General features: G+C 36.1%; 4 protein-coding genes across 6 annotated transcripts; 2 read left to right on the forward strand and 2 right to left on the reverse strand.

Moving 5' to 3' along the window:
• Positions 1-9,917: 9,917 nt before the first annotated feature.
• LOC121246876 (disease resistance protein RPM1-like) lies at positions 9,918-13,088 on the forward strand. Its single transcript, XM_041145190.1, has one exon. The coding sequence runs from the start codon at positions 9,997-9,999 to the stop codon at positions 12,853-12,855; it is 2,859 nt and encodes a 952-aa protein (XP_041001124.1). The 5' UTR covers positions 9,918-9,996; the 3' UTR covers positions 12,856-13,088.
• Positions 13,089-17,517: 4,429 nt separating this feature from the next.
• Positions 17,518-20,375, forward strand: LOC121255434 (disease resistance protein RPM1-like). Its single transcript, XM_041155755.1, is given in 2 exon segments — positions 17,518-19,705; positions 19,708-20,375. Coding segments are annotated over 2 exon segments (2,856 nt in total).
• Positions 20,376-22,285: 1,910 nt separating this feature from the next.
• LOC121255425 (non-lysosomal glucosylceramidase-like) lies at positions 22,286-34,794 on the reverse strand. Of its 2 annotated transcripts, XM_041155732.1 has the most exons (18): positions 33,917-34,794; positions 33,456-33,566; positions 33,243-33,299; positions 33,011-33,087; positions 32,822-32,921; positions 31,529-31,602; positions 30,767-30,867; positions 30,227-30,330; positions 28,951-29,004; positions 28,791-28,846; positions 28,656-28,694; positions 26,698-26,839; positions 26,218-26,402; positions 25,764-25,831; positions 25,486-25,558; positions 25,001-25,062; positions 23,593-24,859; positions 22,286-22,935 (listed from the first exon to the last, which is right to left on the reverse strand). In XM_041155732.1, the coding sequence occupies exons 1-18, from the start codon at positions 33,995-33,997 to the stop codon at positions 22,674-22,676; spliced, it is 2,913 nt and encodes a 970-aa protein (XP_041011666.1). In that variant the 5' UTR covers positions 33,998-34,794; the 3' UTR covers positions 22,286-22,673. The 2 variants fall into 2 exon arrangements, with proteins under 2 accessions (XP_041011666.1, XP_041011675.1); XM_041155741.1 differs by lacking the exons at positions 32,822-32,921; positions 33,011-33,087.
• A 12,386-nt stretch (positions 34,795-47,180) lies between these two features.
• Positions 47,181-51,354, reverse strand: LOC121248690. 2 transcript variants are annotated; one of them, XR_005937499.1, is made up of 6 exons: positions 51,170-51,354; positions 50,962-51,082; positions 50,172-50,415; positions 49,215-49,340; positions 47,717-49,039; positions 47,181-47,557 (listed from the first exon to the last, which is right to left on the reverse strand). XR_005937499.1 is itself a non-coding variant. In XM_041147233.1 (5 exons), the coding sequence occupies exons 1-5, from the start codon at positions 51,259-51,261 to the stop codon at positions 48,918-48,920; spliced, it is 705 nt and encodes a 234-aa protein (XP_041003167.1). In that variant the 5' UTR covers positions 51,262-51,354; the 3' UTR covers positions 47,181-48,917. The 2 variants fall into 2 exon arrangements, 1 of the variants encoding a protein (XP_041003167.1); XM_041147233.1 differs by having other exon boundaries at positions 47,181-49,039.
• Positions 51,355-72,089: the final 20,735 nt, after the last annotated feature.

Raw genomic sequence — 72,089 nt, forward strand, 5'->3', positions numbered from 1 at the left:
ATTGGGATGTTGCACTGAAGGTTAATGAAGGCAGGATGGAGATTGGTGTAGTGATAAGGGATATGCAGAAAGATGTATTGGTCTCATTTTGTGCTCAGAAGGGGAATGCAACTACTTTTCTAGTAGCTGAGTTACAGGCTTTATAGCGTGCTATGCAGCTGTGTGCAGAGTTGAACTTATCAGAAGTGGTGTTTGAAGGGGATGCTTTGAGTGTGATTAAAGCAGTGAATGGAACTAAATCTAGCTGGGAATCGCATGGTCAGCTGGTTGAAGATATTAAAGGGGTTTTGAAGAATAGATCTAACTGGACAGTCATACACACATATAGGGAATGTAATTGTGTCGCTCATTTTCTAGCAAAAGTTTCTTTACTGTAGATGAGGAAAGAATTTGGATAGAAGAAGGTCCTATAAGTATACAATATTACGTTCTAAAGGATAAAAGTGTAACAGTTGAAGAAGAATGAATACAAGTTTTAATGTTTTGATTCAAAAAAAAAAGAAAAAAGAAAAAAGAAAAAAAGAAGAAGGTTGAATTAGGTTTCTTTTGTTAGTATATGTTATTATTAGTGTATATGTGTTATGTGAGTCACACATTGGTTAAGTAATGCTCTTGTATAGCCTTTGGCCTCCTATATATAGGTCACCTTGTATAACACAATTGATATATAAAATTAATTAATACAATTCTAACATAGTATTGGAGCCACTACTCTGATCCTTTAAGTACCTAGTAGTTTTCATCATTCTCAGCAATATTTCACTCCCTCTATCTTTTATGGCTAAGCCATTCACGTGTTGCTCACCATCGTCAGATAGTTGTAATAACTATAAGGACTACAACAAAATTTTGAAATCATTGTGCTTGAAGCTTTGCTTTGATCATGTGGAATGTCGTTGGGAAGATCTCATTGAGATCAACTTAAATCCGTCCAGAACGGAGCTTGCATGTGCCTCCACGCGTCACAAGAAGTTTTTGCCGCACGCGCCTCGTGCCACACAAGCTTTGTGGCTTCACGTCCACGAACCCGCCTTAATGCTAACGTCAACCCTAGTCTGATCAACAACCATGTCATCTTGCCATGTCAACAGCCAAGTGCCACGTTAGCAGAATTCCACATCAGCACTATTGATCGTTGACTTTGACCACTGAGTTGACTTTTTTCGATCCAAGTGTTTTCTACATATTTTAGCGTGCTGAGCTCATTTTTGCAATCTATTTTTGCATATTTGATCTCATAATGGCTCAAGACAATGAGTTGCCTTATCCTATTCATGGAATATTAGATGGTAGAAACTATTTGGGGAGGTCTTAGGTACTATTTGGATAGTGAGTTGAGATGAGATGAGTTGAGATGAAAGTTGAAAGTTGAATAAAATATTATTAGAATATTATTTTTTAATATTATTATTTTTTTGGAAATTGAAAAAGTTGAATTATTTATTATATTTTGTATGAAAATTTAGAAAAGTTGTAATGATAAGATGAGATGAAACAATTTCACTATCCAAACATCAATCTTCTTGCAGCTTTCTTAAAGGCCGTGAACTTTGGTTCTATTACATTCATGATTGGACAAAACTAGTGCAAAAACGAGAGCAACAAGTAGAACAATTTCAACAATGCATTCTCAAATATCACCGGATCCTTACTTGGATGCGCAACACCTCCATTCTGGCTATCTCAGCCTACTTGGTAGCTATGATGATGCTTTATCTGCTTAGACCATGCTAGCTAGGTGTTATACTACTCCTCATGGGTCCAAAGAGTACCAACTTATGGTCAATTTGTATCAGCTCAGACAGGAGCCTAGCCAATCCATCAATGACTTCTTTAAACGTCTTTGTCACATTGAAATCAAATGGATCTCTCTGACCCACTCTAAAAGGATCCAACTAATGCTGACATGTATGCCATTCTTCGTGATCAACATCGTCTCTATCGGTTTCTCATGGCCCTACAAGATGACTTTGAGTCGATCCGTGGTCAACTGCTTAATGACACTCTAACTCCTTACCTAGATATTGCTGTTAATGAGCTGATCCATGAGGAAACTTGTTTACAGACATTACAGATTCAGAACAAGCTCAGTGTCTTGGCTAACACTCCATCAGTTTCCTCCTCTGACCAACCTCAACAATCTGGTTCTGGAAAACATGGTCCAAGAAATAGTCGCTCCAATAGGTTGTTTTGTCATTATTGTAAACATCTTGACCATGTCATCGAGACCTGTTACTGTCGCAACAAGAAAGAAACTCCTACTGTTGTTATTGCTAGTTCAGACACTCCTCAGGTCTTTAAAACCATTAGAAATGCATCTCAATCTTTTTGATTCATTGTCATTGTCTCCACAGCCGACTTGGAGAACCTCCTCAATCAGGTCTTGATCTGATCTGGTAATGCATCATCCTCCTCTGCTCTTTCTGTTCTGCCTGGTAAGTGTCTCTCTTGGCTTATGGATTATGCCTACTACAATCATATGACACGCTCTTTGTCCTTGTTCTCTTTAATGCATTCTACCCATCCACCACTTACTATACACACTGCCAGTGGATCCACTATACTTGCTCCTAATATAGGCTCTATCTCTACATCCAACATTTCCATTTCTAAAGTGCTTCATGTTCCTAAATTCTCTTATAACCAAGTGTTTGTGGGGGCAATTGGCTCAATTAGGCTACCGTGCTATTTTTTACTATTTTGGTTGTACTGTACAGAATCCATGAATGGGACAAGTACTTAGGACAGGCCCTAGAGTGGAGCATATGTTTCCAATATGCACTTTGCATCTTCCCTTGGTTCCTCCTGGTCTACTCGCTGGTGTTTCTGCTGTCACATTGGTTTCTTCTTCCTTCACTCTTTGGCATTTCCAACTTGGTCATGCATCTCCTTCCCGGATATAAATGTTAGTTTCTTGAGGGCTTTTAGGTTCTATGTCCGAAGACACCTTTAATTGTATTTCTTTACATTTTCACAGTAGTGAGTCATTATCTACTAGTATTTTTGATTTGATACACTCTGATGTTTGGGGACTTGCCCCCGTAACTAGTATCGGTGGATCTCATTACCTTGTTATATTTATTGTTGATTTCACTCATTACAATTGGATTTATCTTATGCATTGTTGTTTTGAACTAATGTATATTTATTGTAACTTTGCAATAATGATTGAAACTCAATTTTCTAAACGTATCAAAATTTTTTAATCTAACAATGCACTTGAATACAAATAATCTTCTTTTCAAAGTATCTTGCAAACATCCATCAAACCTCTTGTCCAAGCACCTCTCAACAGAATGGATGAGCCAAATGAAAACTTTGTCATATCCTTGACATAGTTCGGACTCTTCTCTGATCTGCTAAAGTCTCTACCCCATTCTGGGGTGAAGCTATCTTTACTGCAATTCATACTATTAACCACCTTCCAAGTTCGGTCATCTCAAATCAATCTCCATATGAAAGTCTATTTCGATCTTTCACTGACTATCGACACCTTTGTTCCTTTAGTTTTGCTTGCTTTGTCATTCTTCAGTCTCATGAACATACAAAGTTGGAGTCATGTTCTCTCCTTTTTTGCTTTTTTGGCTACAATGAAATTCAGAAGGGCTAACGGTGTTATGATCCTATTGCTCATCGCCTTTGCATTTTCCGTCATGTTGTGTTTTGGGAACTTCTGTTGTTTACTAAGGTATCCACCTTTAATCCCTCTATTTCTTAAACCTCTACCTAAGAACTTTTTCTAGATGAGCAATCCAATCATTCTCCGTCTGTGTCCATATATGATGTTCCATGCATTCCACCTACTCACTTTTTGGACACTCCTAGGCTAGGATCTCCGTCTCTTGAGTTGCCTCCCTTTCCTGCTGCAGTCCTTGTTCCTAGCCCCTACAGATCACACAACCGACCTTTACCTTCACCGTTCTTCTCGGGTAAGATCTCTTCCTACTCATCTGTATGATTTCCATTGTTACATTGGCCTTGCTACTTTGCACTAGCCTCACTCCTATCGTGAGTTGGCCTCCATTAATTCTTTATGGCAAGATGCAATGACGAAGGAACTTGATGCATTATCTAAGAACCATACATGGAATCTGGTTGATTTGCCTCTTGAAAAGTCTGTGATTGGTTGTAAGTGGATCTATAAGATGAAGACTCGCTCAGATGGTTCTATTGAGAGGTATAAAACTTGACTTGTTGCCAAAGGTTTCATACAGAAATATGGCATTGACTATGATGAGACTTTTGCCCCAGTCGCCCATCTTTCCTTTGTTTGCACTCTCTTGGCTATTGCGGCCTCTCATCAATGGAACTTTTTTCAGATGGATGTAAAAAATGCCTTGTTGAATGGTGACTTTTGTGAAGAGGTCTATATGTAGCATCTGCCTAGTCTCTCTCATCCATTAGCCAAGGTCTACCACCTCTGTCGTGCTCTCTATGGACTTAAGCAAGCTCCTCGTGCTTGGTTTTTAAAATTCACCTCTATGGTTCCTCACTTGGGTTACACCCTTAGTTCCTATGACTCGACCCTTTTCATTTGTCATTCCGACAAAGGTCTCATTTTGCTACTACTATTTGTGGATGACATGATTATTACTAGGGATGATCTTAATTGTATTAAGGAACTTAAGGACTTCCTCAATCAACAATTTGAGATGAAATATCTTAGTCACCTAAGTTATTTTTTTGACCTGGAGATCATTTCCTCAACAGACGGATTCTACCTTACCTACCCAAGCCAAGCATGTCTCTAATCTTTTTTCTCGAGCTGGCGTTACTGACAACAAGGTTGCTGATACACCCATCGAGCTTCATGCAGATCTGACCCCCTCGTGTGGGGAATTATTGTCTGACTTCACACTTTATTGATAGTTGGTTGACAGCCTAGTTTACCTTATGGTCACTCATCTAAACATTTCTTATGTTGTACATCAAGTGACCCAGTTCATGTCTGCCTTTCTAACAATCCACTATACTGTTGTTGTACACATTCTTTGGTATCTTGAGGACACTCTCTTCCATGGTCTGCACTTCTCTGCTCAATCTCTACTAGTTCTTCAAGCGTACTCTGACGCTGATTAGGCAAGTGATCCCATGATCGCCGTTCCACCATAGGTTACTGCTTCCTTCTCAGTTCCTCATTGATCTCTTGGCTTAGTAAGAAACAAACTATTGTCTCTCGATCCAACACTGAGGCCGAGTAGCGTGCCCTGGCAGACACCACCGCTGAACTCCTTTGGCTCTGATAGTTACTACAAGATTTAGGTGTACCTCTCACCTCTGCCACTCCTATTTACTATGACAATTATAGTGCCATCCAGATTGCTCATAATGATATTTTTCATGAGCAGACCAAGCACATCGAGATTGATTGTCATCTCGTTCATCATTATTGGCTTTAGAGTTCTCTTTAGTTGCTCTCTGTCTCCTCTCAAGATCAGCTTGCTGACATCTTTACAAAGTCTCATCCTATGGCTCAGTTTCATTATTTGGTTGACAACCTCAAGGTGGTTTCTCAACCATCTTAAGTTTGAGGGGGATGTTAGTGTATATGCTAGTGTTAGTGTTAGTGTATATGTATTATATGAGTCCCACATTGGTTGAGTAATGCTCTTGTATAACTTTTGACCTCCTATATAGGTCACCTTGTATAGCACAATTGATATATATATAACTGATTAATACAATTCTAACAACTTCATTTATGATATGAATTGTCTTGATGCAACCTGAAACTAACATATGATATTTGTAATCGACAATATCACCACAAGAAAAGTAAGCATTTATGAAAAATTGTTTGCAACGATAATGACTATTAGTGATGAAAATAGACTACTTTTGACAAGAAATAGTTATTTTTGCAAGAAATAGCTAACTATAAATAAATAATTTTCTTGTAATGAATTTTTGTTATAACTCATAAAATTGATGTGAACTCAATATGAAATGAACATATTCTGCCTAGATAGTCTGATTCATTAGTTACATAGGTCGAGTTGTGGTTGATTCATATATGACTTGAACCCAATTTAACTCAACATGAACTTAGCATGACAATTCCAATTGTCAACCTTATTTGAAACTATAGAGAAGTAAAATGTTAAGAAGTTCTTTGGTCTAAATCTCTGCCAAACTTAACAAATCAATCTCCCTTTCAGCTTCTAAACAAATCATATATTAGTAGTTGCTAAAGAGAGGTTGAGATATCCAATGAAAATATTTTTACAAATACTACATGAGAAACGCAAATAAAAATAAAAGAGAATATGGAAAGTATTGGAGACAAATCATGAATGCTTTAATCCCATGTTTTCTTAGCCAATCTAGTATTCGAAGCCTTTGAGATATGGTATATCTCTGACACGAGGGATATGACATTAATTAGGAGGATCGTGGGGAATGGATTAGGGAAACAATAGCAGCCTGTCTGAAAGGCTTTAGGGTTAGGCTATGTCTTGATGAGAAACGATCGAAAGCATTTTCCTTTTTTTTTCTCCGTGACTATGGAAGCGGGCACGTGCCTTGATCTCTTGGTTTATCAATGACTCAGATGATTTTAATTTGGAAGAAATCTGTCCACACAAATACACAAAGAAAGTACACTTTCCATCCTTTTCCATCTATTCATTTTAACTTTATTTATATGAATAAATAAAATAAAAGTCGTTATCATTTTACCTATATTATTAAGTTCCAAGAAATTGACGCCATATTGCGTTGCATTAGTACATAAATCTTAGGGAAAGTTTGGATAATGAGTTAAAATAAGATGATCAGATGAGATAAAAGTTAAATAAAATATTTTATTAATGTATATATTTTTTTGTTTTAAAATTTGAAAAAGTTGAATTATTTATTATATTTTGTATGAGAATTTAAAAAAATTATAATGATGAAATAAGATGAGTTGGAAGGTTTTTTTGTATCCAAACAACCCCTATGCACACAAATATTATTGGGCAATATTGTTCAAACCAAAGAATTGCAGCCAGACAACTAGGCTAAACTCAGCAAAAACAGGAAGGCCCAAGGGAGGTGTACATGAATATATAGAAAATGACAAAAATAGATCTTTAATTTGAGAAGTCAACAACTTGGAGATTGCCTTAAATTTGTAAGATTTGATTTACAACAAGCAATCATATACTTAATTATATATATAGCCCATTAATGTTTGTTTTTGACTTTCTTTAATTTTCAACTCAAATGAAGCAGCTTGAAACCAAGATCGTACTTGTTCTTTGAAATTCTGGTGAAAGCTTTCTTTAAGGAGTACAGCTTGGAAAGAGGGGAGAGATTTGCTTTTTACTCTAAAGTGGTTGTAGAATAACTTAAAGAACACATTAATGGGTTCTCTCTGATCTGATCTGCCTCTCCATTTCAAAAAACTGAGACACCTGCCTAAAAAAATGTTGAAAGTTATAATTAACTTCCCTATTTTAAAAATTTTATATTCAATTTTCAGAAAGTTTTTAAGTTTAATCCAAATATCTTTAGAATATATTTTTTTTCAATTTTGAAAAATCAAAACAACTTTCACAAAAAATAAAAAATAAAAATAAAAACCTTAGAAAATTTTACCTAAATGATTTTTCAATTATACTACCTGACACTACTACTTTAACAAATTCCAATATAAAACATGTTAATTAACATGTTCTCGCACCACAGCTTATATAACTCATGTTTTCTTCGACTTTATTTTTGTTGGATTTAATTCCTAATTTATCGCCATTCGCCAACCTTCAAATATCGCTATATATGTGTCCCTCCACAAATATATTCATGATCTATTTGATCCAACTTTCCTTGCCGCGCGCCATGCATACGGCCACTTCTTTAACTGGCTAGCCGCGCATATATGCTGCATGCATGCGACTTGCACGCCCCTAGGGCCCATTTCGATGGCATCTCGATGAGTTGGATTCCTTTCTCAAGGGACTGAGTCAATGCGCATGCATTCCTTTATAATATCTTTTATATATCTTGAGCGCGCAGATTCTCTCTTATTTTCCTTCCTTCCTTCTTGAGGATGAAAGAGTAGTGAAAAGTTTCATCAAATCATTCTGATCTCAAGCAATCAATTAAGTTTAGTGCATCATTAACCTTTGTGGCTTTCAACTATTATAGTAAAACAATCCCTAGCTAGATAGTTCAACAATGTTATAATTAATTTGCCATCCTTTGCTATTTCTTTTTAAATTAATGAATAAACGCTTGTCCATTAAAAAAAAAAAAAAAAAAAGGAAAGAAAAGCTAGTGGAGATCAAACTTTTGGTCATTTCTTTGAATGCATTAATTAATTTATTAATGGAATTGAAAGAAATTAAGCAATTGATTCCTTGTGGGAGGAAGCTAGCCAAACCACTTCATTTTTAGAACTGATGCAGCTTGGTCATAATTTACCAATATGATTAAAGTATATGAAAAAAGTACAATATCCTAAACATTTTCTTTACAGTATACAAAGACTTGGTCATATATATATATATATATATATATATATATGATACAATATATATTCCTTTACAAAGTAATTCCATCGCTTGGGGAGTGCTGACTATTTTCAACAGACACTCATGTTTTATATATAGTTCCTTTTAATTAAATTAGCTTTTAATCAAATTAGCTTTTAATCAAAGGATCTGCGCGCCGATTTTGTAATAACGTTATCTTGAACTCAATCAGCACCACTAAAATCAAGTATTTTTTATTATTTATATTTATACAGTTATTTTAAAACCAACTATATTATATATAATTATGTGATAGTGTCACAAATTAAGGCACGGTACCAAATGCGAGGCATGAAAATTCAACACATGCGAGTTTCTAAAGTCCACCTTTGAATTTCATGGGAAAAGATAGAACATATATACTTCATATATGAACAGTTATTTTTATTTTATTTTACTTGAAACAAAAAATGAAAAAGAAGATCGAGCAAGCAGGCAATATCTAAACATTTTCCTTCATGAGCTGACTTTGACTAGTGGGGATTTCGTTGCTTTGCCTACAAGCTAGCTAGAAGAATATATAAGATCACAGCGCATGCAGGTCTATCGATCGGGACTGTAATTTTCCTAGAAATGGTTAATTAATTTTAGTGAAAGGTCCACTACTTCCAATATTATTATTTTTTATATGTACTAGCTACTAGCTAATATTAAACAATTTACTAAATCAATGAAGACTTGAAGCTCATGAATTCCCACACAAGTTTTGGAAATTATTAGTAAATTAGCAACTAGTACTATTATTTCTCGACTCAATCATATTAACCCACCTCACGGCCTCCCTCTTGACTATTGGCTTCAATATTACGTACGTGATTGCAAAATGAAGAAAAAATAAATAAATAAAACGTGTTATACCAAGATATGCAAACAATTCCTATATACCAGCAATCTGCGGAATTATATATTAAATGATCACTTATTGGATTGCGTAATCTGCGGCGCTTTCATAGCAACAACTCTAGCTCTACCCATTATTAATTAGGGTTCATCCAATAACACCCTAATTAAACACAGTCAGACAAATGATCTTTTAAACAGCTGACGCTTGGCAATTAATATAATAAAATAAGGTTGCTTTAATATATAAGCTTTTCATGACATGAATTGCTTGCTATATAACAACGGTACGTACGTTATATATGATCTAAGGCTGCATTCTTTTACATATATATATATATATATATATATATCACATTCTTCATGAAGGTCATAGAAATTAAGAAGCTATGCTTATAAGCATTAATTTTAAAGAGCATTGACGAGTCAACAATTTATATATATTATCAAAGGAGTGGGATGGATTAAAGGAGGAAAGAACCGAAGAATATCGACATGCATGATAGCCACATATATATAGTTCAACTACATGACCACAACTAGCATTGGCAAGCTGCCGAAGAGTATCTTAAAGTTAAAAGTGGAGATGTCTTGAACTTTGGAGAGACTGATTTAGGTTACTGAAGAGATCAAAGAATTAATGGCAGATAGCGCTGTTGGCTCTCTGCTTGACAAGCTGCTTGCTCGCTTTGTTGAAAATGAGGTGCAACTCTTGAAAGGGGATCCGGAAGACGTTCTGAATCTGAGAGGAGAACTAGAGCGTATGAGAGCTTTCCTGAAGATTGCAGATGCGTTGGAAGAAAGTGACGTAGAATTCAAAGTGCGGGTTAAGCAAATAAGAGAGATCGCTTATGAAACTGAAGATGCTCTTGATGAATTCATGCTTCTTCAAGCACATGATCATGCAGATGGATTCTATGGGGCTTTCCACAAATTCTCTTGTTGTATCAAGAACATTAAAGCTCGTTATCGTATTATTTCTGAATTACAAGCCATCGGATCCAGAATAAAAAATCTTTGCCAAGTTCACGGGAGTCTGCTTCCCAGATTCACAAGAATCAAACAAGGTTCGGGCTCCACGAGTGCAGAAAATACATGGCAAGACCGTCGAGGCGATGCTCTTCTTCTAGACAAGACTGATTTGGTGGGGATCGATGCACCTAAGCAGCAGCTAGTGGAGTGGCTGGTGAAGGGTGGCAATAGACGTGAAGTGGTTTCTGTGGCTGCAATGGGAGGAATGGGGAAAACTACGTTGGCAAAGCAAGTCTATGATGATAAAGAAGTGAAGAAACATTTCAAAAGGCGCGCTTGGGTCACTGTTTCTCAATCTTTCAAGGTAGAAGAACGCCTCAAAAACATGATTCGACAGTTCTTCAGTGTAGTCAGCAGACCAGTTCCAGAAGGATTGGATGACATGAACAACGACCGGCTGAGGAGAATAATCAAGGACTTGCTCAAGAAAAGCAGGTATTTGGTGGTTCTAGATGATGTGTGGCACTTGAATGAATGGGATGTTCTCAAATATGCCTTGCCTAACAACAACTGTGGCAGCCGAGTAATGCTCACTACACGTAATGCTGGTGTGGCCTCCAGTTCCTCTTCCGGTGTGGAATCTGTAGGTAAGGTTTACAACTTGAAGCCTTTGTCCCCAATGGAATCTTGGGATCTTTTCTGTAAGAAAACCTTTCAAGGGAATGCATGCCCTGCTTATTTGAAGGATATCTGTCAAGATACTTTAAGAAAGTGTGAGGGACTGCCCCTTGCAATTGTAGCAATCAGTGGCGTTTTGGCATCAAAAGACACCCGTAGGATTGACGAGTGGGATGTTGTTGGCCGTAGTCTTGGGGCTGAGATTGATGGCAATGACAAACTGCAGGATCTTAAGAAAGTACTTTCGCTAAGTTTCAACGACTTGCCTTACTACCTAAAAGATTGTTTCTTGTACTTGAGCATCTTCCCTGAGGACTATCGGATCGAGCAAATGAGGCTGATTCGGTTATGGATAGCGGAGGGATTAATCGAAGCCAAAGAAGGGAAAACACTGGAAGAAGTTGCAGAGGACTACCTCAACGAACTCTTGAATAGAGGTCTTTTGCAAGTGGCATCCGTAACCAGTGATGGAAGGGTCAAAACGTATCGCGTCCATGACGTGCTGCGGGAGATAATTGTGTCAAAGTCTAGAGATCAGAACTTCACCTCCATTGCTAAAGATCAGAACGTGATGTGGCCGGATAAGGTTCGACGCCTATCTATACATAACACACTGCAAAACGTACAAGAAAACAGGTCTGTTTCTCGACTCCGTTCTTTGTTCATGTTTTGGGTGGTAGAAAAGCTGGACATACAAAGCTTGTTTCCTGGTGATTTTAAGCTGCTAAATGTTTTAGATCTGCAAGAATCGCGTTTAAAAAAGTTTCCAATTGATGTTGAAAACCTGGTTTATTTGAAATATCTAAGCTTGAAGGGCACCAAGGTTAAAACCATTCCAGGAACTATAGGGAAGCTCCAGTACCTAGAGACTTTGGATCTTAAACATTCCCGCGTCACTGAACTGCCTGTTGAGATCTTGAAGCTCCATCGACTTCGACATCTCCTTGTATATCATTTCAAACTTGAGTCTTACGAATATTTTCACTCTCGATATGGTTTTAAGGTCCAAGGAAATATAGGAGCTCTACGATCCCTACAGAAGCTCTGTTTCATAGAAGCAAACCAAGGTGGTGGCGCTATAATGATGGAGCTAGGGAAACTGTTCCAACTAAGGAGGTTAGGCATTGTAAAGCTGAGAAAAGAAGATGGGAAATCTCTATGTTCATCCCTAAAAAAGCTGACCAACCTTCGTGCGCTGTCTCTAACTTCAATAGAGGAGGAAGAAATTCTTGATTTGCAGCACCTTTCTTGTCCGCCTGCATTCATCCAGCGGGTGTATTTGAGAGGACGTTTGGAGACATTACCTCCATGGATACCATCACTGCATGGACTGGTCAGATTGTATCTGAAATGGAGTAGACTGAAGGAAGATCCACTTGTGCACCTTCAAAAACTGCCCAATCTTGTACACCTGGAATTACTTCAGGTTTATGAGGGAGACACGTTGTATTTCAGGAAGGGTGGGTTCAACAAGCTTAAGGTTTTAGGCCTTGACCAATTCAATGAACTTAGATGCGTGCAAGTGGAGGTGGGAGCAATGCCTTGTGTTGAAAAGCTAATTATCCAGCGGTGTGAATTGCTGAAGATGGTGCCGGTAGGCATTGAACATCTGACCAAGTTGAAAGTTCTTGAATTTTTTGACATGCCCGAAGAGTTTATCCAGACTCTTCGTCCAGAAGTAAAGGATAGTGATTATTGGAAGGTAGCTCACATCCCAGAAGTCTATTCTACCTACTGGAGAGAAGGTGGATGGGAGGTCAATACTTTGGATCTTTGTGATGGAGAGAATTCTCCCAGGCCCAGTGCTATCACCACAACAAGCCACGACCTTGAATCACGTTGGAAGTGACACATATTCATAGACATGGGCTTGATATTTCATCGTACTTTTAAATGATTTTGTAAATATCTAAGTTCTCTGTGTTGTTGGATCAGTGGTGATATTTGGTTCAGCATTCTTGTACAGATCAAGGAGAAAAGGAAAAAAAATAAAAGAATAGGAGCTGCATGTAAATTTGTAATAAGACTGTCAATATTCATTGACTTAGCCAAAAAAAGAAAAAAAAGAAAAAAGAAAAAAGAGAAAAAAAAAAAAGACTGTAAATATTATTTGTACTTGGATCTAGGGGAACCTGTGGTTGAGAAGGTGATCTATAGTGGTGGAGAATGCATGCTTGAAGCTGGCTTGTGTTTCAGAAGTTGTATATATGTAAATTAGCTCTGATAGTTGGATAACAGATTACCTGCAGTCCAGTTCAGGCAGGCTGCAATGCTTGGCCGGGGCTCAGAGCGAGGTTATTTGTGGTTTAAGAGGACAATGATGGTAAGGGCAGGCATGCACGCATGCACGAACGAGACCAGGTAGTGAGTTAGTGCATGGTGGTCTTGTAAATGATTGTGCGTATATATGTATCTATATATATATATATATATATATATATATATATATACACACACACACACTCACTGTATATAAATAACTAAAATAAGTTGCTGCATGGAGTAGAAACTCTTTGCAAAGGGCTTCCAGGTCAAGAGTGATGAATTACTTAATAGATATAACAAATGATGATCATTGTAAGTACTCCAACAGTAATGTGAAACACATACATACAGTGTACACTTGTAAAGATTGTAAATGCTCATTATCGTTGGTCATGAAGATCGCAGATAGGCCAGAGGCCTGTGAATAGTTGTTCTTTGCCAATCTTCTTTATAACCAATGAAATTAAACCGAAGAACATGAGATTTTTGTTGAGCAGAAGCCGATTAATCTTTAGGGGACTACACATTTATAAAGCAGGGCAGTGTGAACATATATGCAGAGGGGAGAGATCATTCTCCTTTCATCATATCTAGCCACCAGAATTTCCCAAGGAATTGATAAAAACCATTATGGATTGGCGACAATGTTCTTTGTTTCTTTATTTTTTTTTAATGATTATATTATATAGAGTTCACGATCAAAGAAACCATCAATAAATAATGATCCTTGTAGCTAGCTCGGTTGAAATTCTTCACAAGAATAGGAAAGATTTTGCACTACAAGAAATAAGGCTTTTTGAGCAGAGCTACTCGACTAGAGTCCTCTTGATCCATGGCCTCCCTCATACCAACCCCCTCTTCTTCTCCTCCCAATTCCTCTGTTATTTCTTCCTTCTCCAACGTTGATACTACAAAGCAAACAACTGAAACTTTTTTACCATGGAAAGTGCATATTTCGGCATACCTTAGAGGGGCAAGATCTCTATGCCTATGTCTAGGGGTGGGCTCCGACTCTGACGGAGTCGGAGTTGTCATTTCCGACCTCCGACTCCGACAAAAGTTGGAGTCAGATTTTCCCTCCGACTCCGACTCCGAACGTAGTCGGAGTCCGAGTCCGATTCCGATCGGAGGTCAAAGCTCCGAACTCCGATCGGAGGTCGGAGCCCCGAACTCCGATCAGAACTCCGAACGGATGTCGGAGCTCCGACTCCGAATAAAATTTCCGAACTCCGAACAAAATTTTGTTCTTTTTTTTTTATTATTATTTAAATTTTATTGTTCAATTTCGTTTCAGATAGTGAGCAACATATATATTTTTTTTAAAAGTGAAACGATCTACAAATATTTGGTTTATTCAAGAGTTTTCAATAATATAAATATTCGTTCTGATTTTGTTATTGAATTTTGATTATATCTTTAATTTGTTTTATGTCCGCCTGAAATTTAGCATTAAAAGTGCTTATGACTCATGAGTTGAAAATTACATAAATTTAAAATTTTATAAAAAAGAATGATGGTACGAATTTCTATAATTCGATTAATTTCAGTTGGATAATAAATTCTAAACGTTTGAGAGAGGATGAATAAGTACTAATAGAAATTATAGAATAAAGAGTACTCATCTCACGTCTTTGCTCGGGATATAACTACATAAATATAACTATATAAATAGTTTAAAAAGTAAATAACATGTATGATGTAGCCATAAGTTATAACAGTCTCATTTATAACGTAATAACAATATGACTATAATTTGAAATATAACTACAATTTGATTAAACACGGATTTCAGTCAAATACTTTTTGTTCCATTGGTCATGCCTGAAATGAAGATAGAAAGTAGCAATCAATAGATGAAAAATATGAATAGGAAAAAAAAAAAAAAAGCCTCAAATGTCAGGTGCGGTCAAGTAGAGTGTGCTAGACTCTAATTCCTAATTTATCGCCATTCGCCAACCTTCAAATATCACTATGTGGGTCCTCCTCAAATATATTCATCTATCGATCCAACTTTCCTAGCCGCGCATATATGCATGCATGCGACTTGCACGCCCCTGGGGCCCATGAGCTTCCCATTTTGATGGCATCTCGATGACTACTTGGATTCCTTTTTCAAGGGACAATTAATCCTTTATTACATCTTTTATCTTGAGCGCGCAGAAATTCTCTCTTATTTTCCTTCCTTCCTTCTAGAGGATATTGAAAGAGTACTGAAAAGTTTCATCGAATCATGCTGATATCAAGCAATCAACTAATTAAGTTTAGTGCATCATATATTAACCTTTGTGGCTTTCAACTATAGTAGAAGCCAATCTTTTATGATTGAAGTATATGAATCATGAAACTACGTATACTCTCTCTCTCTCTCTCTCTCTCTCTCTCTCTCTCTATATATATATATATATATAGTTCCTTTGATTTTAATTAGCTCCTCTTTCTTGAGTGGCTCCCCAACATATATTAGGGTTGCAAGGAGCTTTTGTTAATCTCAATTCATGATTTGGTTTAAATCAAATTAAGGATGATCCGCGCGCTGATTTTATAATGCATGTTATCTTGAACTAAATCAGCCCTAACTAAAACCAACTATATAATTATGTGATCATAGAGTCACTTCATAAATAAATAAATAAAAATACAACTTTTCTCGTACTTGTTTGGTTATCTGCAAATTAAGGCATGGACATGAAATATTTGCATGATACCATAAGGAGCAGCAGTACTACTCACTGGCCGTAATCTTGGGACTAACTACTAATGTGAAAAGCCATATGAACGCAGGCATGAAAATTCAACACACGAGTTTCTAAAGTCTACCTTTGAATTTCACGGGAAAAGAACATATAGATCAGTACGTACTTGAACAGTTTTTTTTTTTTTTTTTTTTTTTTTTTTTTTTACTTGAAACAAAAAATGAAAAAGAAGATCATCGAGCAAGGCAATATCTAAACATTTTCCTTCATGAGCTGACTTTGACTAGTGGGGATTTCGTTGTTTTGCCTACAAGCTAGAATTAGAATAAGACATGCATGCAGGTCGATCGGGGCTGTAATTTTCCTAGAAATGGTTAATTAATTTTAGTGAAAGGTCCATTTCCAATATGATTTTTTTACATGTACTACGTACTAATATTAAAGAATTTACTAAATCAATGAAGACTTGAAGCTCAATTCCCACACAAGTTTTGGAAATTATCAGTAACTTAATTAGTAACAAGTACTATATATAGTCATGAATTATATATTTGTATAGTTGAACCGATCGATCGAACGGGCATGGACTTCAGATCGATAGGGATATATATAATGCGTAGATTCTAGCACGATGTTGCGAATTATCTCTATCCGAATTCGACCGTCCAATAAATACATATGATTGAAGAAGATCTCAATTTTATCATACCAATAGGGACATATAATTGAAGAAAATGATCATACCTGTAATATGATTTGCCAAGGCCTAGTACAAGATCAGGATCAGAGCATGAACTATAAGGAATTAGGCATCATGCATTAATTAGACAAGTACAAATTAATTATATTATATGATCACTAGCTAAATATTATTGGATTGCGTAATCTGCGGGCCGGCTTTCATCCATATTTAATTAGGAATAGCAACAACGTCTCTAGCTCTACCCTGCATTATTAATTAGGTTTCAACCAATTATAAGACCCTAGCTAATTAAACATGACAGTCAGCCAAATCTTTTAAACAGCGGACGCTTGGCAATTAATATAATAAGGTTGCTTTAATTAATTTGTTTCTTAAATTAGCTTTTGATCATGACATGAATTGCTTGTTAACAACGATTATATATATATATATATATATATATATATATATGATCTAAGGATGCATCCTTCTACATATATTTCACATTCTTCATGAAGGTCATAGAAATTAAGAAGCTATGCTTAAAATTAAGCATTGATTTTAAAGAGCATTGACGAGTCAACTGTATTCTTCTATATATTTTCAAAGGAGTGGGATGAATTAAAGGAGGAAAGAACCAAAGAATATCGACATGCATGATAGCCACATGCATATATATATATATATATATATACATATACATATATATCATATATATATATATATATATATATATATATATAATTCGACAAAACTACATGACCACAGCTAGCATTGGCAAGCCGAAGATCAGTATCTTACAGTTAAAAGTGGAGATGTCTTCAGAACTTTGGAGAGATTGATCAAGGTTACTGAAGAGATCAAAGTATTAATGGCAGATAGCGCTGTTGGCTGTCTGCTTGACAAGCTGCTTGCTCGCTTTGTTGAAAATGAGGTGCAACTCTTGAGAGGGGATCCGGAAGACGTTCTGAATCTGAGAGGAGAACTAGAGCGTATGAGAGCTTTCCTGAAGGTTGCAGATGCGATGGAAGAAAGTGACGTAGAATTCAAAGTGCGGGTTAAGCAAATAAGAGAGATCGCTTATGAAACTGAAGATGCTCTTGATGAATTCATGCTTCTTCAAGCACATGATCATGCAGATGGATTCTATGGGGCTTTCCACAAATTATCTTGTTGTATCAAGAACATTAAAGCTCGTTATCGTATTATTTCGGAATTACAAGCCATCGGATCCAGAATAAAAAATCTTTGCCAAGTTCACGGGAGTCTGCTTCCCAGATTCACAAGAATCAAACAAGGTTCGGGCTCCACGAGTGCAGAAAATACATGGCAAGAGCGTCGAGGCGATGCTCTTCTTCTAGACAAGACTGATTTAGTGGGGATCGATGAACCTAAGCAGCAGCTGGTGGAGTGGCTGGTGACGGGTGGCAATAGACGTGAAGTGGTTTCTGTGGCTGCAATGGGAGGAATGGGGAAAACTACGTTGGCAAAGCAAGTCTATGATGATGAAGAAGTGAAGAAACGCTTCAAAAGGCGCGCTTGGGTCACTGTTTCTCAATCTTTCAAGATAGAAGAACTCCTCAAAAACATGATTCGACACTTCTTCAGTGTAGTCAACAAACCAGTTCCAGAAGGATTGGACGACATGAACAACGACCGGCGGAGGAGAATAATCAAGGACTTGCTCATGAAAAGCAGATACTTGGTGGTTCTAGATGATGTGTGGCACTTGAATGAATGGGATGTTCTCAAATATGCCTTGCCTAACAACAACTGTGGCAGCCGAGTAATGCTCACTACACGTAATGCTGGTGTGGCCTCCAGTACCTCTTCCGGTGTGGAATCTGTAGGTAAGGTTTACAACTTGAAGCCTTTGTCCCCATTGGAATCTTGGGATCTTTTCTGTAAGAAAACCTTTCGAGGGAATGCATGCCCTACTTATTTGGAGGATATCTGTCAGGATACTTTAAGAAAGTGTGAGGGACTGCCCCTTGCAATTGTAGCAATCAGTGGCGTTTTGGCATCAAAAGACACCCGTAGGATTGACGAGTGGGATGTCGTTGGCCGTAGTCTTGGGGCTGAGATTGATGGCAATGACAAACTGCAGGATCTTAAGAAAGTACTTTCGCTAAGTTTCAACGACTTGCCTTACTACCTAAAAGATTGTTTCTTGTACTTGAGCATCTTCCCAGAGGACTATCGGATCGAGCAAATGAGGCTGATTCGGTTATGGATAGCGGAGGGATTAATCGAAGCCAAAGAAGGGAAAACACTGGAAGAAGTTGCAGAGGACTACCTCAACGAACTCTTGAATAGAGGTCTGTTGCAAGTGGCATCCCTAACCAGTGATGGAAGGGTCAAAACGTATCGCGTCCATGACGTGCTGCGGGAGATAATTGTGTCAAAGTCTAGAGATCAGAACTTCACCTCCATTGCTAAAGATCAGAACGTGATGTGGCCGGATAAGGTTCGACGCCTATCTATACATAACACACTACAAAACGTACAAGAAAACAGGTCTGTTTCTCGACTTCGTTCTTTGTTCATGTTTCGGGTGGTAGAAATGCTGGACATACAAAGCTTGTTTCCTGGTGGTTTTAAGCTGCTAAATGTTTTAGATCTGCAAGAATCGCGTTTAAAAAAGTTTCCAACTGATGTTGAAAACCTGGTTTATTTGAAATATCTAAGCTTGAAGGGCACCAAGGTTAAAACCATTCCAGGAACTATAAGAAAGCTTCAGTACCTAGAGACTTTGGATCTTAAACATTCCCGCGTCACTGAACTGCCTGTTGAGATCTTGAAGCTCCATCGACTTCGACATCTCCTTGTATATCATTTCAAACTTGAGTCTTACGAATATTTTCACTCACGATATGGTTTTAAGGTCCAAGGAAATGTAGGAGCTTTACGATCACTTCAGAAGCTCTGTTTCATAGAAGCAAACCAAGGTGGTGGCGCTATAATGATGAAGCTAGGGAAACTGTACCAACTGAGGAGGTTAGGCATTGTAAAGCTGAGAAAAGAAGACGGGAAATCTCTATGTTCATCCCTAAAAAAGCTGACAACCTTCGTGCGCTGTCTCTAACTTCAATAGAGGAGGAAGAAATTCTTGATTTGCAGCACCTTTCTTGTCCGCCTGCATTCATCCAGCGCGTGTATTTGAGAGGACGTTTGGAGACATTACCTCCATGGATACCATCACTGCATGGACTGGTCAGATTGTATCTGAAATGGAGTAGACTGAAGGAAGATCCGCTTGTGCACCTTCAAAAACTGCCCAATCTTGTACACCTGGAATTACTTCAGGTTTATGAGGGAGACACGTTGTATTTCAGGAAGGGTGGGTTCAACAAGCTTAAGATTTTAGGCCTTGACCAATTCAATGAACTTAGATGCCTGCAAGTGGAGGTGGGAGCAATGCCTTGTGTTGAAAAGCTAATTATCCAGCGGTGTGAATTGCTGAAGATGGTGCCGGTAGGCATTGAATATCTGACCAAGTTGAAAGTTCTTGAATTTTTTGACATGCCCGAAGAGTTTATCAAGACTCTTAGTCCAAATGTAAAGGATAGTGATTATTGGAAGGTCGCTCACATCCCAGAAGTCTATTCTACCTACTGGAGAGAAGGTGGATGGGAGGTCAATACTTTGGATCTTTGTGATGGAGAGAATTCTCCCAGGCCCAGTGCTATCACCACAACAAGCCACGACCTTGAATCACGTTGGAAGTGAAAGAAAAAAAAAAAAAATCTGTAAATATTATTTGTACTTGGATCTAGGGGAACCTGTGGTTGAGAAGGTGATCTACAGTGGTGGAGGCTGCATGCTTGAAGCTAGCTTGTGTTTCAGAAGTTGTATATGTGTAAATATGTAGCTGTAAAATTAGCTCTAATAGTTGGATAACAGATTACCTGCAGTCCAGTTCAGGCAGGCTGCAATGCTTGGGGCTCAGAGGTTACTTGTGGTTCAAGAGGACAATGATGGTAAGGGCACGCACACATGCATGCACGAGACCAGGCCGTAGTGAATTAGTGCATGGTGATCTTGTAAATGATTGTGCATATATATATATATATATATATATATATATATATACTCACTGTATATAAATAAGTTGCTGCATGGAGCAGAAACTCTTTGCAAAGGGCTTCCACGTTTACTTGTAAGTACTCCAACAGTACTACTGTGAAATACATACATACAGTGTACACTTGTAAAGATTGTAAATGCTCATTATCGTTGGTCATGAAGATCGCTGCAGATAGGCCAGAGGGTGAATAGATGTTCTTTGCAGCCACAATTAATCAACAAAAAAATATAAATACTAGAAGCTAGCAATTAAATTAAACCGAAGACTGTGTGAACATATATGCAGAGGGGAGAGATCATTCTCCTTTCATCATATCTAGCCACCAGAATTTCCCAAGGAATTGATAAAAACCATTATGGATTGGCGACAATGTTCTTTGTTTCTTTATTTTTTTAATGATTATATTATATAGAGGTCACGATCAAAGAAACCATCAATAAATAATGATCTTTGTAGCTAGCTCGGTTGAAATTCTTCACAAGAATAGGAAAGATTTTGGCTCCATCTGATGGAAAAAGAGGAATTTCATGGAAGAAAATACTTTCCCTCCAAAGAGTCATTGGTTCTTTCCAATTAGTTCACTTGATTCTGATTTGAACGGCCTATTTAAGGGCGAAAATGTTCTCTTTTTTCCTGATTCATAATAACTAGCTAGTCATCAACACTAAAAACTCTTGAATTGAACAAATGAGGACTTTTATATAATGAGTTCGGGATGCGGGTATCCGGTATCCGCATCTCCAACCCACATCCGTAACCTAACGTAGACAGGTATAATATCATCCTTACCTGCCCGGGTTCAATCCAGGCAGATAACCGCCTTGACTGTCCCCGAATGTCCGGATTTCGAACTGGATCGGAAAAAATTTCAGGTCCAGATGCACACCCTTAAATATAGGGGAATAATTACCTGACTATCATGTATTAATTTTCTATTAATGAAGCTGGTGCACGCATGCAGCTTGTGTTGAAAAAGATGCCACACTATTGTGTATCATGTTTTGGTGCTGGCGTCATATGCTCAAGCTGCTCTAACCTTCTTTGTTAGGCTCTCTCTCTAGATTAACTTTGCAAAGCCGATGCATCATGTTTTGAAGGGATTTTGTATAGTAGGCTATTACTTCTTTGTACCACACTATTTTATGATTTAAAATTAATACATTTTGTCTTATCCAAAAAAATAAAAATAAAAATAGTAATCATAAATGATTGGAAATATTTCATCTTTCAAACATTTTCTTAAATATTATTGTAAAAAAATGGAGTGGATTTCTTGTGCTAACAAAGAATACAATTATGCTAAAAGGTTGGGATATATTAATAAAATAAAATAAAATAAAATAAAAAAATGAAATGAAATAATGAGATGATTCAATAGAATACAAAGAAAATGCATTAGAAATTATATAGGCAATAGATTCTTATCACAAAACTGAAGATGCCACAATACTTTACTTTCGGATGCAGGAGGAAGTTTTTGACAGAAAGATGGTGATAACATAGGGTGAAAGAGAGAGAGAGAGAGCTGCATCAAGAGATTATGGTAACTATCTGGCCCAGTTGAAATCTTGCACTTTATAGACTTGAATTAAATTTTTGTTCAGTATTCAGGCTGTAACAACAAAAACACATAAACTAAAAAGTACCCTTTGTTTTAAATCGATGAAGGATATTATTACCTATTCACTTTACAACAAAGAAGAAAATAAAAAATTCTAAAAAGAAAAATTGATAAAAGGGAAAGACCTACTACTCTATATATCATGTAAATGGATTGGCAGGATTGCTGCCCGACCATTTATGGCCATTTTCTAAAAGAAACAGTTTCCCCCAAACCTAAACTAGTGTTCCATTTCTACCTGTGGGTTTGAGGAAAAAAGGATAAATATGATAAACACTTCTTTACAATGAATGATGGAACGAACCCGTACACGCTACAATCAGCAAGCACAATGGAAAACAGAATTTCCAAGGCACTTTGCTTTATTGGCTATCTTTCTAACGCCTGTTTCATTGTTAGAGGATCTAAAACTACCAGGAGATGAGTGGATTCTGTCCATGAAATTAATCTTAGGGGCATCAAGAATTGCCTTGGGCAATGATAATGCATACTGCATACCCCATATTGAGAGTGGCCTCATATATATAAGAGATCTGAAGTGGCCGTCCACTGTCCATCCCTCCGGAGTCTGGAACCAGTATCTGCAAGTGACAGAATAGGAAGATGTCTCAAATTAAATACATATAGAGCCTATCGGAGAAGATAAAACAGCCCCCTAACATATGCAGTTCCAAACTGTGAGGTCTTGGCATCTTACATGGGATACTGACAGGTACACATTGCATTATGTTTGGCGGAGGACAGAGCACACACCCAAGTTCCAACCAAGGATAATCTACCCAGGTTGGACTTCTAACAAAGGGCTGTTTTAAGTTGTACAGGTTCAACATAAATGGAAAAGGCATTGTATGGTCAACTGTTAAGCAATATAAGTATGGTTTTCATATAAACCAGAGAGGAGTTACAACTGGACCAAGGCCTGACCAAATTTTCAGAAAGCACCAAAACAGCCCTAAACATGGCTCAAAGAGCTGATTTTGGCTGACATTGTATAATATTTGCAGCTTTGTGAAAATTTCCATCACCAGTTCAGCTAAAGTAATATAACACAAATCTCAGAAATCTTAGACCCTGTTTAATATGTCATGGCTATCAGTAGGTAATCGCTGTTATCATTGTTGGTCATCCCACACCACAAATATGATCAAAATGAAAATATTGACATATTTGATTATTTGATCAAGTTAACGAGGCATCAAATCACATGCAAATGATTAAGGCACATGCAAGGAACTTACCCATATCCTTCTTCTGACCAGCCTGCAATAAAAATACCTTCAGCAGTTTTAAATGCCTCCTCCTCCATTCCAGCTAAGATCATTGTAGCTGCCACTCCATAGGTGACACCGGTCCATATTTCACGTGATTGCATGCAAGACTCATCCACCTTTCCGTTGGGATGCATCCCATTTACTGCACCCATTCCGCCTCCTTTAACTTTCATTACATTGAAATCAAAGATTTTCTGAAGAGAATTTCTGACTTTGAAATCATCAAAAAGTGAAGGCAACCCTGAGGATGCTGTATACCATTGCCCTGCCAGTTGATCTGCTTGTATGGATTTACTGTTGCTACTTGAGCCACTGTCATAGTTAAAATAAGAACCATTCCATAATTTTTCCTCAAATGATGGTTTGGCCTTCAAAAATTTGCTTTTGCACCTTTCGGCAAAACTTTTGTCGCCTAGTTCAACGGCCATTGCAGCTGCAGCTTGGAGTGCAGCAAGCCACAAGCATCCACAATAAGCACTCACGCCGTGAACCGTCCAAGCATCGTATGTTTGATCTGGGAACCCATCATTCTCAATGAGACCATCATCGTCCCGATCAAACTGTTCCATATATTCCATGGCAGCACGAACTGCTGGCCAAACATCAACACCAAATGACATATCCCCAGTTGCAGCGAAGTCTCTATACACCTGAAGCACAAACTTTGGGTTCAGATCCTTCCATTTGCTTGTATCATGAATATTATATGCATTCATTTCATTCCACGGATCATGTGTTCCCAGATCATGAGGAATCGCTCCTCTAACCTTACGAATTCCCCAATTCCCCTCTGCCAGAAACTTTACTTTTCTTCCATCCTCAAATAACACAGCCTTCGCAAAATCACGTTGAATATTGAGTTCAATCTTGGGAAACAGCTCAAGAAGAGCAAATGAAGCATAGAAGTGTACGTCATATGTGCACCACATGATGTACTCCACACCTTCCAAGTATAGGAACCTTCCGACATCATCACTTTCATCTGGTGGGTCCAGCAATGTGAGGGGCCGCAAAGGGTAATTGGAATGTCCCTTCTTCACAGGAACCACTGCAGCATCTTCACAAGAACCCTTTGGAAATACATCTTCATCTTTGTCTTTTAGTTCAGTACCAGTTTTAGTATGCTGAAAAACCAAGTCTTTTCTGTTGTCCTTAGCTTCAGTTACTCTGACATCGGTATTTTCCAAGTCTACTAATTGATGCTGATCATTTCTCATGTTTGAAGAAGAAGAGTCTGTTAAAAAAGATTAAAGCAGTCTGTTATTTCTGACAAAAATGTAGCCACAGGCAAAAGACATTGCTAATATCATTGTTCTCAGGAAACCAAATTCTCCTAGTAAAATATTAAGATGCAAAAGATAGCATAGAAGACTACCAATCCAGACTGTTCCACCAGCAACCAGGAAGTACAGCTCATTAAATAACGTGAACTTGTACCTGCAAATATGGGACACAGCATTATGTATCTACCATGAAAGAGTAAAGAAATCAAGAAAATATAGCACGAATCAAAATCACCAATTACTCAAGCAAATCACTGGGACAAGATTTGCAAGCCATAAAGACCCAGTGCTATTGATGTGATTTTGAGACCCATTATGTGGAAGTTGTGGAGTATTTGTTGAGAAGAAGCATACCAAGGGTGCTCGAGAGCTCACCAAACATGAAGGGTTCCTTGTAGGCACCCGAGACAACTTTTGGAATTAAAAAATATTTTGGCACAATTAATACATCGAAAGATTTGAATGTCCAACATCAAGACTAAAAAGGCTTCTTCTGATGGGCTTCTGAAGCCTTTCACAAATTTATAACACCAAGTGAAATTTTGGTAGAAAATTATATTAGTTTGACTAGTATTACCATTCTGGAAGCCTTTCATCATTCAGGACAGGACTTTGCCAATTCTCTATCTCTTCTTCCCACCGCTTATAATCTGTTCAAGATTTCAAGATAATATCATGTCATAAGATGCATAGCATTCTCAAACATACATCACCCTTGGGAAGCTTATAACAAAAATGAAAAAGTGCAAACTACAATATTTCAGTAGCTTAGTACTTAAACACAGCAAATGGCGGCCTGAAATAGGGCCTGGCTTCAATAGAATATGGAACAGATCTAAACCAAAAGATACATACTAGTTAGTGCATCATGCACCAAGTTCAAGGCGGCTCTTTCAGATGTGCCATAAAATTTTGTGTACCTCCTACAACCAAAAAGGGAAAAAGAAAAAAAAAATCAAATGAAAGAAAAATGAATATGCTTAGGAAATAATTGTCACACAAAAGACAATGACACAATTTCCAACCATTACACACAAGGGAGTACAGAAATTCACCACTTGATTTTAAACTAGCAAGTACCTATAACATACTTGTAAATTTATATTAATTATTATGAGCCTGACAATGTACACATCTTTTCCCAAACCTTTCTACTCAAAATATTTGAAAAGGTCAAAACGCATCTTCTTAAATTACCACTGCAATCATAGGCAAGTTGGTAATTTCCGATTTAAGAGAAGAGTTTCAAGTGTAACTTACCAAACACACAAACAAGTACATAAAGACCAGGTAAAGGAGAGCATAATACCTATGGTATGAGCTTCCCTTCAAAAATTTTACTTTTGGAGATGACCATGCAAGAGCAAATGCGACGGTGCACTTCCCATGAGCTTCCACCCATGTAGAGGCTGAAACTGCAGCACAAACTGCCTCTCCAGGTGAGGAGGCAATGCTTGGTCCAGAACTGAAGTTAACTCGATCAAACTGACCATCCTAAAGATACAAGCAATAGAGTTAAGAGTGAATTCTTTCGACCATTAGAACCCTAGAGCCAATACTCAATCACAAGCTTAAAAATTGTAACGAAGTTGTGACTTCTACATATGTGGAACCTTAGTAACCGAAAAATTCAAAAGTAATTATGGCCACTATGTACTCAGTTCCAAGCTCTATATGGAAAAAATGACCAGAGAACTATAGTGACTCTTTATGAAAAAAGAAGGCGCAAAGCAAAGACGCATACCATCCCCAGCCCCTGGCCGAAAAAGAAACAATAACGAACAATTACCTTGGCCATTCTATCCCACATGTCCTTTGCAGTAATGCAACTTCCTTCAGACAGCCCAAAAGAAGGAAGAACAGTCACGTTCACATTCTGAGTTTCACATGCAGCTATTGCGAAAGTAACAGGAGGATTGCCTTTCGCAGTCCTGCAACATTGGCATAATCCTAAGAAACAATTGAAATCTAATTGCAGAGTTAACTAGTTCATTTAAAAAAAAAAATTGACGAAGTTGTGAATGACAGTAACTTCAAATCTTCCATCTAATAATAATGTTTCTCCTTAAGCATATAACATATGAGCAGAAACAAAAGTTTCAAATAAACACAGAATAGAAATTATGCAAAATGCAACATTGGTTTAGAAAGACAACAAAACAAAAAGGACGCAGACGCCAAGAAATATGCACCTTAATAAAAGAGCAACAAAACAATCTCCTTGACCATTCCCCAACCAAAGGTAGGGTATTTTTCCAGAGAAGTTGCCACACCTATAAAGAACCATATAATGCCTGCTTCCTAGATGGCATCACCGATCCATTTTACGTGTACATCACATTCAACACTCTTTTTATTTTATTTTTTTATGACAGGGGAACCACCCTATGGCAGAGCCCTTAGGACTCACCCATGGAACCTAAAACCCCAGGGAGATGAGCACAGAAACCCACCGCCATGACCTCCCACTTAAATCCCAGTTTGATCCCAAGTGAATCGAACCTGTGACATGGGGCTCATGCACACAAGTTCGCCCTTACCACTTGGGCTACCCATGGGTGGGTCAACACTCTTTCTAATTGGAACTTACTGCCTGAGACTAAAAGATTATCTCTTGCTTTATGTTTTTTATTGTTCCAAAATGCATATGCACTAGTCAAATAATTTTATTTCTCTTAGCTTTCAAGCTTCCAAAATATTTAGCAAGTAGAAACCATACAAACAGATGGGGGGTTTTTATTGCCTGTATAAAACAATGCAGGAGTTTCAACATGCTGACAATGGCATATAGGAAGAAAAATAAAAATAAGAAGGCAACTATCTCACTTACTCTGACTTTCTAAACCTTAGTGCTCTGAAGATATATAAAGGTTTATTTTTTAGCTTTAAATAAATTTCCAAGAGTAGGCAAATCTTTTAATACCACCGATAAATAATATAACTAATTCACATATTTCCTAGATATTGAGATATTGATTTTAAGTAAGTCATCAAAATTCAAGTCCAAATGTCTACCAAAATTGCCGCATATAGGATAATAATTTTCATAAGGACTGTATTTTTTCCCCACAAAAAAAACCCCAATGAGTCAAAACAAATCCATGTCCCAAGTGCCTTAACCTGAGCGAGAAATCAGGCTTGAGGTGTAAAACTGCGTTAGAGGTGGTTGAATCAAGAGCAAGGCCTCAAAGTCGTGATGACTTCCAAAATCATGCTAACATTTTTTAGTGTTTCGATCATTTTATGACTTGTTCAGAACAAGGAGTGCCCAAAACACCAAAGGGGCCTAACATATTAATACAAATCTCATCAGGTGTCTGCCATGAATAAGAGATAGTAAAAGGCAGATGCCTAGTAGAGCTTATTCAGATGCTTTTATATTATCTGCTAATTCATTCCTAATATGCCCTTAAAACATTTGAATCTATCTAAATTAGATTGGTAACATAACTATTTATTTTTTGTACTCTACTGATTTCAGCTATTTCTTCCCTAATACTACAAAGACCATAGATGCAGACCTCATTTATTTTTGTACTAGGCATATTTTTTTTTCTCTTGATAGGGTGCTATAGTCTTCCCCTTGTCCCCCACCTCCTCTCTCTCCCATTGTGTTTGTGCATTCACAGCACTGGGGGTGTTTCTGTTAAATACCTTGCCCTCACTTAATGTATGAAAGCATTGAAATAATCAAGAGAATTACGCAAACCAACCGTCATATATAGCTATTAAGGTTTTATGACTTGCTTGTGATGTAGAAGTACGCCAGAGACTCCATCTTCGCCTCTATCAAAAGAAAGAGAAGAAAGTAAAAAATATAAACTGATAAGATGCAGGGAACATGAAGGAAAGAAATAAACCTTTTTTAGCACATGTACTCACATAAATGGTTCATTAACATGATCTCCTGAAAGATGCGAGATGCCACCAATTGAATTCTGCACAAGAGAAAACCATGACTGAATATCCAAGAAACTATGCTATACCTTTTAATTGCTTGGATTAAGGGTACCGAAACTCTGGCAACAAGGAGTAATCTTACCTTCCACGTAAATAGAAGGCTGACTTTAGCCCTTTCTCGACCAGTGTTAACCAACTGCAGCAGGAAAAAGTACCAGTCTCAAAGCCAGTAATCAAAATCACCAAAAAATTACTTATCAGAAAATGCACTAAACTGTCCCTTAAACAGTGACTCCCAAAGGTCATCAGACTACTCATTGTTGGCTTTGTATACAGGTTGCTGAGATGAGTAACAGGATTTTATAGAAATTTTGAGGACCGTGAATGAACGATGGAGGAGCTCAATAGAATTTAATGGGTTAATCTCCATATTTTTTGTATCATTTTCTAATTATAGATAGGTGACTACCTTGCATACATCCTGTATACATGAGTGCGCCTTTTGCGCTTTTCAATGAAATTTATACTTATAAAAAAGAATGTCTTTGGCTTTATCTACAGTCTGCTAAGATTCACTGATAGGATTTACTCATAACTTTTATGACAAGAGCTTTAATGCAAACAGTATACATTATTTTATTGGTAATTTACAAAGGCACCCAGTTGGTCTTGAACCAGCAACCTCAACCTCCATCTTGTTCTTTCATGTTTTGAAGATGCTTCTTGAGTTAGAGGCTCGCTTGCTGATGCAAATTGTTGGTGGCAAATTCAAGTTTAAATTATAAAACACATTATATTTGCTTACTTGAGAAACTGGACAACCAGACTTGAATTAAAAAGCACATTTGATTACAGCACAATTAGCTACTCCACATCAGTAACCATTCTTTTTCTTTTTTAAAAAAGGACATCAATAACCATGCTAAATAGCATGGACACTGTTTTCAGGTCAAGGAATGCAAACAAATAATTGAATGAGATATTCCAAAATATTTACATGGAAAGGGATCGGGCATATAGATAGGGATGATAAAATATTAATGGAATTAATGGAAAAAGATACGACATTTTGTAGTATTTTTTCAAATCAGCAACGGCCTATTAAAAAAAACCAGCAATGGCCTATTAAAAAAAAAAAATCAGCAATGCATATTATGACAATATTGCATATTGTTTTGATGCGACTGAGGGCAGTACTCAAATAAAACCATGCGACAGCAGTCATATGAGATGCATTTCTTGTGAGATACACCTATTCTATCACATGTATGAGTATACATCATTTAATTACCAACCACCTACATAAATAGATGCTAGAATTTAGAGAGAGTTTAGCTCTTGCAAACATCTTTGTGGTTATGGAGCTAGGATCCATGTCATTAAACAGTAATCTGAGACGAGAAATTGAATAAACATACCGTGTAAACAAAAACAGCAGTAGGAAGACTGCTATCCTTGTAATTATGTGGCATGAATGGTGATATTTGTCGACAAGATATTTTGAGTTCTGGGTCTGGTTCACCTACAAGAAAGGTGTGTTCAAAATAAGAATCCAAGAAAACAAAATGAACAATGTCCAAAATGTGCCACACATACATTTGTACTCAATGCCTCGAACCCTAAAATAAAGTTTCAGTGTCAGTTACCACCCTCCGTCAAAAATAGCCATCAACTTTGACAGAAATATATATAAAAGATGAAACTGCACATCCACTACAATTGAAAGACTTAGCTTTAATTTTAAGGTATTTTTGTCCTTTTATATATATGCCTATCCAAACTAAAGCAATTTCTAGTGGAGGCAAAAATTACCATTGAAACTTTAAAATTTGGTTGAAGTTGTGAGTCAAACGTTTATGGGGTGTATGCGACAATTGAGTGGTAGTTCATGCAGCAAAATGAAATTACCTAAGATATCTGTACATACAGCAAATAGAAACAATGGAGTGGAATGTTACCATCATATATTGTCCATGCTCTTGGAAACAAAGCGTGGTATGTGGAATGCTGACCATTTAAATTCCAGCCCCACGAAGATATACCCTGATCACCAGATTTCCTGTCAGCACATGAAACTAATCAGTAACATATCTAATTTCTGCTTTTAAACCTCTAAATCAGAGGAAATGAGTGGATTCATACATTCTTTCTTCCATTCTTCCCTCACAATAACCAGAGATCAGTCGCTCTCAGTCATGAAGTTAAAAACAGGATCTTCAGAATCCATCTAGTAGAGGTATTAACTCTTAATGGCATCTCCATTAAAAGTCAAGGACCTTATAGTTGATTATTGAAATCTGCCAATGCCCACTTAATTTAGATCACTATCGAACATTCATCTACAATATATATCGCTCTCCTAATAACGAGAGAGCACCAAGATTGCCTTTTCATGCCTAAAAGGGTAAACAGATTCCCAATTTAACAATATGATCAAAAGGCATAGTTAAAATTTTGTTTTGGCAGGTCTTACATCAGGTTATCTCCAAACCATTTGACTAGTTAATATCTATGGCAACACACAGAATCACTTACAAGGAAGATCCATGGGATCATACTAGGGGAATAAGTTAGAACTTATGTAAGAGCATCTGTACATAAGCATGTAAATTCAAATCATGTCAAACTAAGAGCATTAGGACTGAAATATTGCAATAACCTATAAATTCAAATCATGATTGCTTTGATAAAGTGTTTAAAACTTCATGATTTTTTCTTACCCCAGCCCTTCATGTTGGCCTGGAGCCAAAACGGATGCAAAATTTTTGTTCCCACCATCTCTTGATATAAAAATCTGAAATAGCAAAAGAACAGAGTAGAATCAGAAGTAAATTCATGGTTACAAATCCACATGCCAACTTTGCACAGTAGGACAGGGATCTTTTGCTTCTTCCACAGCAACTAAGAGGACATACAAATATCGGTCTTTATAAATCAAGGTTCTCTTTATCCAACTGAGTGGGGAAATCATTACACTCTCCTAATGTTTAATATCCTAACATGCCCCTTTGTTGGAAATAGAACAAATGAGAAGGCCCTTAACACATTCAATTTGCCAAAAGTGTCCGGTGATAATTGACGTCAAAAAGATAAGATGATTTCTGGTTTCTCCACCCTTCTGCTTCCCATGTTAGGCTTGGGCTGCATAACTAATAGACTTATTTAACTGATTGTTGCGCCAGTGGTGTTACATCTATGACAATGAAAATAAGAGTGGTAAGAGACCCATGACTGATTTTTTTTGTAATTTTATCACAAGGCAGAATAGTTTCCAGATGATCTTAGAGTTCAGCCTGCCCTGCATTCCTTTGAAGCAGTGATATCCCATTTTGAAGGCAACAATAATTGCTTGGTTCCTTGTGCAAGACTGACTAAGCGGCTGTTGCTCATGCTTACTGCTAATGGTATTCAGTATCCAGCAACTATCTCACTTCTCTCGTTTCATTTTTCTTCTTTTGCTTCAGAATATAATTAAATGGCATAGTAAACTCTTAAAATGTAAACTTTCACCAATAAAAGAAGTATGAGGCCTCTGATCACACATATGCAAAAAGAGAGAGGCACAGAGAGAAAGAGAGGGAGGTTATGAAGAAACAAGATCTTTTGGTGCATGCTTAGCATCTTTCTGTCATAAATACCATAACTTTTTTGCTTCATCATATATCTACATATAATAGCTCTCAGTATTTAAATTTTTAACGGAAAATCTCTCGTTTCACATTTGATTCAGTTCACAGTTAGCGACAATGTTTTTATGGAAGCACTTCAACTCATAATATGCTTGATATGATCTATGAACTACCAAACTATTTTCAGTTATACACTCACATAAAGAGTTTACTGCATGCAATTCTTATCTGAGATGGCATGCAAAAAATACATAAAAAACCATGGCTTGTAACACCAGATAAGTTGTGAATGTCAAAAACACAGAAATGTCAAAACGCACGGATCATATATATCTTGAAAATAAAAACCTCAAGCAAGTAGATGAGGCTAAGTCAGAGCATTACTGAGAATTGATTTTCCATGACAGGTGAAGGTTCGCATATACCAGGAACAATTTGCCATTGCCTAAAGTCCCCTCTAAAACCTCTAGATATGCTGCCACTCCTGTGACATAAACAGAGGTAGATCCTCTATGATTAATAAAAGTTATTACAAACAAGAAATGAAGCATTATACTTTGATACATCACATACCCCATCCCTCCAAGCGGAACCCCTTGAGATGCTGATGGCTTGCAACTTTCTCGAGTGAAAGGATCAATAGGTGCTTTCTGCAGAGATAATACCAGTCGCAGTTCAGGTTTCTGAAGCTAAGTTTCAATGGCCTAAAATAAATGTAAAAACATTTATTTATTCCTATATTTATTTATTCGTTCAAATAGATCTAACATGAATGACCTCCCCATTAAGGAAAAATAGAAATTACCCTCCCATGTGAAGCCTCTTCCCTGACGTAGGACCACAATCGTATACCTAGTCGAACCTTGAAATTCAAAATTCAAAAATAGTGAGTGGGACATAACTGGGAAAGGAAATTGAAAATCTATATAAATATAGGATAAACTATGCACAAGATTAAATATTGCACACGTCTGTTTCCACAATCAGTGAACTAATAAGAATGAGAACAATCTCTTACCATCCTTATTGCGTCCATAAATGTGACACTAAATTCTTTGAGAATATTAGCGTGGCTATTTAATCTCCTCCTCCAGGCTTGTTCCGGAGGGGCAGCACTATCGAAATCAAACTACAAAAAACACTCACAGAAAAAAGAAAAATTAGTCAACGTACAATATTAAAACCAGATATCCTAACTACAACAATCAACTTTCATGTAATGGACAATAATTGTTTTGACAAAACCAATGTACCATTTATGAAGTGCATCACTACAATTTAAATCGCACAGCAATCCTTCTAAGCGGATATTGTTTCTTTTCAATTTCTATCTATCTGGTAAATAAAGCGAAAATTCTAGTTTTCAAAGTCTGCCTTTTCTTTTTTCATTCTTAAAGTTTCTCAGCAACCAAATAGAGTCCAATGAATATTAGAAATTAATTTTTGAAAAAAAAAAATGCAAGCGACATAAAAGCTTACCAACTGCAAAGTGTTCCTGCTGATATACTCCTCGGGCGGCCATGAATTCTTTCTACAATGGAACAAATTCCCACTAACCATGTCGACTAATCCTCTATAATATATATATCCCACACAAATCTTTTTCAAAAAACTTGCGCAATCCCAACCGAAGTACCAAAAAACTATAAAGCTCAAGTCTCAGACAAAACCCGTCCAAACTCCCCCCACAAATTCTTCTCAGAAACGCGATAATAAATACCACTCGACTTCCTTTAGCTCCAAACAACAACGATCAAAGCGTACAAGGGAAAACCAAGGAAGTTTGCTTCGACTTCGAAACAAAGATCATAAATGCGATTCCTCCATTTGTCTGTGCCTAGATATACGAACAACAGTCTCGATCACAGGATCCGAAACACTAAACAATCCTCAAACCTCCGGAGCCGTCCGATTCGATCCGATCCGATCCCAAAACACCGAAATTCAATCCACCGAAACGTCAAAAGAGGACCGAATATATCGGGATTCGACTTAGAGTAAAAGGAAGTTAAGAAGAGAGGGCAAAAAAAAAAAAAAAAAACAAAACAAAACGTTGATAGTAATGAAAAAGAGTCTCGAGTAATTATGAATTGATTGGTCGGAGGGACATGAGCATATAGTATCGAAAAGCTCCGTCGTGGCGTGGCGTGCACAGGATCCGCCGCCTGTAACTTTGAAGCGTCTGAACACCGCCTCCGAGATCGCCAGGTGGCGCTACGCTCTGCTCTCTCTCACTCTCTCAAAAGAATAGCTTTCACTGTCTAAATATTGTGCGGTGTTTGTTTCTGCTGGATCAAGAGCGGGAGCGAGCGAGAGAGTGAAAACTGAAAAGGTATTGGATGTATATACTCCGGTTGATAGTCTATTTCAGACTAAGATTGCTTACTTTCTTTATGTTTTGATTTTTCAATAAATAAAAATAATTTATAAAAATAAGAAATAAAAAATTATATTTTCAAATATAGAATTTTATAAATTAATATAATTTTATCTAATTTATTAGACGTATTTTATAATAAAAATAAATTTATAATCTGATAAATTATATTAAATTATGTCTATTTATAAAATTATTTTTCAGACTGAATATTTTCCATTGCATTTGAGAAGTTAGTTCGCGAGGTTTATTCGCCCGTTAATTCCTGCGTTTATTTTTATTTGAGTAATACTATTTATCATCTTAATTTTTATTATTTTTTTATTATTTTATAATATAATATTAGGTAATTAAAAATTATTTATTATATTTTATTTATAAACTTATCATCTAATATCACATTATAAAATAATAAAAATATGATATAAATTAAAATGATGAATAGATTTTTTCTATTTATTCTTTCTTCCTTGGCCACTACTTTTAAAAGGTACCAAAATGATATTATTTTAGTACGGTACCGAGGGGGTGACGGTGGATTGTTGGGTGGGCGTAGGACTACCGAATATAAATATGGTCGGCTGTGCATTCGACCACTACTTTTTATATTTTTATAATTTGTAATTTACTATTAAAATAGATTTGTATGATGACGACGATGACGATGAGCAGTAAAAGTGGTGTTTGGGTGTCGACGATTGTGCCGTACAAATAAATAATTGATGGCGGTGCTTTTGTAGTTATTATATAGTCGAGACTACATGCAAAGTGGTCATGGTGTGGACTATTATTACCCACGCCCATGGCCATCCATTTTGGACCAAAGCTTCAACTTGAAAGGGCAAAATCCACGCTACTCGGGACATTGAACTTTGAAGATTCTATAAAAGTAGGCTAGTGTGTCAAGCTCCCTCCCTTCACGTGATGAAATACGATGATATAACATCAATTTAGATAAATTAAATAAAATATTATTTTTTTAATATTTAAAAAAATTAAATATTTTATATAAAAATTTAAAAAAATTATAATGATGAGATGAGATGATGTGAAAGTATTTCTATATCAAAACGGAGCTTAAAATTTCTTTTTATTCATTTAAAAATAAAAATATATATATATATATTAATGAAGGATTACATGATGCTTTTTTTTTTTTTAACTTAAATATATATTTGTCACATGATGAAATGATATATGTTATTTTTATAAATGTATAGGAGGAAGTTTTTTCTATCCCAATTTGTAAGAAAATACTTTATGATATAAAATATTCATATGAGTTAGGTAATTTAAACCTTTTTTTTTTTTATCTGAGCTCGAGAGATAAATTCAGGTAAAATGTATTTTAAAATATTTATTTATTATTTAATGATGTCTAAAAAAAATTTACTCATTTAATCTCTTTATATATCTATTTCTCTTCCACTCTACTCTAGATTTAAAAACTCCAAAAGTTCTGAAAATCATTTATTAATACTTTCAGGGTATGCATATGCATGGAATTATTCTAACTTTATCATATAATAAAATATCATTAAAACCGATTGTTATATAAGCAATTTTAATTACAGGATATATCATGTCATAATGTAACGATATCACTTCATTTATATTCCGACATTTGCATGAATGTATTCTTTGGGGTATAATGAATAAATGCTGGCATGGGGGGCTTTTTCAGCATCACAAAGCTAATAAACTTTATAGTTGTGGGAAGGAATTTAATTTTAGAAATTCCTTGAGGAAAATAGCTCTCGATCGAGTAGGTGTGTATGTCCAATCCATCTTATTAGCTGGTTTGCGTGGCTTCAAATAATGAGGTTGATATATCGTATACATTTAGCAATATGCTTTTGTTAAAACGTTGGTGTGGTGTTTGGAGGGCCCCCCGACGAGACCATGCTTTCAAGATCGCATTTGGTCGCAATGAAGGCTTGTAATTGCCACTACTGCGCTTCCATACTTAACGCGTGGCTCCAGTGTTTGTTTTGATGCGTACAAACCGACGGATGTCGGTGAGAAAGTTGTTAAAATCGAAATTCTTAAGCTACGTTTCGAACAAAAATTTATGTCAATCAAATTAATTATTGATGAAATGTATTATTTTTTTAACCTTTTATAAAAAAAATTAAACACATTTTAACTTACTCTATATATTTAAACACATATATTAAATTTAGTTTACATTCAAAAGTATAAATATTATTATTTACAAATCAATTTAGATCATCTAAAATTATCTCAACATCTAAACGCATCCTTATATTTTATAAAAATAAATGCTTGCCCATTAAATTTACATATTAACGTAGTTTATGTAATTTGTTTTGGTGTAACATCTTCTTTTTTATTATAAAATAAATAGAAAATCAGCATATAAACTTCTTTATATAAGATTTGTGTGTAAACCTAACACACTTCTTTTTTAAAATAGATTAGACTTTTTATTCATCATCTTTTTAACTATCATTTTTCATGATTTCTTGATGTAGTATTAAATGGTTAGAAAGTTTGGTATTAAAATTTAATAAAATTCTACAAATTATGCTATTAGCTTAGTCCTATCCCACTACGATGAGTGACATAGCCCATCAAGTTTTAAAATTTTCTTTTAAAAATGTAAAGAAAGGTCAAATGGAGATAATAGAAATAAATATTTTAGATAGATAATTATAGAGTAATGCTATTATGCAACTTAGTTTATATCACTCACTTTATCTCCTTGATGTGGCAACACAATGTAGTGCCATGCAATATATTAAAAAAAATAATCAAAATATATACTAAAAGATGAAGACAAAAATGAAGGAGTAGGTGTAGATGAGGATGATGGTGTGGGTGAAGAAATTGTACCTGTTTGATTCATAGAAGATGGGTTAGAATGAGATTGAAGAAATGTAAAGAGATGTTGACATTGCTCTTGAGAAAAAGGAAAACGTGAAACTGAAACCGAAACTGAAATTGATTGGCTAGCAGTGGCTTCATTAGCAGTGGAGTTTCTAGGTTTTGCCTTATATCTAGGTGGATAACCATGAATTTTGTAACATTTATCAACCGTGTGACCTGATAAACCATAGTGTGTACAATAAGGGTGTTCTTTGCGAGTAGCAGATTGCTTATTGTTCTTAGGGCCAACAGAACCTTTCATAGAATCACGACTACTAGAATCATGGTTATTAAACATAACAACAACTTCATTGGAAGATAAAGAGTCAGAAACAATTTCATGTTGTTTTTCCTCTTGAAAAATAAGAGAAAAAACTTTGTTTTTCGGAGGAAACAGATCAGAAAATAAGATCTGACTCTATAAATGAGCATAAGACTCATTGAGTCTCGTCAAGAATTGCAGAACATAATAGTTAAGGAAGTGACTATTAAGGAAGTTGTATATTTTTTAAATTTTTTCATAATAATTAAGGATGTTAAAAAAATACTTAAAAGAAAATAATAAAAAAAATAAAAATTTCAAATACACTATAGAGTAGTAAATGAATAGTAATAAGTAATAAGTCTATCATTATCATTTATTTAAATACTTTTTACAATTCTAAGAGAAACAGACAGTCATCTGCTAATAACTTTAGAAAAAATATCTATAGGAAAAAAGCATTTAGATGAAAATTTATGGAAAATCCTAATCTATATTTAATCATATCATTAAATTTATTTACAAACAATAAACCAGGTAAAAGACAAAGAAAAACGTACGTACAACATGACACCAACATGAGAAACAGAAGAGCAAAGATACTAAGCCATGTCGATCGACGTGACAAACCGCATGATCTTACTTTGATCTCGTCGTCAAGAACCTCATGAATGCTACAATCATCTCTACCCAGTCCCCAGTCGCCCCTATAGTCCTTAATATAATAGACAATTGTGGTCTCATCAATCTAACGCAATCAAACTTGTCTGTCTTGCATGCTTCATATATCGCCCTAATCCATCTTTTGTAAAGTCATGAACTAATGTTTGAAAACGAGGGCTAATTCGTAGACTAAACTCTGACGGGCCGTGGCCGTGGCCGTCAGTCATTGGCTTGAACAATGGTCTCTTTTGACGAGCTGGTTTTTCAGCCACTGTTTTATGAACACGTGTAGTGTTCATGTTGTCGACATCAGATTAATAATTAGTAGAAAATTATAACGGCATGGATACGTGGCTGCATGATAGTCAATGAACATGATTAATGTTCCCAAGGAAAAATTCACTGTCTAGATCTCAATTTATACACGACGTACACGCCTATATACCAGCTTAAATTTCACTGGCATGGCGTTGTGAATCAAGGCAATTATGCCAACTTAGACCAGAAGAAAATCTTAAAATTTAAAATAGAATTAATATTTTTTAAATAAAGTGATATAATCTCATTAATTGATAGTAAAATAGTTATGACCATATTGTTCATGTCATGATTCCTAACACCACGAGTACTGTAATTTATCTGATTGACCATCACGATCATGTCTACCATATATCCATCGTCCAGCAACCATCATGTGGATGCCATCAGTCCCTTAGCACTAAAGTCTCTCTCTCTCTCTCTCTCTCTCTTTTTTTTTTTTTAACAAAGTTCAACCTGCCGTATATGCATGGAAAGATGTCTTTGAGATGTTTGAGTGTTTAAACATTTTAAGTATTGACTCTTTGTTGTTAAATTAATTATTATTTGTTTCAAAAATTTAAACTGATGAGAAAATGTAAATTTAATTATATGTTAATTAACACTCTTCCTCACGCATGAGTTAGGCCCTCTCCTTAATAATTAGACCCATCACGAGTAATATTTTAATTAAATGACATGAAATATAGAGTCTAGATTCAAATTCAAGATCTTTACGTTAATATCATTATGTTATATTTTCACTTATCTCAAAAGTTTAAGCTAATGAAAATAAATAAATTTAATTATTTAAATCACAATCTTAACATTTATAAGAGCATTATATATAAGTAGTATGCGTGCCAAAGTAAGGCTAATTTTCTTGAATACATTATACAATATACATCAAACTCGTCAGTTTCACAATATTTTTATAATAACACAATTTGTGTCCTCTCATCGAGGATGGTCAGCCGAATAAGGCTAAACAATATTCCTTTCTATTTTTATTTTTTTAGAGGAACGTATGGCACTTCTAGAGTTCTTCAAAAGAAAAAATCTATTCATCGTCTATTTTCTCATCATCTTCTTATCTTCTCATCATCCTCTCATCATCTCATAATGTAGCATTAGATGATAAATTTATAAGTGAAATATAATAAATAGTTTTCAATCATTTAATATCACATTATAAAATAATAATAATGAGAAGAGAATAAGAATTTAATTGATGATGAGTAATATTATTCCTCTCAATATCCAAACTTCAAACAGTTAAAATTTTGAGAGAGGATTTAATTAATTGCAGAAGCAGTGAGTCAACCCTACTTGCCAAACCAATGAAATTCAATGCCCTAGCCTCCTCCCTATCTCAGTCAAACCTCCATTTTCAACGATCGACAATGAATCAATCTCCTTAATTCCATGCTTATATCCCTCTTCTCATCAAGATCGATGTCCAGGGAAAGAATCTTCTTCATGTCAAAGAATATATACCACAAAAGAAACGACCAAGTCCAAACTTCCAGCTTTGACCTTTTTCTTTAAGGAACATAAAAACTGTTAGAATTATATTAATCAATTTTATATATATCAATTGTGCTAAACAAGGGACCTACATATAGGAGGCCAAAGGCTATACAAGAGTCTTACTAAACCAATATGGGACTCACTAATCCTAACATATACACTAACAGCCCCTGAAACTCAAGGTAGATGAGAAACCACCTTGAGGTTATCGACCAAATAACAAAATTGAGTCATAGGATGAGACTTTGTAAAGATGTTGGAAAGCTGATATTGAGAGGAGACAGAGAGTAACTGAAGAAAACCCTGAAGCAAATGATGACAAACGAGATGACAATCAATCTCGATGTGTTTGGTCTGTTCATAGAAAATATCATTATTTGTAATCTAGATGGCACTGCAATTGTCACAATAAAGAGGAGTGACAGAGGTGAGAGGTACACCTAAATCCTGTAGTAACCATCATACCAAATGAGTTAAGCGGTGGTGTCAGCCAGGGCACGATACTCGGCCTCAGTGCTGGATCAAGAGACAACAATCTATTTCTTACTACACCAAGAGATCAATGAAGAACCGAGAAGGAAGCAGTAACCTATGGTGGAACGGTGATCAATGGGATGACCTGCCCAGCATCAGAGTGTGCTCGAAGAACTAGTGGAGACTGAGCAGAGAAGTGCAGACCGTGGAAGAGAGTGCCCTTAAGATAACGAATAATGTGTAGGATAGAAGTATATTGGGTTGTTGGAGGGGCAGACATGAATTAGGTCACTTGGTGCACAACATAAGAAATGTCTGGACGAGTGACTGTAAGGTAAACTAGGTTGTCAATCAACTGTCGATAAAGTGTGAAGTCAGACAATAATTATCCACACGAGGGGATCAGATGTGCATGAAGCTTGATGGGTATATCAGTAACCTTGCTGTCAATAAGGATAGCTCGAGACAAAAGATCAAAGACATACTTGGCTTGGGTGAGGTAGAATCCATCTGCTGAGGAATTGATCTCCAAGCTGAGAAAATAACTAAGGTGGCCAAGATCTTTCATCTCAAATAGCTGATTAAGGAAGTCCTTAAATTCCTGCATGCCATTAAGATCATCACCAGTAATAATCATGTCATCCACATATAGGAGGAGCAAAATGAGACCTTTGTTAGAACGATGAATGAAGAGGGCTGAGTCATAGGAACTAAGGGAGCATCCCAAGCGAGAAACCACATAGATGAATTTTGTAAACCAGGCTCAAGGGGCTTGCTTAAGGCTTAAGGCCATAGAGAGCACGGAGGAGGCGACAAACCTTGGCTGGTGGATGAGAGAGACCAGATAGAGGTTGCATATAGACCTCTTCACACAAATCGTTATTCAAGAAGACATTTTTTACATCAGTCTGAAAGAGCTTCCACTGACGAGAGGCCACAACAACCAAAAGAGTGCGAACAGAGGAGAGACAGGCAACTGGGGCAAAGGTCTCCTCATAGTCAATTCTATATTCCTATGTGAAACCTTTAGCAATAAGTCGAGCTTTATACCTCTCAATAGAACCATCTAAGCGAGTCTTGATCTTATAGATCCACTTACAACCAATCATAGACTTTCCATGAGGCAAATCAACCAAATCCCAAGTATGATTCTTAAATAATATATCAAGTTCCTCAATCATTGCATCTTTCCATAAAGGATTAGTGGAGGCCTCACGATAGGAGTAAGGCTCGTGCAAAGTAGCAACGGCAGTGTAACAATGGAAATCATGCAGATAAGTAGGAAGAAATCTTACTCGAGAAGAACGGCAAAGGGAAAGGTCAGTTGTGTTACCCACAGGCAAGGCAGGTTCAGGGACTACAGCCAGAGAGGGAGGCAGATCAAGAGATAGAGATTCTAGCCTAGGAGTGTCCAAAGAGTGAATATGTGAAATGCATGAAACATCGAATATGGACACAGGTGGAGAATGATTGGATTGCTCAGATGGAAAAAGTTCCAAGGCAGAGGATTGAGAAATAGAGAAAAAAAGTGGATACCTCAGTAAATAGGCGATGTTCCTAGAACACAACATGATGGAAAATGTGGAGGCGATGAGCAATAGGATCGTAACACCGATAGCCCTTCTGAGTCTCGTTGTAGCCAAAAAAGCAACAAAGGCAAGAACGTGGCTCCAACTTTGTATGTTCATGAGACTAAAGAAGGACAAAACAAGCAAAAACCAAAGGAATGAAGGCGTTGATAGTCAGGGGGAGATCCAAACAGACGCTCATATGGAGATTGATTTGAGATGACCAGATTTAGAAGGTGGTTAATAGTATGAATTGCAATAAGCAGATTGTTAGTATTCAAGTGAATTGTTAGATAAATTTTTTTTGATACTTTTAGAAAATTGAGTTTCAATCATTTTTGTAAAGTTACAATAAATATACGATAGTTCAGAACGAGAGTGTATAAGATAAATCCAACTATAACGAGTGAAATCATCAATAAATATAACAGAGTAACGAGATCCACCGATACTAATTATGGGGGCCGGTACCCAAACATCAAAGTGTATCAAATAAAAAACACTAGTAGACAATGACTCACTACTATGAAAAGGCAAAGCAGGTTGTTTTCCTAACTGACAAGAAATACAATCAAAAGTATCATGGGAGAAAAAACCTAAAATACCTTGAGAAACTAACTGTTGTATCTGGGAAGAGAATGCATGACCAAGTTGAGAGTGCCAGAGGGCGAAGGAAGGAGAAACACCATTGGGCGGACTAGGAGGAACTGAGGGAATATGCAAAGTGCTCATTGGAAACATACGCTCCGCTCTAGGGCCTGTCCCAAGTGCCTGACTCGTCCGTGGATCTTGCATAGTACAACTAGAGTAGTAAAAAATAATATCAGTAGCCAAGTTGAGCCAATTATTACCCCACATACATCAAGTTATAAGAGAATTTAGGAACATGAAGCACTTAAGAAATGAAAATGTTGGATGTAGAGATAAAGCCTATACTAGGAGCAAGCATAGTAGATCCATTGGTAGTGTGTATAGCAAGTTGTGAATGTGTAGAATGCATTTTAGAGAATAAGGACGATGAGGGTGCCATATGATTGTGATAGGCAGAATTTATAAGCCAAGAAAGAAACTTACCAGGCAGAACAGAAAGAGGAGAGGATGATGATGCCTTACCATATATACTGGATCAGGACATGATTGAGAAGGTTCTCCAAATCAGTTGTAGAGAGAGTGACGGTGGATCTAGAAGACTGAGATGCATCTCTAATGGTTTTAGAGACCTGAGGAGTGTCTGAACTAGCAACAACAACAGCATGAGTTCCTTTCTTGTTATGCTGGTAACAGATCATCTCGATGACATGGTCATGACGTTTACAATAATGAAAAAACAACCTATTGGAGTGGCGGTTACTAGGACCATGCTTTCTAGAACCAAACTGTTGAGGTTGGTCAGAAGAGGAAACTAATGGAGTGATAGCCTAGACATTGAAGTTGTTTTGAGTCTGTACTGTCTACAGACGAGTTTCCTCACGCATCATGTTAGATTAAATCTTGTTATATGGAATCTATTTAATTCTAATTTTGAGTGACGTTTTAAAAATTCTCAGTTGATGCCTTGGATAGATGATAAGGCAGTACTTTTGTGGGGGGGGGGGGGGAGCTGCATATGTTCCTCCAGAAGTTCTCAATTCTTCTCCTGCAACAATTGGGTGAGTGACTCTCTCTTTTCTTTACTCAAGCAGGCATGTAAGTTAGACTACATAATTGTTGCAATAAATTCATAATTCTTAACCTCAACAAATAGTGTTCCTACTTGCAAATGAATATTTCTGTTAATATTTATTTTGAATCAATAGCTGATTCTTATACTTCCCCTCATTCATTATTTTTGTTGTTGACTTATACTAATTCCTCTGCTTTTTTTGAACATATCAAGACAGAAATGACCTCTGGGCATTTGGCTGCACCTTGTACCAAATGCTTTCAGGAACTTCTCCTCTCAAAGATGTAAGTGAGTGGCTTATTTTTCCAAATAATTATAGCCAGGGATATTAGATTTCCAGATTACCTTTGAGAGGAGGCAAGAAACATCACTGACCGGTTATTGGTAAGCTACGACCTCAACTATAGGTATTAAATTTCTGTTGTTTCTCTTAAGGATTTTATTTCCTATTTCATTTTTTTTCCTTTGCTATTTAGAAAAATAATTAAACCTTGACAAGGTAAAAACAGAAATTGGAAATACTCCCACGTTATTTTGGTGGGTTTTCAGCTATTTCCAATACTCCCAAGAAATTGGAAATACCGCCCCGCCACACCTTGCCCCACCCCGGCTCCGTTCTGCTATATATAAAAAAAATAAATTTTAAATATTTATATAAATAAATATATTGTATATAGATATATACAATTTGTTAAAAACTTGAAGTTGTATTCAAGTTACTAGATTGCATTGGGCTCATAGGCCAATCTTTATATAGGAGGTCAAGGCAATCCAAAACACAATTCTAATAAGTTTAATTTTTTTTTTGTATTTATAATTTAAATATTATATTATAATTTGGGTCTAAAAAAAATATTTTTGATCCCAAAAATAGTTTTTAGACCCAATGTGTCATGGGTAAGTATTGTCTGGGAGGTGTTCAAAATCTTTCCCCCGCATGGTGCAGGGTGTGGTGCGGGGACGGGTTCACCCCACCCCACACCATGGGATATCACCTCTAAAAATTAGATCTAAAACTTTGCTACATATAAATAGAAATAAAATTCTAAAAAACACAATTTAATATATGTTTCAAATTTCTAACGATAATGTTTCATGGAATAATATTAATCAATTATTATTTTTTTAATGAAATATTTAGAATTTATTTTCTTCATAGAAACTATCAAGTGGTCTTTTAAAAAGTCATCGTTCATTCTTGTATGTAAGCTAGTTTATCAAGTTTCATACAAAATCTAAATATTTTTCATGTCATATTAAGCATATAATACTATAATTGAGACCTTAAATAGTTTTTTTTTTTTGACCCAATGAAGTCTAGAGGATAAAACCTCTTAACTATTTTTCATGCAAATCATCAATCTTAAATGATTTTTCTTGTATTTTAACTTTATTCCATATTAAGAACTTTAATATTGTATAACAAAAAACTTAGAGATCCATATTAATAAGTTTATTATTTTTCCTAAACTTAGTTTTAATTTAATTTTGGTAAGACCACATCCTTGAAAATAAATAATATGTAGAAATTATACAAAATTTTAGAACTATAGGAAACAAATTGGAGAAAGACATTTCTAGATATATTGAAATTTTAGAAAATTTTAGAGAACATATGTGGATTGTAAATTTTTTTGGGGGATCATTTACTATATTTATAGAATTATAAATAAAATATAGTGTATATTTTGAATTTTTTAAAAATTTTGGAGGGGGGCATGGCCCCCAGTCCTTCGCCGCTGCCATCATTCCACAGGTATTGGCCATATCTCGTCATCTTATCCTTACTATTGCTGCTGCTGCTGCTGCTGCTGCTATATAAATATCGTTATTGACATTATTGCTACTGTGACTTTCTGAACCTGGCCATAATAAAAAAAAGTAGACTTTTGGGCTTGGGTCGATCTTGAACCTGGCACTTTTTACAGTTCAACCTGAAACTAGTTGTTGGCTTGTTGCTGTATAGAATTATTTTATTAAATTTTAGATTACTGATTGTGAATTGGTTGAGAGGCAACTGCTAGAGATTTCTTCTATGCTAATTTCTTTAGAAATGGTAAATGCATCTGGCTTGAGAGTTGGAAATATGCAATTAAACTTTGCTAGATAGCAATGACCCTCTTTGAAAATTCAGAAATGTTTAGACTTTTCTTAGTCTCATCCTAAAGAGGACATGGCACATCAGGTTTCTAGCTAACTTAACCTTGTAGAACCAAATCACTTCGCATTGTGGTGTAGAGGTTATCTGAAAACTTTAATGGCACAAGAGTTAGTGATATGCACATACTCCATTCAAAACTGTAATTTCAATATATATGGATTACTTTCTTTGCTAAACTTGTATAAGAATATGGTCCTTTTTTAACTTATTTGTGCTTGACTTAGTACTTTACGAATAAAATGTAATTATTGTGCATCTTTACTCTATATGTTCATGCATTTTATCCATCCATGCATTGGTATTCATTTTAGGGAATTTGGATAGTTACCTATTAATATTGGGTATTTTGTGTTCTTGTATGTTAAACAATTTACTGATTAGTCTTGCATACTCTTTGAATTTTCTTATTGATTGTGAACTAACATATAACTCAATGAGATGCAATTTTGTGTCACATGTAGAGAGAGTTATACTGTGTTTACTGTATGGTGAACACATAAGTATTTCATATTGGATGTATACTGATAGACTTGAAATAATTATGCACAAAATGATTTGCTATGTTCTAAGCTATTATAGTTATAACACCAATACATTTGTGTTGTATTAATGAACACATTTCTGAATCAATTTGTACTGTTATCTGCTTCTACATAGACTTTTATATTTTTTTTAAAACCTTTTTTCCTTCCAACCCGTTGCGCCACTACTAGTGTGTGTGTATATATATATGGATTGTGCCACTCAGACCGATAATTTAACTGAGGAAATCGACCGATAAGAGCAAATGCACTATTATTTTTTTTTATTTTAATCATTTTTATACATATTTAAACATTTTAAAAAAATACCAATTCACTAATAGTCACTTTCTTAATCATTAAATGAAAAATAAATAAAAAATAAAATTTGATCACTTTTATTGATTCAATTGACATTTTCAGAATGATCTGCGTTCGGCTTGAATATTTGGCAGCATTTTCTGAAGGCCATGCACAGGAAAAAAGAGATGAGGGTGACCAAAAAGACAGTGAGCACGATCAATCCAGTGGTGAGGTGGGGTTTCTTTCCATCACCAGAATATCCCAAGTTATCCTTTCCTGACTCCAAAAGCACCCATATCAAAATCCCAGCACCAACCAAAATCACGCTTGCTAGGAATGCAAGTCCTATTGCAATTTTCTTATCTTTTTCCATTTTATAATCCACAGGCTAGCTAGCGATCAATTCTTCTATCTGCACTAATACAAAAAGCAAAAACAAAAACAAAAAAAAAACTTAGAAAAGCAGCTCCATGACGAAATTTACGTACATTAGTCGAGACTATGAAAACACGTTAAGAACACAAAGAAAGGTGGTACGTGGAAAGTAGTACTAGTGATGGTGAAAACTTACATGTACGTGAGATAAAATGAACTTCAAAGCTAACTCAAACTTCCAATTCGAGCTAGCTCTATAATCATCCTTCAAAATTCCTGTGCCATTTATATAGGATAATCATGGACAGCATGCACGAGCCATTCATCCGAATTGATGTTGTGCATCATTAGCATTAATAACAATAATCCATGCATGCAGAATACTTGAAGAGCATGCGTATAATGAATTAAATATCATGCACGGTTAAACTTAATTTATTATGTCATTAATTAGTTACTATAGTCCAAGAAAAAAAAAAGAAAAGAAAAGAAGAAAGACACAAGGATATATTTCTTTTTCTTTTTCTTTTTCTTTTACCCGTATGTCTAACAATGTTGACATAGCATTTGCATGACCTGTTCCGAAAAGTGAAAGGATTTTTAGTTGAACACTTGGTAGTCAAAGGCCGTTCAGTAACTCTGACAGAGACCAATGACAAAAGTATGAGATGATTTCAATTTAATAAGAAAACAAAAGAACAGAATGAACTCAAGTAGATCATAATCGGGGCCGGATTTTAACACGAGTTAGGAGAACATTCGGATACCCTTTTACAAAGGGAAATCAGATAAAACTAATAAACTATTTCAACTGGAGACAGCATTTTTCCTGTCTTCTCTTTTGGTTTCCTTATTGTCCTAAATTACATCTTTTTGGAACTAGCACAGTTCAAAAGAAATTGGACCTGTCAGCATAAGGTGAAGACATCACAGACAATCAAAGATTATGCCTTGAAGAATTCATCGGTGATGATGCATAGGATATTCATATCTCAAGGCATGCTCTAAACTTCCAAAAACAGTTCTCCATGAAGGAGTAAGTCCCTATCCATTATGTAAAGAAAGTGTGGACCCATAAGCGAGTAAAATGGACTCTTTATAATTGTGATACTTATGCAAAACAGTTATCTATGAATTAGAGAATATCTCATTTTTGTAATAAAAAATCTGGGTAAGTAATGACCTTCAATTTCTCTCATTTTCATTCTTAGAATTCAGTTTGTAAGCTTCACGATTCATCCATCAAATGCTTTCAGTTGTTTTGGGAATTTCATTTTTCATTTTTAAGTCTAATAAGGGATGATGAGCAGGACATAGCCACGACGAGAGAGAGAGAGAGAGAGAGAGAGAGAGCATTCTCTAGTAGTAGCATAACATACTTTTCACACATAACAAAGTCAATGCCATTCTATTCCTCCTAATGTAGTAGAGCCCACCCCTTCCCATACTTCATTGAAGCCTACTTCTTCGTTATCAACACCTTCCATGTTGTAGTCCCACCAGCCACGACCATTTGCATCTGCTAGCCCAAAAAAAAAAAAAAAAAACCAAAACTTCTTATAAAGGATTAAGGAAAAATCAAGTAAAAAGTTTCATGTAAATTCCATGAGAGAAGTGCTCCACTCATTTTTCCGTTCTCACATAGCAAATTAATTTAAAAGAATGTTTGAAAGAGAAGGATGTTGCACACTAACAGTGATTGTAAAGAGGTCTTGATTTCTTCTTGCTAATAAACCTCTCTTCCTCTGCTTTTCGCTTTGGTTCTGGATCATCTCCAAGAGCTAATAAATGCTTTCGAGCAGTATGTTTCTCATGCCCACCTAATAATTCATGTACAACAGAAGTCATGCTGTGAACACAAACAATATCATATTACAGAATGAGAAAGATGAAGGTGGAAAAAAGGAAGGCTAATTACAACCTAATTTAATTGGACGCCAATTATAACCCAACAATTTCACAAGAACATTGTAATACAGCAGAAAGCAGACTATACAGGATGTCTTTATTTGGACAGGGTGGCTTGTCAGTTGTCACTTAGGTAAGCCAACTAAGCATTAAAAATAAATAGAACCGTTTCAAAAATATAGAAAGTTTAGGCTTCCAACGAAATCTGACATCTCAACTTAAATTAATTACAAATAGATAATTAGTCTTCATATCACATACGTTGTCGGCTCCTTTTACCAAAACTTAAGCTTTTGGAGCTGATGATTTTTAACACTAATTGGGCTAATATATACAAAGCTAAATAAATTGAACTACCAAACTCTTTGCTTCAAATTGGATAATGCAAAAAGAAACTAATGCTCCATTTGTATCAGAAATGCATGTAAAATAGAATGCAGAAAATGTACCAATTTGGGTTTTCCATTATCAGTACCCAAGAAACAACATTCTCCACTTTCCTGAGTATGTAACAATCATTTCACTTATATGATGTAAACTGTTTTTATTTCAACATATTTTCATCAATTGGAAACCAGAACCAAATCAAACAAAATACACAATAGGTAATTGTCAGTTTATATTTCTGTACTTTCACAAAAACCAACAAAAGAACTAAATAACCAACACATAGTATTAACTGGTAGCATACTGATCCTAAAACATGAGAACTTGATCTGTGTAATTAGGATAAGATAACAAACCTTGAAATGGATTCCTCCTTTTTCTTGATTCTGTCACCTCATCTATCTTACAACATGCCACGTCACTACAGAAGCCTTCACGATCTCCTTTATCTTCACCATTATGCTTGAACTGTTCAAATAACACTTTGTCGATGACGCAGTTTGACTTTGCTTCCCCATCTTTCTTTGCCCCAAAAGGGCCATCGATGGAGCCACTAGATTCTCTCGGGCCCAGCGGCGACGAGAAAGGTCTTGATTTCCCCTGTCACAAATTAGAACACTTCCCTCTTCAAACCCTATATTCCAAGTTCCTTATGAAATTAATTCTTAAAAAATAAAATTAAATAACAATAATGTTTTATTCAATTTCTCGAAAAATTGTATTATTCAAAACGAACGCAAAATATCAAATTCAGAAGTTTATAGATTTTAATCAAACCCCTGCATACCCTATGCCCTATTTTCCAACACAAGACGAAGAAAATTGCCAACAGAAAGAAAGAACAACAAAAAGCATTATTCTGTTTGGTATATGGGAAAACATAATAACAGAAGGAAACAAAACTTTCAGAATCTTATTTTAATTATTATTTGTTAATTACATCCACAGACTTCTGAAGTATAAAATGAACTCAGCCTAATATAACTATGCTACTGATTTACATGGCCTATCGCGAGTTCATTCAGCTCTTCACATTTAATGGAAAGAAAAAACACCTAAAATAATCCCACAAGATGGAGAGACCCAGAATCTCGCTTTCTTTTATTTTCTCCTGCATTTTCTCATTAGCCAAAGGGGATAAAATACCTGAACAGTTCTGGGCATCACAGAAGTAGCGTGCAGCTTCCTGTCGAGGAAGTCCGCGAGCGACGTGCGGCGGCTCTTCTTTGAAGCTTCGTCTCGATTGTCTTCTTTAGAATCAGTAGAACTAATATGATGAATAAACAAGTGAAAACCCGCACAACCAATAAATTGATCAAATGGTTTAATCAAGAAAAGGAAATTAGGATTTTACCCAGAGTACAAACCAGAAGAGCGAGCGGGGAACGACGAAGCGATGGAGCGCTGCCCCAAGGCCCTAATTGAAGTCTTGGGTTTTGGATTCATTTCTCTATGCCTTCGATAGTGTAGAAATACGTTGGTTTCTTCGCTTTTCTTTTTCGTTGGTGAAGCACGGAAGAACTGGCTTATTTGGCCCCTTTCGCGTACTAAAGAAGAAAAAGCTTTTGAGTTTTGGGCGCCAAAAGTTTGAAAATTTTGGTTGCTGTAGTTTTTCTGTACTGCCGTGTGAATAATTCCCTCAGATAAAATGCAAAGAGATAATTTATTAATAGAATAAATATAGATAAAAGTTACTATTGGGAGTAACCATTTTGCACATATGATATGGTATCATCTAGACCACACATCTCTCAAGTCTAAAATAAAAAAGTAGAGAACTAAAAGCAGTCATGTAATGAGTATAAAGTATGCACTGCTACAGTGGCTTCTCTCTAGCATTACTCATAAAGGGAAAAAATTGAATAAAATATTATTATAATTTTATTTTTAATTTTATTCTTTTAAAATTTGAAAAAGTTGAAATTTTTTTGTATTTTAGTTAAAAGTTTAGAAAAGTTCTAATGATTAGGTAATAATTAGATGAAAAAGTTGAACACTTGAAATTAAAAGTGCTTATACTTGTAGTGTTTGGATATTGAAATGAGATGAGATTATGATTAGTTGAATTCTGATGATTTTTTATCCAAACTAAGCAAGAGCTCTCTTGGATAGTGAGATGAGATGATATGTGAATAATAGTTAAATAGTTTGTGAATAGTAGTGAAATGATTTGTGAATAATAGTGAAATAGTTTGAGTTAAGATGTTTATTGTTTGAGTTAAGAAAAAGTTGAATAAAAATATTATAAACTTAAAATATTAATATTATTTTTAATAGTATAAAGTTGAATAATATTATTTTTGTCTTTGGATTTGAAAAAGTTGAATAATTTTTTGTATTTTGTTTGAAAGTTTCATAAAATTGTAATAATTAGATGAAAAAGTTAAAATTTTGAAAGGGAAATATGCATTCACTGAGAATGCATCCCGACAAAAGCTACGGATTCCCATTTATTTATTTATTTTAAATTCTTTTACTTAATTGTTAAGGAAATTTTTTTAAATGAGTTTGTGACTTTTTTTAAATGTTTAAAGGGATTTAAAAAATGCTTGAAAAAAGCACGAAAAAAAAAATTACATTTTGCACTTCTCGATAGAAATCATGGGAAACACTCACGGTGGCCCAAGCAAAACTCGATTTGAAATTGAAATGTATTTATACTTATGGTGTTTGGATATTGAGATGAGATTGAATGAGATGAGATATGTATATTTTGCTATCCAAATCAGGCCTAAGTAAAAGTCCGAAACACTAACTATTAGGGCTCGTTTGTTTTCAGAAATGAGATGAGACGAGTTGAGATTAAGTTAAAAAGTTGAATAAAATATTATTAGTATATTTTTTAATATTATTTTTGTTTTGGGATTTGAAAAAGTTGAATTGTTTATTTTATTTTATGTGGGGATTTAAAAAAGTTGTAATGATAAGGTGAGATGAGATGAGATGTTTCCTGAAAACAAACGAGACACTCTTTCTTTCAGTTTAAACTTTGGGGACAATAGTTAATTTTATAATTTCTTACCTAATAAACATATTTCTTTATTTGGGTTTGTTACGATTTATATATTCTTCTTGCTTCTTCTTTGATATATTTATATCTTTATCGAGTTTGGATCCAATTGGGTCTACGTTGATTTTACTTGCAAAAACGTTTTTTTTTTTTGATAAAAAATATGAACTTCATTGCAAAGAGTTACTAAAGACCTCAAATTTGAGTACAAGATAATTCATCAACAAAAATAACAAGTTCATTAAAAGTAGGAACAACATGCCACCATAGCTACATTTATGTAGTATTCCATGCATGTCGAGCCAGATGATGTGCTGTAGCATTTGAGAGGCGACCACAATGCTGGATCTTGCACTCCCCAAAGCCCTGCATTAGTCTTTTGATTTTAGTAATAATTGTTTGCATAGCTAAAAAAGAAGCTGCTTCACTATTAACTTCATCAACCAAATGTTTGCAATCACTTTCAATCACAAGGTTTTGGATGCCAATGTTTAGACAAAGTTGCAATCTCCTCAAAACAGCAGTAGCTTCCACAATTTCTAGTTCCAGAAATTCCTCTTCCCCTCTACTTAGAACCGTAAGAACATAACCGTATGAATCTCTAAGAATTGCCCCAATATGAGTTTTATTTTGGTCAAAGAACAAGGCTCCATCACAATTAAGGTTAAACCAATTTGTTGGTGGAGGAGACCACCTATAAATCATGTTTTTGGAAGTTCCATGAATCTGCAACCCAAAAGTCTGCATACACTTCTTTGAAAAAACAAAATTCATAACTTGTAGGGGTGGTAGATTAACATGCTCATGGATCATCTTGTTTCTCCTATACCAGAAACTCCAAGCCATCAGGATAAAATCAGAAAAGTCCTCTATTGATCTCTCTGAAAATGCTTGCATTGTAGTAGCCATGAAAGAAGAAAACTGGTTAATCTGTTGAAAGTTATAAAACTTTCTCACCCAGTATTCATGAATGGAAGGATAGAAAAATAATGCATGAGCTAAATCTTCACAACTGTGAGCACAAAAACAACAAGCCCCATCCACATCTACCCTTTTACTAATAAGATTAGCCTTAGTGGGAAGTATCTCTTTGCATGCTCTCCAAGTAAAAAACTTAACTTTGTGAGGGATTTTTAAACTTCCATAAACCATTCCAGACTTCTTTGAGGTAGCCCCATAAGATGTTTTCCCCCACAGTTATTGCAAAAAGTGACTTAAAAACCTGCAGGCACTTTTAACACTAAAACAACCACTTTTTTCATACTCCCATATCCACATATCAACCTTATCAGAATAACTAGGATGTAGCCTTAATATTGCCTCTGTAATTCTTGGATTGAAGAGAGATCTAACCTTAGAAAGGTTCCACCACTGAGTATTGGAGTCAATTAGAGAAGCAACATGTCCTTCTAGTTCCTCAGTCATCCCAGCCTGTTGAGGATTGTGAACCATGATTTCCTTCCTCAACTCTCTAAAACAAGGCAGCCATACATCATCTAGGATGTGTATATTCCTTCCATTTCCTACATTCCATCTCCCACATTTTAAGAGTAGATTCTTAGCCTCCCATATTCCTCTCCATGTATAAGGGGGAAAGTCACCAAGAGAGGCCTCGAGTAGTTTGCAATTTGGAAAGTACCTTGCACTATATATTTTATGTAAGAGAGAGTCCTTGTCATGCAGCAGCTTCTACCTCTGTTTAGCCAGCAATGCAATGTTAAAAGTTTCCAATTCTTTGAAGCCTAGACCCCCAATAGCTTTAGGGCTACACATCTTGTGCCAACTAACCCAGTGAATTTTCCTCTCTTAATTTTTCTGCCCACACCAATATTTGGTCATCATACTCTCAATATCAACACAAAGTTTAGAAGGGAGTTTGAAACAACTCATTGCATAGGAGGGATGGCAAGAGCCACAGCCTTAAGGAGTACCTCCCTACCCCTTGAAAGAACATGTGACCTTTCCAACCTTGAAGTTTGAACCAAACTTTTTGCTTAATCTCAGCAAAAGAAGTTTGTTCTACCAACAACAGAGGGTAAACCTAGGTACTTATCATACTGCTGGATCTGATTAGTATCCCACATATTCATAATGGCTCTTTTCTGCTCTGCACCAAATCTCTGACTGAAGACCATGGTAGATTTGTCTTGATTAATGAACTGACCAGAAGCCTCCTCATAGAGTTTCAATACTTCTAGTAATCTGAATTTGTCTCCACACTAGCATCACAGAAAATGAGGCTGTCATCAGCAAATAGAAGGTGGTTTAGTTTTGGGGCACCTCTACATACTCGAATTCTAGAGATTGCATTTGAGGTAGCAGCATGCTTCAATAAACCAATCAAACCTTTGGTGCATGGCAAGAACAAATAAGGAGAGATAGGATCTCCTTGTGTCAAGCCCCTGGAAGGGATAATATGACCTGTTGGAGACCATTAATAAGGATTGAAAAAGAAGCACTTTGCACACATCTCATAATAAGTTGGATCACTCTATCATGGAAACCTAGTTTGCATAATACAGTATGAAGGAAAGACCATTCGACCCTATCATAAGTTTTAATCATGTCAAACTTGAGGGACATAAACCCTTTCTTTCCCCTTTTTTTCCTTCGTAGAAAGTGAATAACCTCATAAGCCACTAAGACATTATCGGTTATCAATCTACCAGGCAGGAAAGCAGATTGTGTTTCTGAGATGACAGAAGGCAACACTTGCTTAATTCTATTAGCAATAACTTTTGAGATCAATTTGTAAATAACATTACAAAGCCTAATGGGTCTAAAGTCATTAACTTTAGTGGGATTCTTTTTCTTGGGAACCATAGTTATAAAAGTATGGTTAACTGCCTGAGGGAAAATACCATATTTGGGAGCATTGAGGACTGCAGTAGTGATAGAGTTACCAATTTGGGGCCAAAACTTTTGAAAGAGCAAAGGAGGCAAGCCATTAGGACTAGGGCCTTCGAAGGATGCATTTCTTTCAAAGTACCACACACTTCCTCTGCAGTGTATTCTTTAATAAGGTCTTCATTCATTTCTATAGTAACCTTGGTATCTATTTTGTCAATTTCAGCAACAACATTATGAGAACCTGCAGAAGTAAACAAGGAAGTGAAGTGATTAATAATAAGATTATTGCATTGCTCCCCTTCATGCCAACTCCCACTTTCATCCATAACTTTGACAATGATGTTCTTCTTTCTTCTCTGTGATGCCTTAGCATGGAAGAATTTGGTATTTTGATCCCCTTCAGCTAGCCAAAGGGCACGGGATCTTTGTTTACACATGATTTCTTCCCTTGCTAGCCATGTTTGTACTTCCTCAGATGTAGAACTTATATCTTATGAACTTAATACCAGGGGATCCCTCTGCTGTACAGATTTCAATCTCAGTCTTGCCTCTTGCAATTTGGCTTGAACTGTCCCAAACTTATTCCATAGTTGTAGCTTAGAAGTGCACCCAACAATAGACTCCATGACTCCTTTTAGGTCATTCTGGCCTTCTTGTATTCTCCATGAATCTTGCACAATCTGAGAACATGCTTCTTCTCCCAACCACATAGCCTCGAACCTAAATGGTTTAGGCCCTTTTGCTTCTAGTTTGAATTCCCATAACATCCACCCAGATAGGTAAGCGGTCTGAATAAGAGGTCGAGCCATGAGATACTGCAGCCCTCTCAAACATATTACACTAGGCTAGATTTCCCAGAATCCTATCCAACCTTTATGAAATCAAAGCTGATTCCCCTCTTTTCTTGCACCAGGTGATTTTAGGCCCTCGAAACTCCATGTCCTTTAGATCACATGCCTCCAGGACATCTAGGAATTCCTTAATTTGATGGTCAGGTCTGTCTCTCCCTCCCCATTTTTCTTCTTGTTAAAGTATTTCATTAAAATCCCCAAAAACAAGTCATGCTTCTGAACTTCCTTTCCTCTATTCAAACTTTTAATCGAGTTCCATGTTTCAAATCTTCGAGAAACATCTGGGTGGCCATATAGCCCAGCTATAAACCACTTCTTTGAGTCTTCCTCTATTATAGCATCAACATGGGAGGATGAATAACTAAGAATAGTCAATTTAATATCTTCCTTCAATAAGAGGGCCAAGCCCCCACTATGACCAACAGCTTCAACAGTCAAGCAGTTTGCATACTGTAATTTCACACTACAAATTTCCATTTTTGTAGTTTTAATTTTTGTTTCTTGTAAAAACAAAACTTCAGGATCTTCCTTTTTGATCAAATTAGAAAGAGTTCGAATAACACAAGGGTTCCCAAGCCCTTGTGTATTCAAGCTTAAGAGCTTCATTGCTCTCGGTGGGGCTATTCAACATCCATCATCGATGATAGTTGAGAAATCTCCACATTTTCCTCATTCAATTTAGCCTTATTCTTCAGTCTCTTTGACACTTTGGGGGCCACACCAACACTAATATCAACTGTAAGTCTTTTAGAACCAAAGCAGCATCAAGATAGATGGTGCCATTACCCTGGGATCTTGCAATATGCTTCCATGTACGAGTTCTATGATTCTGTTGATTAAGCACGTGCATGGGTGTAACTTCTTCATTCCCTTTAACTAGTATATACTCAAACACTCCCCTTTGTCAATGACTGAAATACCACCATCTGAATCTACATTCTCAGAGGCCTTCTTCAAATAGTTATCATTTAAACTTCCTGGTTTATTGGCTAAAACCTCTCCATCAACAAACCCCAAAAATTGCCCTTCAGCCACAAAAACTGCCGTTCAAGAACTCTCCGTCAGCCCAGATCCGCCACACGTTCTCCCTGTAAGTTTGCCATTGCAAACTCCATCCCTCTGCCCCTTGATTCTTAGTTTGATAGCACCCAATGGTTTCTCACTCTCTCTCTCTATCTCTCTCTCTCTCTTAGTGCCCTTCAGCCATGCCACCCACTGTTAATCCAGCCCATCTCCGTTGCACTGTACATTGATTCAAACAGTTCGTTTGTTTTTGCTCCGTAAGCCTCTGCTGAACACATTACTTTTCTCTCATTTGTGTGTTGCTCTCAAGTGAAATAAAAGGAGCCGTGTATATTCTATAAACCTAGTATTACATAAGGGTAGACCTTTAATTTTAATTACCTGCATATCCTCTAATACATGGCTACTAGCGTTAGGCTTAAACTTTATCCTCTGCCGTAGTATTTGGACTTGTTTTTTTCAAATAGGGTTGGTCTATCTACTTCTCCTATGGACAACAAGCTTTCCTTCCCCCTTCCATATCTAGTTCTCTTATTTTCTCTTTGGAGTAAAGCAACTCAACGACGAGACAACCAAGATGTTGTTTTCTAGTACTATTAGGCCACTTATACACTACCAACACTCCACTTCACTCAATCAACACCGAAATAGCAACTCTTCCTCAGTAAGCTCTTATTCCCCTTTTCTTAAATCGAGATGGATGTTAGTGTTGTGATTACAGAAATGTATAGATGGTATATGGTGTCATGGGTTGGATTTTTAAGTGAAGTATGGCTGAAGTTGAATATGTCAAGATTGAGGAACTATATGTTGAACTTAGGTGATAAAATGGTAGGGTACAAGTGTGAATCGGTTATATGCATGTATTAGACATATTTACCATACGTAATGGATAGTTTGTCTTAAGTATGAATATACAATGTTTAAGCCTCAAAGTTGGCTTAAAGTTATGTGTTATGCTTGGTTTGGATTATGATGAAGTGTTGGTTAGATTGTGCATGAATGGAGGAAGTGAATGATGGAGTTGATAGGATTGAGCCTTAACCTCTAAAGTGAAGCATGGAGATTCACTTTAAGGTATAAGGACATGAAGTTGAATATCATATGTTGCAAATGTGACTTTGAATGGGTCTAAGTAAAGGAAGTTTAGGTCAAGGGTAGTTTTATGCATGTTCTACATTTAAGTTGCATATGCACTTGAAAAGGAAATGAGATAAAGCTATATATGAATGCCATCTAACATGCATATGAATGGAATGCATGAAATGAGAATAGCATGGAATCCAAGTAAGTATTATGTTCATACTCTTCTAGAGTTTTCTAAATATATGAAAATGAAAAGCCTTTATACTTTTTGTGAAATGAAGGAAAATGAAATGATGGTTTATAAAAGTATGCTAAAGTAGTATTAATATTTTAAGGTATATGTATTTAATGACCCTCTTTGGCAGTCCATTTTTATGCACCTCAAGCATAGTTGTATGCATGTGAAATGAATACTATATATAGTACTATTGTCTTTATGTTTCATGAAATGAAATGAAATGATAATGTTTATGACCAAGGCTAGGAAATGATGTTTAAATGAGACTTTGAAATGATGTTTAAACGATGCTACAAAATGATATTTAAATGATGATGATTATGCTTATGCTATGGAATGATGTTTTATGAAATGAAATAGATTGATGAATGGAATGAATGAAAATGAAAGGACTAAAAGAATGAATGACCGAAAGGAAAGGAAATGAATGTTTTAATGTAGGAAGCTATGTAACGGCCATGATTGAATGAAGATGGTGCCAATGGACTAGGCATATTACAATGCCGGGTAAAGAGTGCTAGTAGTTCACCCAATGCTGCCCCCTGACTGAAAGAGATTCCCAACCTGTGGCCACGGATGGAGTCCAAGTCCAAAAGAGCACTAACCCTAACACACTGGGCGTAATAATGTGTATTGACTAATGGAAAGTGATAATAGTTAAATTGAATGTTGTGACATTGCTTCGCTCTTTATGAAGGAATGTACGAGGTGTGAGAAATGTTTTATGAGGAATGAAAACATTTTTAAAGTAAAACCCTACCTTGTAATGCTTTCAAAGGAAAATAAATGTTTTATGTAAAATATGTAGTGGAATGATGAATGCATGAACAAAACCCTATGTTGGTATATTTTTATAATATGAAGTAATACTTATTGAGTATTCGATTATTTTTATATATGTCCCTCCCCTCTCTAGGAACAAAATGAGGATGAAGCGTTAGGAAAAACATGGTCCAAGAAATAGGTGACAGGAGCCTTGACACATTCTATACCACCGCAAACTCACTTTATGTAATGTATGAAAGAATATTTTGTAAAGGAATTTGTACTTTTAATTTAATGAATACCACCGCAAACTCTCTTTTAATTTACAAAGCAGGTTTTAAATTTGAACTATAGAATCTTTTATATCATGGGGAGGAAAGGAAAATTTTAAAAAAGGTTATGTAATTACGGTCTTATTTTCTATAACTTTTTCTTAGAGTCCTACCACAAGGACGAATGTTATGTAACAAGAGCTCAACTCTCCCAACACAATCGAGATCCCTTTGAAAATGCTATTGAGTATAAGTAGCTTGTCGGTGCCTTGCAATATCTCACCTTGACAAGACCAGACATTAGTTTCTCTGTAAACCAGTTGTGCCATTTTATGCATAACCCCACAACTGTGCATAAGACAATAGTAAAGAGAGTATTGCGCTACCTCAAAGGCTCCCTCAATCATGATCTTTTGTTTACTCAAGGTTCACTTGCTCTCAATGCCTACACTGACTCAAAGTTTGTTGAAAAACTTGATGATAGAAGATCCACCATTGACTATGCCATCTACCTTGGGCCTTGCTTAATCAGCTAGAATGCAACGAAATAATCAGTAGTTTCCAAGTCCAGTACAAAAGCAATATCGCTCCCTTTCCCTCACCACTACTGAGCTGTATTAGAATGCTACTCCAAGAACTTTGAATTCCAATCACCACTACATCTACATTGTGGTGTGACAATTTAGAAGCTCTATCCTTGGCCACAAACCCAATTTTTCATGCACGAACTAAGCACATTGATATTGACTACCATTTCATAAGAGAAAATGTTGTCAACCAAGACATCACCACTCGGTACATTTCCACCATTGACCAAGTGGCTAACATCTTTACCAAAGGACTTACTTTAGCTCAATTTTTGTTGCTGCATGACAATCTCAAGGTGACCATATCACCCATTAGCTTATGGGAGGATGTTATAGGTATATCAACATCAGATTCTAGCATGAATGCAAGCTTGATTGATGCCACTGCATCTGGTTATGAAGATCATACACAAATGGACTATGGGTGAGCACTGACTTAATCAGAGTTGGATTTCCCTAAATCCGACTCTAACTCCAACTTCGACTTTGGACTTTCAGTTTAGGATTTTTTTTTTTTTTTTAGTTTCATATTTAGCCCTTTTGAAAAAAGAATTTTTGTGGGCCTTCAAATTTCAATTTTTTCAAAAATTAAAAATTAAAATTAAATCATTCACTGCTAATTTACTTTTATACTAATATCTAACTTATTTTTATACTAAACTTATACGATAGTGTCTAATTGCATGTTATCATACTATAATATTACATATTATTATTAGTGTCTAATTACATATTATTATACTTTAATAAATTAATATTATGTGTTATTAACTTATTAAATTAGACTTGGTAGTAATTTCTATACTTGTGTCTAATTTATTTGTATACAAGACTTATACTATAGTGTCTAATTACATATTATTATACAAATGTCTAACTTATTTCTATACTTGATTATGTATGGTAGTAAAACTATGACATTTATACATACTAAACTATCATTAGTCTATTTATATTATAATATAAGTATATTATTTTATAATAATTATCTTATACTAGTATATTATTGAATTTAAGTATATAAATTCTAGTTATATTACTATATAACTATACTAGTATATATGATAAATATACAGATAAATACATATTTTTATAACATATGTACAATATTGGAGCCGGAGGGCAAAGTTGAAGCATAAAGTCAAAGTCAGTGTCAGTCTAGTGGCACCTTCGACTCCGACTCTGATTGAAAAAAAAAATTGAGTCTTACTTCGACTGGAAAATTAAAATAAAAAAATCCGACTTCGACTTTGTTTTGTTGGAGTCGGAGTCGTAGCGGGAGTCGGATTTGATGTCGGATTTTTGCTCAGCCATAAGCTAGACTACATCCTTATAACTATAAGACTGTTCATTCGGATTGGATGTTTTTCCGGCTCGGTCCGAAACCCGATAAATTGGATTTCGGTTCCAGGGTCCGACCTAGATCAAACCTAGGCTGGAACCCGGGTTGCCAAAACCCGGACATGTCTGGTTCGAGTACGGGTTTGAAACCCAGGTACCAGGTCTTTCTGATTTTGAATTCAACTTTTGGTTTCTTTGATAGCAGACTATGTCTATGAACAATGTAGGCTTTTATGTGTAAAAAAACTTAAAAAAAAAAAAATCGAGTTCAACCTGGAACCCAGAATTCTAGTTTTTAAAAACTCGAATTCATCCGGGTTTCAGCCCGGGTCTGACCCAGGCTAATCCAATTTGGGTTCCGGCCCGGGTTTGAAACCATAGTTTTGGTCCGGGTATACCCGGGTTCCCGAGTCGGAACCTAGATGAACAATCCTACACAACTGGAATATTTGCACATAAGGAAAGTCAGACCAATTCAAAAGATATCAATCTTATATTGTCATCCATTGCAACTACATAATTGACTTTCTGGAGGATTGAATATTTGAATACTTTCCATTCTAGTCCCTTTAATAATGAGCATACCTTAAATGCTAGTTCATATGCAACATGTATATATACTCAGTGAGGCTGTACTGTAAGATTGTTGAGTTCAATATAGTAAGTTTCTTCCTTTGTTTTTGCACAGGCCGGGTCTAATTATTATTATAGAACATATGTCGTACATCTTGCGAATTCAATTCTAACTTACATTAGACCCACGTCTTATCTTCTTCAACTTCAATTGTACATGAATTGAAAGGTTCTTAATCTCTCCTACTACCATTGATGATGGAGATATTCTGATAAAAGTCCAAATTAAGAATGCTTTTGTTTAATTTTCCTCTTTCTTGGCTTGTGTATGGTTGAGCTTCCTCCAACCCACCGGCAATGTTTTTGCCGTGGATGCTAAGCTGTTGACTTTGCAAGGGACTTTCCGTGACTGACATGGATGTATATGAATTATGGTTGGTGGGTCTCTTTCAATTATTAACACTACACTTACATGTGGGCTAGAATCCCCTTCAGTAAGTGGATCCATGCGTCATGTAAAATGTTTAATTAATTGGATAAAGTGTAGAGTCAAAATTTAAATTTAAGATTTCTACTCTATATCTCGTGAAATCACAATTATCTTAAAATCTTGACTGTTCAAAAGATGTAAATTTAATTATTTATATATTTAACATATAGAGAAATAACTTTTTCGGCTATTGGATTTTTGTTTTCTATAAATTTATTGATTAACTAATTATGAATTATGAATATATATGATACAAACAAAATACTATAAACTACATATGTGCATGGTCTTGTTTATTGATCTTTGCATGCATTCTTACCTTCTTTTTTGTACGTTCACACATATCGATTCAAAGACTATTAAACACTGCTATGGCAACATGATCTATGGTTTTGTCAAATAGCTAAAACCAAACTCAAGTTTTTGTTAATATCACATGAATTTGTCTTTGTCTATTCCATTCACATCTAACCCTATATTAGATTATCCATTTATTCTTTATATAATAATAAAATATTATTAATTTAATAATTTTTTAATTTATTTTTTATCATATTTTACCATTCTATCGATTATATGTTAATTAATAATCATATTCTAATTAAATTATTAGTTAAAAAAATCATATTTTCAATGGTCATTTAATGTCAATAACCACAAACTTCTAATTAAACTCATCTAAAATTCTATATAAATGTCTTAATTACAAATTAAATTTCTAGATTTCCGGTTCAACTATATTTTTTTGCCAAACTTTCTTCTATTTAATAATCATATCTACTATATTTTCCATCCAACCATCTTCTTTTGTCTAACTTTACAGGCAATTTTGTGAAAAAATAATAAATTAAAGATTGTTCCCAAAAGAAATAATAAATTAAAGCAATAATAAATTAAAGAAATATTGACCTACAACTCAATAATTTTTAATGAAGTGAAGAAGAAACTATGACTACCAAGTGTTTGTGAAAAATTATCAAAGAATACTTTTCAGAGTATTGGTATAACATGTGCTTCCACTTTCTTCAATACAAGGAGTTTCAATATATAGGCATTTAGCCATAACATAATTTATCCTTATGGTTACACTACTGTGACACCTAGCTAGCCAGGTCACCATTTCAGTTACACAAATATTCTTCTAGAAGATTACAATTTGTTCTCTTTGAATATCTTTTAATGCTCTAGAAGTTTCCTTGAGTTTTGTTGATCTGAGGCAAGTACATATGCTGCCTTAATGATCAGCTTTAAATTTTGACTTCCAAGCGTAGAAGCTGTCAAAGTAATACAAGGGTAAATCCCAAGATCGAATTCACAGGGACAATGAATTTAGCAAACATTTCATTTTCGCAAGACAACGTATTACCATTTGGAGTGACACGAAAGTTTGAAATGATAAGAAAAGATTAAACTAAATGAGTTAGCAATGAACAAAAAATAATAAAAAGAAAAGAAGAATAAATTTTAGAACTTAACCGCTAACTATATTCACATCTAAATGGGGCTATTTACTAAAGGAGCGTGGAATGAATTATGAGAGAAGTTGTCGGGAAGCTCAAGCATAAGTAAAGCTGAAAATAACAGTGAATCTATTTTTCTAAAATTGCTAAGAATCAAGAGATTTAAAGAAAATGTGCGGGAGTTGACTTAACTTGTAAGAAGCAATTAAACAAACACTTGGGATGCAATTTTCGCCCACTAATTTGGTGATGGATTTACTTCTTTTTTTCATTTTCTCTCAACCATTTTTTTTTCATTCCTAGAAAATCATGGTTGGATGATATAGCAATGAACCACCATTTTTATTCTAACAAAACTACTTGACAAATTATATGACAATTATAGAAAAGTGAAAGAAAAACATCAAAGTCATGTTACTTGTTCAAGTATCAATTGTGCCTTTACGTCTACAATTGATCTAAACCAAGAACAAAGAACTCTAATCTTTTCTAGATGCGCATTGAAATATAATCCATCAAGTTAATCATCAAAAGCACTAAATATTGAAGAGAATCCAACCCCAAATAGTCATGAGTTACTCATTGAATCCCAAGCTAAAAATCTAGCCTATCATCTCTAGATTAACAAACTGTTCAAGAAGATTAAAATCCAACATCACTAATTACTGCACTAAACAAAAATTGCAAAATAAAAATACTGTAATCTCCAAATGTGCTGAAAACCCAAAAGCCGAAGAAGAAGAACCAGCAGCAGAAAAATAAAATCGAAAAAGAAAGTCTCAGAGTAAGAATGCTGCAGAAAAAGAAGACGGAAACGAAGAAAACGAAAACTAAAAAAAATCGAGAGAGCGGCGCACGAAAATTTTCTTTCTCTTTATACTCTCTGTTTTTCTCTCTCAGCCCAGCACCATGCCGTTTCGCATCCATTTTCGTGCGTTTTGACGTGCGGTCCAGGTTCGCGTGAGTGGTCTCCTCTGCAGTTCGCGTCTCAAGCTGCTCGTTTTGATCTCAGCCCAGCACCATGCCGTTTCGCATCCATTTTCGTGTGTTTTGACGTGCGGTCCAGGTTCGCGTGAGTCAGCCCAAGATCTCGTTCCAGCTCCCAGCGTTTCACGTCTGCAGTGCATGCGTTTTGCTCCAGCCTGCTGCGAGTTGCTCGATCCAGCTCCCAGCGTTTCTGCGTGCTGCGTCTCCTGGAAGCTGCCATCCGCATGTCTGCCCCTCAGTTCAAAGTGTGATAGCGTGAGTCTTCAAGCATTCTTTGTAGTTGCTGTGTTAGTTGGGTAATTACGAGAATACCCATATATTTTTAACAACTTTCCCACAATGCCCTGCAATTATTAACAAAAATATTAGAATAAAATTTGAGATATTAATCATAATTTAACATTGAGTCAAGCATTAAACTTTACTATATAATTAAGTGCTTAATTCATATTTTGGTTAAACATATCATTCATTTTAGCAACTTAATCATGTAATTTTTAACACTTTATCACTTAACGTCCCCCCGTGATGCAAGCAGCACTGGAGTGATAGTGAGGCTTGATTAAAGCTGGAAAAACCTTGTAGAGGAGAGAGGCTTTGTGAGCATATTTGCCATCTAGTCCAATTCAACATGCTTGATTCGAGAATGCAAGACAGGATTGAGAGACAAGTATGTACCACTGAGATTACCACACCATAAAGTAGGAGGTGTAGTGAGAAAAATGCCAAGTTCACGTAATAACCAAAGAAGCTCACAAGTAGTGTTAGCAACAGATTTGTACTAGGCTTCAATAGAGGTCCGAGCAATTGTAGGTTACTTCTTAGAATCCCAGGAAATAAGATGAGTCTCGAAATAAAAACAAAACCCACTAGTGGATATACGATCATTAGGGCACCAGGCCCAGTCAACATCAAAGAAAGCAGATAATGTCGAGTATGGTTGAGATAACAAAGGATTCTTTTGACAGCCTGCTAGTAGGGAAGGTGAGGACAATGCATATACTGACATACTTGATTGACTGCAAAGGAGATATCAGGTTTTGTGAAGGCTAGGTATTGAAGGCTGCCAACTACACTACAATACCACTATGGATCCTCAGAAGTGCAACCATCAAATATGGGTGGGCAGCAGGGGCCCGCCCCCGCTCTGCCCCCACTTATAAATTTAGACTTGTTCATGAGAGTATTAAACTTGTTTACAAGATTATACATGAATTGCACTAGCCACCTAGGCCAACCTTTATATAGGAGTCCCACAATTCTCAAGTAAGACTTTTGTATTGCCTTGACCTCCTATATAAAGGTTGGCCTAGGAGGCCAATCCAATACAATATAGTGAACAAGTTTAACACACTTGTGAATAAGTCTAACAAATTTAAAAATTGATAACTAGTTTTTATGTTATAAGTTTTTAGATTATTGTTATATATTTTAATTTAATATTTAAATTATATAATAATTTGGATTTGGGTCCAAAAAAATATTTTTGGACCCAAAAATAATTTTTAGGTCGAATGGGACTGAAGTGGGCGGGCGGATGGGATGTCCACCCCCGCCCCCGCCTCCCGGGGGTGGGGGGCGGGGAAGGGGTGACCGTACCCCCGCATATGCGGGTATCACCCCTACCATCGAAGGTAGTGAGCTTTTCAGAGGATGGCATAGGTGTAGAGACAGACTTAGAATTGTGCATGTTGGTTCAAATTAAGAGGTCCGATATGTATTTATACTGAGATAAAAGTAAACAAGAGGGTGTTATATTTACCTCAATACCCAAAAAATAATGTAAAGGTCTAAGATCTTTAATAGGGGAATATGAATGTAAAGAATTTATGAAATCTAGGATAAGTGAAGGATTAGACACCGTGACTATTATATCATCAACATATATCAAAATAAAAATACAGTCAGAGGCATTTCGTAGTATGAATAAAGAGGAATCTGAGCTAGAACAATGAAAACCTAGAGAAAGTAATTTATCACTAAGCGTAGCAAACCAAGCCCTAGTAGCCTGCTTCAAACCATATATGGATTTTTTCAACTTACAAACATGTGTTGGAAAGTCGGGATTCACGAATCTTGGAGGTTGTTTCATGTAGACTGCTTCTTTTAGGTCCCCTTGCAAAAATGCATTCAGTATGTCGAGCTGAAGAAGAGACCAGTTAGATGTGACAACAAGGGAAAGCAAAAGCTAAATGGTAACAGGTTTAACGACCAGGTTGAATGTCTTATTATAATCGAGACCAAGTTGCTGATGAAATCCCTGAGCTACAAGGCGTGCCTTGCGGCGTTCAAGGGTACCATCAGCTCGACGCTTTGTCTTAAGGATCCATTTGGAATCGAGGAGATTGAAGTTTTAGGGGAGGGGGGGGGGGGGGGGGGGGGGGGGGGGGGGGGGGGAGGGACCAAATCCCACTTCTGGTTTTGGAGAAGGGCATCGATTTCAGTGTTCATGGCTTGATGCCACTTAAGATATTTTGATGCTTTAGATAAGGAGGAGGGCTCTTTTGGGACTGGGGGAGGCTGAGAAACCACTTTGGGAGGAGTTCGACGAGAGAAAGTGACCAGAAAAAGTGACTGGGGGAGACTGTTTTCGAGGTGGCCAGGGAATGGTGCCATCGTACGACGACGGGGACAATGAATATGGGACTGAGAGACTGTAACTCTCAGATGTGATGTGGGTTGCAAGATTTGTGGTGAGAGAGCAGCAGACAAAGGTGTGGGAGATTCTAATGAGGAGAGGTCTGGGTAGGCAGCTTGAGTGGAAGATGAAAGTGAGGAAGAAGACCTAGATGTGATATTGGCCTGAGATATTGAAGTGGGCTCTGATGGGCTAGTGGGGGGAAATGGGCTTGGGATTGGATGAGTATTTTGAGGAAGAGTAGGAGAGAAATGTGAGTCAGGAATAGAAACAAAGTTAGGCCCACGAGAGGTTGAGTCCAGAAATTAAGTTTGAGGGGAAGAAGTGGACTTGGGCTGTGGTTCAAAGGGGAATGATGTTTCATTCATTAAATGTGACATCCCTAGAAATATAGGTATGGCCCGAAGAGATATGGAGACAACAATAACCCCCTTGTGATCTGGTCTGTAGCCCATGAATGCACAAATTTTAGAGTGATAGGCTAATTTGTGGCGAGTAAACGACCTTAAGTTGGGACAACAAGCAGACCCAAAGACATGTAAAAAATTATATTCTAAGATTTGGTCCATTAAAACTTCAAAGAGGGATTTGTTTTGGTGAAATGGGGTGGGCATGCGATTAATTAGAAAAGCGACAGTTTGAAAGGCTTTGGCCCAATACTTTTGAGGGACCAAAGCATGAGATAAAAGTGAAAGGCCCGTTTCTACAATGTGTCGGTGGCAACATTCAACACTTCCATTTTGCTGATGTGAATAAGGACTAATGATTCTATGTGAAATGCCACAAGATCTAAAAATCGATTGAAGAGGGCGAAATTACCCTCTCCAGTCTGACTGAACCGAAACAATATGTTTAGAAAAAGTATTACTAACAAAACAAAGGAAAGAAAGAATTAAAGAGGAAACATTCGATTTAAACTGCAGAGGAAATAACCAAATAAACTTGGAGAAATCATCTACAATTGAAAGATAAAACCAGGAGCCACTGGTAGAGATGACTGGTGCTGGACCCCATACATCTAGAAACAACAGTTGAAAGGGGCTATGAGAGTAAGATAGGGATGAAGGGTGCGGGAGAGCATGATCTTTAGCATGTGAGCAGGCAGAACAGTGAACAAGAGCAGCATTGGAGGTGAGAGGAAGTTGAAACCGACAAAGGATCAATGAAGTGGTGCGAAAGGAAGGGTGGCCCAACCTTGAGTGCCAAAGTTGAGTTGAGGTACGGGTGCCAATCAAGGCTTGCGAAGAGGATGCTGTCGAAGGCACTGTAGGCAACAGGAAGACATACAAGCCATCTTTAACAAGGCCTTGAAGAAGAACTGCTCGAGAGCGTGAATCCTTCACAAAAAAGAAGCTAGAGTGAAATTCAAAAAACACACTATTGTCATGACAATGACGAACATAGAGGAGATTGCGAGATATAGAAGGAACATGAATAAGATTTCTCAAAAGAAAATTGCCAGATGAGGAATGCATATGAGCTGATCCCATGTGTTGGATTGGCAAGGTGGATCCATCGCTGATGCTAACTTGGTTGAAGCCCTAATATGGAGCATAATCGAGGTTAAGATTGTTGAAATCAGCTATGAAATGGTGTGTAGCTGTAGTGTCTGGGAACCAGGGGGAAGGTAATGATGTGGTTATGGGGAGGGATGTATAGTTAGTAGTGAGGGAAGCTGGGTTAGGGGCCTGATATGTTTGGTTGAACCGATGGTAACATGAGAGTGTAGTATGACCTTGTTTATGACATACTTGGCAAATAGGGCGAGGGTCCATGCGTGTTGAGAAGGAGTTTGAGGGTTGGCCTCCTGCACGAGCACTATTGAAAAATCCTCTACCGTTGTTACGTCCATGCCGTCCACCACGAAAGGAGGAATTACGTCCATGATTAGAACCAAAGGAAGATGTTGGTCTGATCATAGTATTATGGGCAGCAAGAGTAGTACCAGAGAGTAGAGATTGGGTTTGATAAGCAATTCAGGACTCATGGTTGAGGAGGTCGCTGTAAATTTGATGAGGTGAAAGTGGATCAGGTCGTGTAGTGAGTGAAGTGACAAGGGATTCATTCATAGTTTGTGGCAAGTTCAACTAGAAGTTAGATGGAAAAATCAGAATCAGAAAGAAAATGACCAAGCTCCTAAGGAAGCAGCCAGTGCTTTGACTTTGGTATGATATTCTGAAACTGATTTAGGTCCTTTCTTAAGTGTGGCTAGCTGATATTGGGTATGGACTACATGAGCAGAGGATTTTGCAGAAAAGAGATTTTGAAGGGAGGTCCAAACCTCACAAGAGGTTGTGCAGTTGAGGACTTGAGCCAAAACATTATTGGAGAGGGAGGAATTGATGGCCGAAATGATCAACTAATCCTGTAGAATCCATCGTGTATGTGCTGGGTTAAGGTTGTCATCAAGAATGGGAGTGGGTATGGAGAAAGAGCCATCGACAAAACTAAAAAGTTGGTGGCCTTTCAAGAACGGCACAATTTGTGCATTCCATAGGAGATAGTTGTCGATTGTGAGTTTGATAGTGATGAAGTGTGTGGCTGAGTTGATGATGGAGGTGTTGACAGTAGATGAATTCTTTGGTGACTTCATGAGGTGGGAGAGAAAGAAGTGTAAAAAAAAGAATTAGACATGGGTCCTTTTAGGCTCTGGATACCATAATGAAGTGAAGAAGAAAAATTGTCAGAATATTTTTCAGAGTATCGGTATACCTTGTGCTTCCACTTTCTTCAATACACAGAATTTTCAATATATAGGCATTTAGCCATAACATAATTTATCCCTATGGTCACACTAATGTGACACTTAGCTAGCTAGGTCACCATTTCAATTACACAAATATTCTTCTGGAAGATTACAATTTATTCTCTTTGAATATTCTCTATTGCCCTAGAAGTTTCCTTGAGTTGTGTTGATCTAACAATTCTCGATCCAAAGCTTGATTTACCTTCATATTGTTTCCAAAAGAAATAATAAATTAAAGATTTGCGTTCTACGGTTTAAAGCAAACCTACATATTGTTCCCAAAAGAAATAATAAATTAAAAACTCTACGGTTTAAAGCAAATATGATCCCGACTTTGCATGTACAATAGCTAAAATTTACTGTTACATCACTTTGACTAATTCAATACCGCCTGTTTTTATATCCTATTAGTCAAATGAATTATTTTATTTAGCTTTAGCTATTTTAACGAGAATGCTTTACATGTCAAGTTTTGCATATTTGCAAAAGAGTCGGGCTAGTCAGTTTAAGTTTACCGCACGTCACCTTTTTTTTTCCTTTATTTTTCTTTTAATATTTTTTTAATATATTTAAATATTAAAAAAAAAGAATATTCTAATCCATTTAAAATCAATTCCTTTATTACTAAGTAAAAAAAAAAATTTAACAAACAGTCAAATTAAGTGAAACATGATATAAATGGATGGACAAACTAGTTTTTTCCTTTGCAAAAATGGGTCTCAAACATCAATTTCCATGCAGCTTCTAGGTCGTGTCTATCTACTAGCATTGAAAGTCGATAGACACGACTATGCCCAGGTAAGTCTTCCTTTGACTTTTCTTTATCTCTCTCTCTAAAGATAAATTCATATGCACATACTCAAATGAGTCCGTAGATATCGCGTAAACGTAGATAAAGAAGAGAGAGATTTTTGAAATTATGGATATTACAAGCAAACTACCGGACGAGTGCATCGCCAACATAATTTCTAAGACATCCCCTCCTGATGCATGCAGGATATCGTTGGTTTCCCGGACATTCAGCTCAGCTACTGCTTCCAATCTCGTGTGGGAGGCACTTTTGCCTCCCTATCATCAGCAAATCATTTCTGAATCGGTTTCGTCGTTGTTGAAGAGCAATGGAGCTGCTGAGTTAGAAAGGCAAGAACACAGTCACTCTCACCCACATCAGCACTGGATGGCAACTCAGCAGAGAGAAAATTCTGAAGCATGAAGTTTTGTTTTATATGCACAGCTCTGTCCTTTTTCTGTCATCTGCTACTTTTTCATTTCTGTAAAAACAAAGTTGGTTAGTAGTGCGCACAACAGTGCTCTTTTTGTATGCTAGTGATATTCATGTAATGCTATAAATAGCCAC

The sequence above is a fragment of the Juglans microcarpa x Juglans regia genome, chromosome 1D, assembly GCF_004785595.1.
Source record: "Juglans microcarpa x Juglans regia isolate MS1-56 chromosome 1D, Jm3101_v1.0, whole genome shotgun sequence".
In the NCBI taxonomy this organism is placed as follows: domain Eukaryota; kingdom Viridiplantae; phylum Streptophyta; class Magnoliopsida; order Fagales; family Juglandaceae; genus Juglans; species Juglans microcarpa x Juglans regia.

What these genes read in the sequence shown, in the direction of transcription:
- LOC121246876 (XM_041145190.1), top strand. Translation starts at nt 9,997, where the DNA reads ATGGCAGATAGCGCTGTTGGCTCTCTGCTTGACAAGCTGCTTGCTCGC.
- LOC121255425 (XM_041155732.1), bottom strand. Translation starts at nt 33,997, where the DNA reads ATGGTTAGTGGGAATTTGTTCCATTGTAGAAAGAATTCATGGCCGCCC. An exon ending in AAGGGAAGCTCATACCATAG is followed by an intron (nt 25,832 to 26,217) that starts GTATTATGCTCT and finishes TTTTGGTTGTAG; the next exon opens with GAGGTACACAAAATTTTATG. An exon ending in GGTGCATGATGCACTAACTA is followed by an intron (nt 25,559 to 25,763) that starts GTATGTATCTTT and finishes AATCTTGAACAG; the next exon opens with ATTATAAGCGGTGGGAAGAA.
- LOC121248690 (XM_041147233.1), bottom strand. Translation starts at nt 51,261, where the DNA reads ATGAATCCAAAACCCAAGACTTCAATTAGGGCCTTGGGGCAGCGCTCC. An exon ending in TGATGCCCAGAACTGTTCAG is followed by an intron (nt 50,416 to 50,961) that starts GTATTTTATCCC and finishes AATTTGTGACAG; the next exon opens with GGGAAATCAAGACCTTTCTC. An exon ending in AAGGAGGAATCCATTTCAAG is followed by an intron (nt 49,341 to 50,171) that starts GTTTGTTATCTT and finishes ATGAATTATTAG; the next exon opens with GTGGGCATGAGAAACATACT.